The 72,089-nt window shown below is 36.7% G+C and overlaps 1 pseudogene; it reads right to left on the bottom strand.

Moving 5' to 3' along the window:
* Positions 1-26,382: 26,382 nt before the first annotated feature.
* Positions 26,383-55,233, bottom strand: LOC149216175 (protein transport protein SEC23 A-like; annotated as a pseudogene).
* Positions 55,234-72,089: the final 16,856 nt, after the last annotated feature.

The following is a 72,089-nucleotide window of genomic DNA, read 5'->3' as shown; positions in this document are numbered from 1 at the left end:
ACAAATCAAAATCAATCAGAGTCAGGGTTGATTCTACATACTAGCCATTGCGCTATGCAATATGTGATGTGCGAACCAGAAGACCGGATGGGTTTTCAAAAAAACACCCTATACTGTATCTCATCCAGGAATATCAAGGTATCGCAATCGATGGAACCAAAGGGTGGTACTATTACCTGGACGTTGCATTGTTCAATATGCGGTGTGTGATATCATGATCATAACCCTGACTTCTCAGGGTCGATTCTTTAAAACATTGCGCCTTTGCGATGTGCAATATGTGATCATCGCATCACACCCTTTTCTGCTTGGGGTCAATTTGTAACTACTCACCCACCTTTGATCTGCAATTGTGATATCACAATCGCAACCAAGTAGTGTTGGAGGTCGATTCTTTACCCACGGACCTCTACCTATTGTGATGAACAAATTATAGCCCGCAACTTGGTGTTTCCCCATTCATCGAAGAGTTATGCCACATCATTTTCTGCTGCCACCTATCAAAGTCAAACTTGAAGTTTGACTCCCTCTAACTTCTTCATATCAACTCGGATTCGAGTGTCATTCACGTCGTTGGAAATAAGATGAAAAGCACTTTGATTTGATGCTAAGTTCATTGAGATTCTTCCACTTTGGGTTTTTGAGGCTTTTTTCCATGCCACTGGTACTTTTTAAAGATCTACCTAGATCAATCCTCCCCACTATGAGCTTTTGGACTGCCAAAATCCCTTTTAGTCCAATTGGTAAGTGAGGAAATTTCTCCCTCACTTTTTCTTTATACATCCATTGAGCTTTACTCGGATGCATTCCTTTGAAGCCAACACAAATGTACACCACATCTCCCTGTCATGATGTTCTTGTTTTCCTATGGTAATCTATGCAACCTCTTCAATATCCATAATCAATGGAGGTTTATAAAGATTTAGGTTTTCAACATTCACTACTAAGTACATTTTTCATATAAGCGGGCAAATCAAGACGAAAAGTATTGTCTCCAATCTTTTCCAATATGGTGAAGGGACCATATCGAATGAGTCTCAATTTCTTCCCTTCCCACTTCATTCTATCCTTGATGATGTGGAGCCATACCTTGTCCCCAAATTGAAAATGATGGTCAAATCGGTGCTTATCATGTTGATCTTTATATTGAGACTAACTCTTCTCCAACCGCTCCTGTACTACCTGATGAATCCCCTATGTCCCCTCAATAAATTTCTATGCTTTGTCCTTATCATCTCGTCCATTTCCATCCTCATCTTTCCCAAATACCATGTCTAAGGGATCCCTTGGTAGATAACCAAAACATGTCTTGAACGATGAGCTCTGTGTGGATGTATGTACTACTCGATTGTATGCATGCTACACATAAGGAACTTGTTCATCCCACAACTTGGGAAGTTTTCCACAATAGTCTCATAACACGTGTACCATGGAAAAGTTGACAACCTCTGTCTACCCATTGTTCTATGGATGAAATGTCATACCTCTTTTCATCTTGGTCTCCATCATTCTCCACAAGCTGGTACAAAACTCTCTAAAAAGGCGAGAGTCTCGATCTGACACAATAGATGCAGGCAACCCAAAATGGACCCAGACATGCTAAAAGAAAAGATAAGAAGTCTACTCAACAATGACCTACTTTTAACAAGGCATTAAAATACAAATTTTACTAAAACAATCCACAATGACATACAAATAGTTGTGAGCTTTCCTAGACATAGGAAATCCACCTACAAATTCCATGGACACACTTTCCCATGGTCAAATTGAAATAGGAAGTGGTGTGTAGAGCCCAAGTTTTCTATTAGAGGGCTTTGAAGCAAAACACAACACACAACCCTTTACAAAACGAGTCACAATGTTTTTCATATGAGGCAAAAAACAAAACCTCTTTAAAAGACATAATTTTTTTTCAACCCCAAAATGACTAGACACAAGAGAGGTATGAGCCTCTCGGATCACATGTACCCCTTCATCAATGAGTATGCATAGGTTTCGAAGGTGATACAATAGTTTTCCTCGCAAATAAAAATTTCCACCTGTGATCCACGAGTCAGTTTTGCATAAATCTCTTTAGAATCATCATCGTTAACATATTGTTCAACATAAATTTCTAATGATAAAGAAGCATTTTGCAAAACTATAGATGCAGAAATAGAAGGGAGAGAAAGCATATCTGCTACTTTGTTGTTGGAACCCTTCTTGTATTTTATTACCAAATGAAACTATTGGAGGAATCCCATCCATCTAAAATGACGGGCCTGTTGAAGCTTGGTCTGTGAATGAAGGTACTGCAAGGGTTGATGATCCGTATGGATGATGGTCTCCCTTCCAATTAGGTAGTGTTTCCACTTCTTTACACTCTAAATGAAGGCGTATAACTCCCTGTCGTACATGGGAAAATTCAAAATAGACTGGGGAAAATTCTTTGAATGGTAACATACATACATCCTTTGTTGCATCAATACAATGCCCATGTCATATCCACTGGCATTTGTCTCAATCTTAAAAGGCTGTTGAAGGTATGGTAAGGCTAGCATTGGTGCTGTGCTGATCTACTCTTTCATCATGTCGAAAGATTTCTGCTACATTCATCCCCACTGAAAGGCCTGCTTCACACTTGTCAATGCGTGTAAGGGGGCTGCAATAACAGTGAAGTTTGCAATGAACCTTCTCTAATAGTGTACCACACCAAAAAAGCTTCGGACCTCCATTAGATTTTTGGGGTCAAGCCACTTCATAGTTTCATCTAATTTAGAGGGATCTTTATTTAGTTTCCTATTACTGACTATGTGACCTAAATAAACAAGAGAGGTCTTCCCAAACTCACACTTTGATAATTTTACGTACATTTTTTCATTTTTCAAAACATCAAGTAGTTTCCACACATGACATACATGTTCATCCCATGTCTTACTATAAACAAGAATATCATTTAGATATACGAGGAAAAAATTATCAAGAAAAGGCCTAAACAGATCATTTATTGCCCTCATAAATGTGGCTAGAGAATTGCATAGTGTAAATGGCATCACCATCCATTGAGCAACCCTTGCTTGGTTTTGAATGCAGTCTTCCAAATGTCTTGTTCTACAACTCTAACTTGGTGATATCCACTGCACAAATCTAGTTTTCTAAATTAGACAACATTTTTCAACTAATCTAATAATTCATCAATGCGAGGGAGAGGGAATCGATTCTTCACCGTAATTTTATTTAGTACTCTATAGTCTACGCACATTCTCCTTGTGTTGTGTTTCTTTGGCACCAACACAATCGATGAGCCACACAAAGAAGAACTCAGTTTGATGACCCCTTAATTTAGCAATCCCTACACTTGCCTCTTGATCTCCTCCATCTCGATAGAAGCCATCCTGTAATTGCAAATATTTGGTAAAGGAGCATCCTATTGTAAATGGATCTGATGTTGGATTTCCCATTTTGGGGGTAATCCTCTCGGTTCCTAAAATAATCCATCATAGTCACAAATAGTTTCTAACAATTATTTCTTATGATCAACATCACAATCTTTGAAAGAATCAGTTGTCTTAGCCTCTTTTGCTCTCACCATCATGAGCATGCACCCTTCACTCAAATTAACCAGCCATTTAATCTATCCTACACTTACAAGGCTAGCACTAACTTTTGTATGATGAGCTCAAACTATATATTCTACCCCACCTGTCATGAGGTGGTATTTATTTTCATGCCGAAAGAAAACTAGTTTTATGTCATATAGATATGGACTTACCAAGATGATTCCACAAATATCCACGGTACTACATCTAAATCTTCCTCATCAACTAATTTGGAAGCAATAACAAATCTAGCCCTACACTTTTTGGATACTTGTAATTTTCCTTTATCTCTTACCCAGCCAAGCAGGTATGGACTTGGATGAGGCATAGTTTTGAGGCCTAACATTTTAATTAAGGACTATGAGATTAAATTTTCTTGAGAACTGGAATCAAATAGAGTTTCCACCTTTGTGTGTTTTATAATAACCCCAATGTGGAATAATTCAATTCTCTTTCATTCATTATTTACAGGCCCATTGAAATAACTAGCACTTGCAATCGAATCAAAATTATTATTAACAAAAAGAGTACCTCTTGCACCCACTACTGTGATCAATGTCTTGTCACCAGAATTAGATCCAAGGCCCTGTTGCGTTGTTGCCACTGTCTTGCCTTTTCCACTGAATCTCTTTGGTCTCATATTCAGATGTAGCTTCCAGTAGTGGTCCTCGTCATGACCTTGTCTCTTACAATGCGTGCAAGATGGCATTGCTCCATCCCCTCTCTTGCTTACAAAGGTCTTCTTATCCCTCCCCTTGCCTTTCCTTTGGAATTTTCTATGCGAAGGTTTTAACAGTGTTTTATTGGCTTGATCATCTCTGTCATTCTTGCCTCGACTTTCTAAATGAATGGCCTTTATTCTAGCCACATCAATCGTAGTAGGCTCAAACAATAACATCAAGTGTCCTATGTAACTATGTAATGCACCAACATACTTAGTTACAGTCTCGGGCAAATCTAATGAGATGCCCAAATTCAATGTTTGTTTCCAAAATCCTTTAGTGAATATTTGCTCATTTTGGCCTTTCCCTTGCCTTAGATATTTCCCTTTTGTTTATAACCCAAAGGGTAAAATTGGTCTCTCAATGAAGAAATAAAATTGGACAAAGACGAAACAAGGTTATCCAATGTTTTGTTCTCCTTCTGCAACTTTCTCTCCCACCAAACGAGAGCAGTGCCACTCAGCTGAGGAGATGCTAACTAAATTGTTTCCTCATCTTCCTCGATATGTTGAATCTTGTAGTAAACCTCTATCTATCTTATCCAATTGTTAATTTTTTTTGCACTACACTCTCCAGTACACATGGGTAGATCAAACTTTACATCTAGCTTAAAGAATGGTTTCTTAGATGTATGTTTCAATAGAGTGATGAAAAATATCACTTGAAGAAGGAGAGGGAGGAGGCTCTTCTCCACTATCATCATCATTTATTGATCTATTGTCATCAACATCTTTCTTCTCGTGCCTAATTGCCTTCTCATACTCTGAAAACAACTTATCCACTTTCTCTGCCATATTATAGAATACCATTTTGTATTTCTGCTCTTCTTCCCAACGATCTTCCTCATCTTCCATGTTTCTTCTTGAGTGTGCACATCCTTCTTTGGGATCAAATGACTTAAGCATTCCTTTGCCTTTTCACAGCTTGTTCCAGGTTAACATATACTCATACAATTCACATCGACAATGACCTACTCCAATACCAAACTTGATCCAAGATATTTTACTTATAGATGCATCAGAATTACATGAAACAGAACTTATTAACCATGGAATTTAAAAGCACATAAAACAGTGTCGAAATAACTAGATAAGCATGAAACCATGACACAGAGATTTGATTATGGAGTTCATCCAATTTGGACTACGTCTTCGGGCCCTGCTCAATTGTGGGGAGGCCTTCATTCATTAAGTGGCATAAAAGGAGATAAATTACAAGTAACATCTAATTACAATCCTTATACCTCCAATCTAGAATATGGATGAAGAATGGATAGCCCAACTCCATAAACATATGGTATCCCTAAACTCCTCATGGAAAATCATGTAGAATCACCTATCTGAACACCCAATTCGGAGGAATGAAGCTTTCGTACCTTCTCGGAAACTCTCTGCTGCTCAAGGTGAGGTTCTCTACTACTACCATGTTAGGTTACTACTATATACAATGGCTTCTAAACTCTTGTACCAGTCTCTCTCTCTTTTCCTATGCGGACAATCCTATATATACATTTGATCGGCAGATTCCTCAATCCTGGGTAATTTCGGCAAATGATAAGTATAGTAGGCGGGTGGTTTCACACAGAGAATCTCGAACCTGGAATAGTATGTAGGTAACAACCTATTAAATATGGAAAACCACCATCGACAATAGTTCAAAGATCATTTTTGCATTAATCCTCAAATGGTGGATGAATCAGCGTATTATTCATGAACCCGACGGCTTTATCAGTGGTGGCCATAATCTATCGGCGTTGATAGCCCCATCACAAATCACAATTGGTCAGAGTTAGGGATGATTCTTAATACGAGCCAATACACTATGCAATATGCGATGTCCAAACTAGCAGACTCGATGGGTTTTCAAAACCACACCCTATACTGTATCACATCTGGGAATATCCGAGAACCAGAGGGTGTTACTATTATCGGGATGATACACTGTGTAATATCGAAATCACAACCTTGACTATCAGGGGTGGATTCTGTAAAATGATGTCCCTTTGCAATGTGCAATATGCGATCATTGCATTGCACCCTTTCCTACTTAGGGTTGATTTGTAACTGTCGACCCACCACCGATCTGCGATTGAGATATCGTAATCAAAACCCGATAGTGTTGGGGGCCGATTCTTTACCCGTGAACCTATGCCTATTGCAATCAGAAAAATGCAGCTCATCACTTGGAATTTTCACATTCGCCAAATAGTTCTGCCATGTCATTTTCACCTGCCATGTGTCCAAGTCAAACCTGAACTTTGACTTTCTCTAACTTCTTCATATGAGCTCGTATTCGAGTGTCATTCACATTATTGGAATCAGGATGATGCAAACTTCGATATGATGCTAAGTTTATTGATATTCTTCCACTTTCAATTGTTCCACCTTTTTACCATGCCACTGGTACTTTTTAGAGATCCACCTTGGTCAATATGTTATCCTCCTAAAGCTTGTTAAAAAATAAATAGGTACTGACCAATATGCTTGGGGAAATTGGGAAAACAATGGATTCCATTTTTCTAATGGTAGTGAGTCGCTTGTGAACATGATAATCTTCCACTTCATCTTCATGGATGTTGGGTTGGGTAATCTTCTTGTCTTATAGTTATCATACCATTTTGAGAGCATCCATTTGGGTTTTGGGTCAATACTTCCAACTCCATTCAATGTCGCCAGTGTGTTCAAGTGAATTAATTCAGTTGATCTCTGCTACAATACTCTTAAGCCTTCATTTCATGTCTGCCTTTCCTGATGCAGTTCCATGTTAGCATAATTTTGATCATTATGTATCAATCATGGTACCTTTTTTGTGTCGTTCATGAGGGATACATAAAGGCCCTCCTGCAATGGGTCACTTCCTTTCAACATTAGTACATCATCTAGGAAGTTGACGTAGAAACACGCCTTTGGTACCTTGGTGCTTTCATACATCAATGGAAACTTTCTTTGCTCTCAGTGATAGGTTTACATCAATGGCCTTCAACTCAAATATTTTGTGTGGTGTTCGACATCAACTCATTTATTCACACCATATGGATTTTACTATAGTACTGTGAGAGCCATTAACATCATTAGTGGTTTCTCTCATGTCTGTTAACAACTTACATCATTACCGAGTAAGAAGATGGTGTCTACCATGTTCGAGTCGAGCTCATTGATTCATATGGTTAGAATCATACATTTTCTAGTCATGTGAATGAGATAGAAGACCCCAAATCCAATTTCATCCATCCGGGTTGTGATTTCAGGAGTTATACAAAAATCGCAATGTATGATGTCTATGATCATATAGGCAGTCATCCAGTCATGGGTCAACAAGTTGCATCTGTGGATGCATCTTTTGATCATTATACATATTATTTTATCTTATGATATGAATATGTGTATGCCTCCCTCAACAAACAAAAATGTCATGTTGTAAATGTATTATAATAGATGAAGCTTGTGAGTTGTCCTTAATCCTAACTTGTCACAAATTAAATCACTTCAGTCATCAGTAATCATCTCTAACTTTGCACTTTAGGGGGCATTCTATTATAGGGCATTTTGTCACATCCAATCAATTAACATCCTATTACCCGTTGTCACCATATTGCATAAATCCCTAGACATGTTTGAGGACCAACACTTCTTATAAGACTACTTGGGTGGGTTCACCTAAAGGTCAATCCACTATATCCTGCATTCCTTTGCACCTACTCTGATTCTAGAGATCAAGAAGAACGATCGGGGCTCTGAAAGCTTCCCCTTCTAGGAGTTTCCAGAATTTGTTTCAACTACTTACCTTGGATAAAACATTCAGGTCCTACCCTTCCCTACTTTGGAGTTTTCCCCACTCGTCCTTTGATCATATCCATCCATCAAAGGTGGATCTCAAAACCTAGTTTGGTAATTGGATAAGAACTCCCAAATTACCCTACTTCTCTATATATTCCAAACGTTCTATGTGGTTCAGGGTTTGCTTTTGGAGAGTCATTATCCCCTTATGTGGCTGTAGTGAGTAGTTATCATCTCATGCATTTAGGGTGATTGGAGGTGCATATTGTGACAAGGAAAGGACAAGCCAACAAATTGGAGGAGCTCTTCTACAAGATCGACTATGACTTATGGTTGTAATCTCCTTCAATTTATATTAATGCAAAGAATTCATTTTTTTTCCTATATTCTATGTCATTTTTTCACTTATTTCAATACCATGTTGATGTATTGAATGAAGTACTTAGATGATACTGCATACATCTCATAGTTTCTTGGCTTGTGTTATCTGACTGTGCAAGTTCTAATTTTGGAATTCATAGTCGAAATTGGATCTTCCAAGTGAAAAAAGGAGATAAGTGTGTGATGGATTCCAGGTAGGCCTCACTGCATCATCTATTTACTTTAAGGAAAATCTGTGTTCCTTGTGTCTCTGTTATTCTAGGTTAGCCACCGACGTAGGGGAGATACTTTTGTCTGCAATTATAGATCACATATAACAAGGCTATCATATAGAAATATAACACATAAGCATATAGCCATATAACCATCATTCTATATAGGGTCCAGCCGTCAATGTGTAACCATATTAACTACACATACCATGACCTCATGCATGACAACAACCACCACATCAATGTACACTTGACTGCATGTGAATACTAACATGCATAAATAATGCATAATTAACCTTACACTCATGACGACAGACTCCAAAACGAAACCCATACCATATAAATGCAACAAACACATAGTCTTACAACACAAGAAGCACATATGCAACTGAGATGAATGTATGACCAACACACAATCCATCCAGTCTGAGGGGTGAACCATCACTCTAATACCATTCTGAAACACCCTCCTCCACATCTACCAAAGTAACTGACCAATCGAGGTAAACATGTGACGAGAGGTTACTATGATTTGATTTGACCTCCTAAGTCACCTTATGGAAGTGGAACTGACGAAAATACACCATGCAAACCTTCCACATCAATAACAGGTCTCCCAGGAACCATCCCAAGCACTCTGGTAACCAACCCCTACGTCCCATTGAGTTTTTAGACCAATAAAACCGTATATGATACCTTGATATGGGAAATCATGCATCCAACGGCTTTAGAAGGTCCCACAACATGGGTATGCATGCATCCAAGGAACGTTTTGGCCAGTGTTGTCCCTATGTTTCCAAGATTTGAGCCACCCTTTCAAGCCCAAAGACTAGGTTACTACCTAAAAGTCAATGGAACTTTCAGAAATGAAAGATAACAACAGAACAATGATGCAAATGAGATTACTTGAACAAGGACTTGACTAGACCCCTACTAGACATGAAAGGAATTTCATCAAACATGTCACAACTATGTAATCTGCATGTTTAAACAATAAATCTAGATGAGAGTTAGTAAGAAGCATTGATGCCTCAACACATTAGCTTCATTTTCATCCATTAGGCCATAGATACATTGTTTGTTCATTTACAAGTAAAAGCATGATGAGAGCCATACATAGCCATAGTCATAATACATATTCATAACCAATATAATAGCAACATAAATACCAAGGATATCACAGCCATATCATCAACATATAAACCAATATAATACTCATGAAATAACATGGAGAAATAACCTCATATTAATGTTGTAATCACAACCAGGTTTGAGAATTTCGTGAACCACACTATCATAGACATGTCTGACCCAAATCTCCCTTTAACCAGTCACCCTCATGGCATATTCCAAGCTCGAAAGTTAGATGTCATACAAAACATCAATCAAAACCATCCAGGGCTTCCAAAGGCCAAACCACCTCAACCCATCAAAAAATAATTCCACCTCATCTATGGACATCACAAAACCATCACCAGATTGGTCTCTACCCAAGCCTTTTGGGGCTCCATAGTGTTTGTTCCAACCAAGGCTTCCATGACTAGTAACTCAATCCATAGCTACCACTGAGATTCCAGAGTGTTTACCCAACCAGGGATTGTAGGATTAATAACTCAACCCACCAAGGGCTTCGAGAGCATTTGTATAACCAAGGATTCCAGTACTAGTAACTCAACCCAAGCTCTTACAGGGATTCCAGAGCGTTTGTCTAGGCAAGGATTCTGCGAACTAGTAACTCAACTGAAGCTAAAGTAAACATGAGAACCAACTAGAGAAACAAAGAAGCGAACCCAAAACACCATGGCTATTTAGGAAATGGAAAGGCTAAGAAAATACACTATCAATCTAGGAAACACTCCATGCTAATTAGAGATCATGACCAATAAACCACATGCATATGCCATACATGCAAAAACTAGTGAGGAAAACATACATGTGACTCAGTACCTACAAGAAAAATCCATGATAATTGATGGCCTTGACGTCCTATTGCGATTTCCTTCTCTGCCTTTACCTTCTTGCTCCAAAACTCCAAGTATGTCACACTCTCCAACAGTGCTCCAATAAAACTTTAAGTGTCCAAGATTATGAGAAATATAGAATAGAGAAAGAGCTCCAAAACTAAATTGAAAGAAGTCTGTGAGTTGATCCTCAGAACCCTTTTTATTAATGAGGCCTCTATTTTCTTCATTTTCCTTTATTTTCCTTTATTTTACTCCTCACAAGAAACCTATGACGTTTCACCTCTCTTTTCTCCTAATTTGCATTATTTTCATAAATAAATGTGCCTAAAATGCCACTTTTCATTTCCAAACCCTTAGTCATTTCCTTTGCCAATTTCCTTAGCCATTAATCAATCACTAGTGATCTCCATCACTACTACTTTACCCAACATTAAGCTTGGAATAAGGCTCCCATAAACTATAGTTATTATTTATCCTTTATTAACTTTTATTAAATGGAATTTTCACGAGGGATTTTACAACAATTTTCTTCACCAAACTGGATCTTCATTTAGGATATCATCAAATTAGAATGAAGACTCAAAACATTCCAAAACTAACATTCAGAACTCATGAAGGTCATTATGAATTTTTGGTCATGCCTTTTGGCCATATTAATGCACCTTCCACATTTCAAGGTCTGATGAATTCCATTTTTTGAACCTTATACTTTTTGTGTTAATATTTTTGGATGATATACTAATCTACAACAAGTATTAGAAGGATGATGTTCAACATGTTGATAGGGTGCTCAAACTATTGGAGGGAAAATAATTATATTCAAAAACCTCCAAATGCTGCTTTGGAGTACATGAAGTGGAATATTTGGGTCATATTATATCTCATGGGGGTGTCAAGGTACACCCTAACAAAATTAAATCCATTGAGGAATGGAAAATCCCCACAACCCTAGAGCATATTTGAGGATTTCTCAAGTCGAAAGAGTATTATCACAAGTTTGTTAATATTTATGGGAGAACGATAGTTCCTCAAACAAAATTATTGAAGAAAGTTTAATTCTTTCTGGACTCTAGAAGGCCTTTGAACATCTTAAAGAGGCAATGTGTGCCAAGCACCAGTCTTAGCTACACCATATTTAACAAAAACCTTTATTTTGGAATGTGATGCCTCAAGAAATGGAATTGGTGTTATTTTATTATAAGAATAATACCCATTTCTTTTAAAGCTGTCCAATAAAGGGAAAGTATCTACACAAGATTATTTATGAGAAGGAAATGCTGGAAATACTACGTGCACTAAAGAAATGGTGACCTTAACTAATGGGAAGACATTTCAAGGTAAAAATATATCATGATAGTATTAAATACTTTTTGGAACAAATATTGTCTTCATAAGAGTAGCAAAAATGGGTCACCAAGATGTTGGGTTATGAATTTTAAATCATCTAAAAAAAAGGGAGGAAAAATGTTGTTGCAGATGCACTCTCGACAAAGGATGAAGATTTGAAAGCATTGCTCTGTGTCATTTCTATTATCCAAACTAATTGGATAACTGAAGCAAAGGATGAATGGAATAATGATGAAGAGTTGTGGACAACCGCTAAAAATTTGCAGCAAGATCCCAATACACATAATACATTTACCTAGAAATTCATTATGGTACAATGATCACTTATATCTCTACAAGAATTCCGAGCTTAAACAAAAGGTTCTTTTGGAATTGCACACCTACCCACTAGGAGGGTAGTCAAGATTTTTAAAAACTTACCATAGGGTCAAGAGGTATATTTTTTAGGATAGGCTTAAATATGATATTTAGAAGTTTGTGGTAGAATATTTGGTTTGGAAACAAAAGAAATTTGAGACAATTAAGACCTCACATTTATTATAATTTTTATCCATTCCAAGTCAATATTGGGAGGAGGACTCCATGGATATTATCATAGGCTTACCCAAGTCTGAAGGGAAGAGTGTCATCGTGTTCGTAGTTGATAGACTTACCCAGCATGCACACTTTTATGCATTAACTCATCCATTAAAAGACAATATAGTTGCTACTTCATTTATGGAAACAATTCAAAAGTGACATGGAAACCTAAAGATTATTGTAAGTGACAGTCACAAAGATCCAATTTTCACTAGAACCTTTTGGAAGAAATTATTTTCTTGTGTGGGTACTCAAGTAGCTAATCACTCATCTAATCATCCTCAATTTGGTTTGAAAACTAAGATAGTGAACAAATGTTTGGAGGGATATATTTTTTGCTTTGCATCTGATAAACAAACACAATGGGTCAAGTGGTTAGCTTCGGTTGAATGCTGTTATAACATTTCCTTCCATAATGCAGCATAACCAAACCCATTTATGGCACTTTATGAATATCATCCACCATCCGTCATATCATCTTCAATGGAAAATTCAAAAGTTTAAGAAGTCTAAGACGAAATTGAGCATCAACGATAATTTCTCCAACTCTTAAAGGATAACCTCACTCTGGTGCAAAATCAAACGAAACAATAGGTTGATTAACATCGCAGTGAAAGAAGTATTGATGTAGAGGACTGGATATTTTTATGGCTACAAAAATACAAGCAAATGTCCCTCAAGCAAGCTAAGAAATACAATAAATTATCACCCAAGTACTATGGTCCTTACAAGGAGATACAAAATATTGGTACTATTGCATACAAATTGCACCTACCTACATCTTCGTAAGGACACCTAGCTTTCCATGTTTCATCCTTAAAGAAGGTTATCTATGACAAGCTCCTAGTTCAAACAATACTGACATAACTTTTCGAACAAGGAAGAATAATATTGGAGCCTGAAGCAGTCATGGAAACAAGAACCCAACATCTACAAAATCAATCAACTTCAGAGTATCTCATTAAGTCGAAGAACTTACCTATTGTACATTCTACATGGGAGGATGAAAATTTTATACAGAAGCATCAAGAACTACTCAAGCATTGAGGACAACACTATTTTGAAGGAGAGGGGCATGTTAGGTCCCTATAATTCTAGTGTAACCCATTTACTATTATTTTTAGTGTACATTCTTATTGTTGTGCCCATGTGGCCCCCATTCTATTATTATTATGACCCATATAAGCCCACTATTATTATTGTTGTTTCCTAACATTATTATTGTTATGTAGGCTCTAATTATATTTTGACCCCTTAGAATCCTATATAGCAAGGAGGTCTAGTCATTTGAATCATTCAAGAAGTGTTCATTTATGTGATGTAAAGGAGGTTTCCCCCTTGAAGAGGCTAACTCTGAAGTCATTGATCTATCTTTTTTGTGATCTCATTACATAAAAAAGTGGTGTAAAATGTTCTTGACCACATCAATTGATTCATTGGAACAATTCATGGATGAGTTTTTTTTTTTTTTTCTTTTAGAAATTTTAGTTATGTAAAATTAAGCGAGGAAATAAATGATATTATGATGAAATCATATGAATCATTGGAATAATTTTCAATAATATTTATTAATATTTGTTGTATATTTCCTTAAAACGATTTGTCTTTTATTAGTGAGTAATTTCAGCATCTAGTTTCCCTTTATTTGGAACAAATCAAATAAATATTAATGAATATGAATCAAACATTTATTATAAATTACAAGTTGATTTAGAAGATCTAGAAGTTATAGAAGAATAACAATGTTTAAAAGTGGTATCCACTTTAGTATAGGTTGATCAACATGAACATGAAATTTTACATGCAGTACACGTAACTTTTCATTTTTCTTGACCCTCGAGGTTTAGCTCAATTGGTTGGGTCCCCATAATGAAATAAATTTTGCTACTAAGAGGTTGTGGGTTTAATTTTTTGAACACTCTCAAGGTTAGGCTTCATGGTTGTGACAGTAGGAAGTGATCCCTTCAGTTGAATCTTTCTAGTATAAATATTTCATAGACATAGTGGTAACTGATCTCTACGATACATGAACCACATAGAAAAGAAAACTTTTGATTGTTCTTATTCATCACAACTTTCATTAGATACCAATTAAAGCCACCATAATTTAGAATATACTACAAATACTATTACAAATAAAGAGTTTCAATATGAAAATTGCACTAAGAACATAGAGAAATATTCACATAAGACAAATAATGAGATGCAAGATCAACTTCCTAGGGATTCTATTGACTATTATTGTAACAACTCGGGTTAAAATTTCATGTCATAAAGTTAATAAAGGCAAAATAAGACCAATGTTATGGGACACATATTCCAATCTGAATGTTGGGAAAAATATCGTAGTGGGCATCACTCATTGTGTATTATGGCTAAGGGGAGATTGGAAATGAAAATGGAAGTATTTGAAAAGGAAAATAGGCCTTAATTTCCATTTTGTTTAAGAAAATAAAGGAAAATAGGAGAAAAGGGAGGTGAAAGGTCACAGGTTGCATGTGAGAAGGAAATTGAAGGAAAATAGAGGAAATATGAAGAAATTAGAGGCATCAATAATAAAAAGGATACAAAGCATGAGTTTGTAGCCTTTTATTAACTTTGTTTTGGAATTAGTGTCAGAGAAGATAATATCACCAAGAGGAGAAGGAAAGAAAGCAAGCAAAGGAAGGACAAGGAAGGCAAAGGGAAGAAAGGATAAAGCAAGGAAAGGTTGGATCAAGTGGCTTGAGTGGGAATACTTGTAGGAAATAGGTTTCATGTATAATTTCCTAGCTTTTTTTTGTCATGCATCATATATGCATGTGTGTATTTGGTTTATTTGTTGTTAATGGCATGGGTTTTTCTGGGTTTCGAGAGTAGTTTTAGCCTTTCCTTGACATTTTCAGATAGCCATGGCATGATGGGATTCTTTCCTGGCTAAGCTTTAGATTTCCACAAGGTTTTATATCAACATGAGGTGGTCTCAGGAAAATCACAAGGGTTGGGGGTGGAGATGGTTTTGTTTGGGAAGCCCTCAACGAGTGGGTGGAGAGGGGAAAATTCGTCAAGGGATGGTGTAGGAATTATGAGGAATCCAAAATTGGTTTGGTTTTGTGATCTCAGGACCAGTTTAGGTGAGATCATGGTTGGTGATGTTGGAGGTGGTTTAACCTTTGGATTCCCTTTGTTTTTTATGGATTTGTTTATCCGATGATCCCACATTCACGCTTCGAATATGGCACGGGGTGATTGGCTAAAAGAACGATTTGGTTCAACATAACTATAGTCGGGTGGTATGTGAAAGTCCCTGACTTGGTTGGATTTCGCATCTAGTTAATAAGAGCTAAGCTTCTCTTTCCTTTGACAAGAAATTATACTCGTTATAATGTGGATTCATTGACTATTCTATCCTTGTTATATATTTGGTTGTATGTTGGTTACAAGCATGGTTATATTATAGATTAAAGTATGGCTCTTATCACATTTTAATTAATGAATGTTTGGTTAATGAATGCATGACCTAATTTGTGTTATGAAAACCATTGTGATAATGCATTGATCCATATACTCCGAAACACCATGTAATTTGGCGATCTCCCTAACGAAGACCTGTGTTAGTTCACTGGCTGAATAAGTAGTCTTAATTGGAATGAGTTGATCTCCATGATAGAATCATGCTGCCTCGATGTCCTCAGAAGAACTATAATGAGATTCGTGGAAATCACCTCCCATTTCCATTATGGAATAGGAATAGGTGGTAAACAACGAGTTGGGTTCTTACACTCAAATTTCACTTTCTGACAATCCAAATATCTAGCCACAAACTCTATTACTTCCTTCCTTAGATTCGACCAACAATAGAACTTCTTCACTACTGCCAAGTCTTTTGATATCTTGGGTGACCTAAATATGGCTTGAGATGAAACTCCCTCAAGATAAGTTTCTTGAGCCCACTATTATTTGACACATAGATCATGTCTTTGAATCTCAACAAACCATCTATCGTGAGATGATATTCCACATCTTGATCACTTGTGCCTTGTTGTAGCATGTGCCTAAGCTCCCTATACCTATGATCTTGTTTCCTGACCTATAAGATCAAATCCTGTAAATTTGTCCCATACGAGCTCATGGCTGCAACATGGTTCATCTACACTCTCCTACTGAGAGAATCTACAACCCTGCTCTCCTTACCCTTAATGTATATGATCTTGAAGTCAAACTCACTAATCGTGTCCAACCACCTAGCCTTCTTGACATTTATATTTAGTTCATCATTTACAAATATCTCAACCCACTATGATTGATAATCAATAAAAAACTCCTACTAAGAAGATAATGCCTCCACATCTTCAAGGCATGAATAATAACTTCCAAATCAATATTATGAGTCACATAGTTCTACTCATGCTCATTCAGTTTCGTAGACTCATAGCGCACCATCTATCCTTCTTGCATTTTGAATCCACCAAGTCCTCTTTTGTAAGCATCTATACACACCACGAACTCTTTATCCAAATATTTAATCTTAATAACTGGAGCATTTTCCAACAAGTTCTTCAACTGCTCAAAACGTGTTGTCAACTCCTCTTTCCACTCAAATCTCTAACCTTTTCTTTACAATTATGTAATAGGATATGCAATGCATGAAAATTTATTTATGAACCTCCTATATTAACTTTCTAACCCCACAAATGATATGAATTCATCCACATTTCTAGGAGTTTCCCACTCCATGATATCTCTAATGATTTTTGGTTCCACTACTATACCTTCTTTGGATACAACATGTCCCAAGTAATGTACCTTTGTCTGAAAGAAGCTTCACTTTCTAAGCTTGACATATAATTGATGCTCTCTTAGCAATCCCAACACTACTACTAAGTGTTCTTCATTCTCTACCTCATTCTTAGAATATATCAATATATCATCAATGAATATAATCACAAACTTGTCCAAATAAGGACGCAATAAATTATTCGTCAAGCACATAAAAGTAGTTGGGTATTAGTCAAAGCAAAAGAAACCACAATAAAATCATAATGCTCATAACTGGCCATATAAGTAGTCTTGTAGAATTCCTTTTCTTTTATATGTACCTAATGACATCCTAATCTCAGATCAATCTTTGATTAAAAATGTTCTCCCTTCAACTGATAAAAAAAGTCATCGGTCCTTGGCAATAGGTACCTATTCTTAATCGTCACTTTGTTTAGTTTCCTGTAATCAATTAATAGCCTAAGAGTACCATCCTTCTTCTTCACGAACAATAGTGGTGCACCCCAAGGACTTGGTGTAATATATCCCTTATCAAGAATTTCCTTCAACTACAACTTAAACTCTACTAACTCTAGTGTGCTCATCATGTAAGGTGCCTTGGATGCTAGTGCTTCCCCTATTACTAACTCAATAGGAAATTCCATCTCCCTATGTGGAGGAAGATTTTCTTCCAAAATGACAACCTATCCATCAAAGCTTGTTGCATCCCCATCACAGGTTGTTTTACCGGACTTGGTCTAGCTGTAGGTTGAGAAACTCCCTTAAGAAATTGCACAATTCTGGAGGGGAACCAGCCTTCCCTCCAAAAATTGTGCAATTCTGTCTGGCAGCCTGCTGGACTCTAGAATTTTACAAATCTGCCTGTCACTATTCACTGGAAAAATTGCATAATTCCTCCCAGCAGGACTACTCAACCCATAAATTGCACAATTCTGGGCAATAGCCAGCCTCTCTAACTAGAAATTGAGCAATCCCTCTGGGAAGCCAGCCTATCTCCCTACCTGAAATGTGCATTTTTTCGTCCTAGTTGAGCAAACTATTGCATGTGCATTTGAGTTAATTGGTTTCCTCCATGACTGATCAAAATTGATTTGCATGCATGGCCTTCTTCTTCCAAGGAAGCATGCAAAGGCATTCCTTGATTAAGAGATCTACTTTTAGCAAATGGAGGTTGCATGCAAGGACCGTTTTAGAAACCTCCCACCAAGTGTCGCTCTTTCTAGATTTGTAGCATGAATGTCACATCTTCAATTTTATCTAAACTCATTAATTGGACGTTGCAGAGCTAATTCCTCCCATCGACCTTGCATCTCTGACATCCCACATTGCATCTAGGAGTCGCTAGGACATTCAGCTCAGCTATTTTGGGGTAAGCACGCCTTCCATGTCTTGTGTTGCATTTCTATCTCTTTTTGTGTTTCGCTTTGTCTGATTGTTGTTTGCTTGATTTTAGTGGGTGGTTGCTATTGTTTTGATGCATGTTAGCTTGTATAATCACCATTTTAGTTTTTGTTCGCATCCCACTATTGTCACATGCATGACACTATTTTGCATGGATTATCATTGTTGTGGCAACTCACTTCAGACACATGCATGCTTTCCCTTTTTCTAAATCCTACACTTGTTGCTTGCAGGATTGATCATTCACTCTTTTCTGCACTCATCTCATCATGCATTAACACTTCTCATGTTTTCATTCGCCTGTCAACCGGACTAGGTTACCTTGGCCCAGACTATGCCTTTCCCACCTAGCACTGCGCATTTTCGGAAGCGAAGGCTTTGCCTTCCCTCTAGAAATTATGCAAGTCTAGCCAGCCACTGACCTCAAGGGATGCATTGCACAATTCTTTGAGGGAGTGTCCTTTTGGCCCCAGAAGCTATGCAATGTAGTTTGTTGGTTGCATGTCACTACTAACTAGAATTGCACCTTGCATAGTTTTATTCCTCAGTAGTCTAGGCTGGACTGTGCATTGCAAAATTACAGTAGTCATTCTTGCACAGTTTTGGAATTCAGTCTTCCGACCTCACGATAGAAATTTTGCAACCTTCATGATCAGTCACATAGGTATGTTGCAAGTCAGTTCTCAAGTTTGTTTTGGTTTTTGACTAACATATTTCTTGCCATGAGTGATTCCACGTCTCCAGGTATCAGAGTGATCATCTACCTCTCAGCAGCACAAGTACAATGGTTTCCAAGAGAACAGAGTTGAAGACACCATTTAGAGCACACTTGGGGATGTAGGCAATCAAGTGTCTATGAACTTGCCTACCCACGAAGACATCAAGTTGTTCGTAGACAAGGACATCAAGGTATGATGGTAGCAATATCACAACAAGAAGCACCATCAACAACCACTCAAGGCAGCATACAAATGCAATGAATGCAAGAGGAAGTTTGTTGACAACACAAAGGCAGAAGAAAGTTGCAATCTCAAGTAGATTTACTTGTGATGAAAGCAACTTTGGAGACTCGAGCTAAGAGGTGATGGCGTGACAAGACGATCATGCGAGAGCAGAGAAAAGAAAAGAGAAGGAGTTGTAGGTGATGAAGCAACAACTCAAGGAAGAAAAAGAGTTGTATAGATAAGAGAATGAATTGTATCAAGAACAGGTACAGCAGCAGCCACAACATGCACTCATATATGAAATTATTCTCATACAGGTTATAGATCCATTCCAGCAGCTAGCATGAGGCAGACATGGTAAGCAGGGTTGTTGATTGCATGCAAGGGAATTCAAAAGCATGCATGTCATTATGTGCACGCATGTGATATAACCCATTTGGCACACTCAGTGAAGCAAAGACAAGAAGAAAGTCTGATTGGAGCTAAACATGTATTTGACAGTTGATGCGCATGACCACCAACATACGCTGGAAGATCAACATGGACACTATGCATCAGTGTGTTGTTGGTTCAGCCACAACCAAGAAGACCATGCACATGTTAGCAGATGATTTGGATGGAGGAGCCACACCAATGCAGCAGGATGCAACGAAGGCAAGATTTCTCTTTAGCAAGATGTCACCATGGAGTGCATGCACACCATCACGGACGACCAAGCTTGGCATCAGCTCACCATCTCCACCATCACAAGCATATCAAAGATTTGGTCTCACCACAATGGACTGAGTGTTAGTGATGTCTTGCATGGCTTGCTCAAGCCATTTTGTCTCACATGGTCACATGTGCATTGGATTGTAAAGTTTTGTCAAAGTGGAAGTTCAAGTGTCGATATTTGGATGTAATAGTCATAGAGTAGATGAAGAGTAATGAGGGTAGACGAACTGTCACAAAGGGGAATTTCAAGGGTCACCCCACCCTTTGCTATAAATAGAACCTCATAACTCATTGTAAAGGATTTTTCTTAGTCAAGCTTACGATAGGACTATCTTAGAGAGATCTTGGACAGTATTGTAAATAGCCTTGGATTCTCCACTATGCAAAGCTAGTATATCTCTTTGGAGGAGCAGGTGGTTGTGGCTATAATGTTCTGTTGTTAGAAGTAGTGGTTAGACATGGATATATTATATGACTGGAACTTACACTTATTAATATAACAGAGCCAACATGTTTCATGCATATGTTGTATTATATTCTATGCTATCTAGTTTACTCTAAATGATATATGTATCTCTTAGCTTATGCATGCATGTATGGATTTTTCTGTGTATGTATGTATGAATCTTACTAAAACGTGTTATTAGTTTAACCATCACTTCGGATTTCTAGTTAACTTTCCTTCCATGTTGTGATGTATCTTTGCTCGTGTGTTCCCTTCTTAACACCATGCTATCACAGGTTTCCAAAGGGTGTGTTCATCTCAACCCCCATGTGTTTGAACCTCTCATGCACCTTCCTTCGCTTGCTACAACTGTCACACCCTTGCTACCAACGGAGACGTCTTACTTTCCTCTTTGCGAAATCATGGTCAAGGCATTACCGTACGACCCACTGCTGGGACTCGTACACCAAACGGTCTGAGGTCTAATTTATACTTCTTATCAGGGAGATCCCCTTACATGTTGGTGAGTCCATCGTCAACATAAAGCCACAAGGAAATCTAATAATAAGACTTCTTAATATCTTTGTGAATTATAGGACTACATTTTATTTTCAATTTTTTCATCAAAACTTAAGTCGCAAGTATTCCAAGAAACCTCTCATATTTTAATTACCCTATATAATAATGCAACCATGGATGGTTGGTTTGTTTCATTTTTATAGTTTTCTCCATTGCATCATTATTTTAAATTCTTGTCTCAAATCCTATTAAAAATGGTCTTTAGACAATGACATATTTACTAAGTGGAAGTTGATAAAATTATTTTTCTATACATGAACTATAGCTTCTACATACCATGATATTTATGTTTATTTATACTTTCTCATGGGTATTCATAGGGAACCTATACCTACTAGTACTAATTATTATATTATTTCCTCTAATTACATAGTAAGCCTATTCTATGATTATGGATATGTAACATTTGTTACGCAAGGTACATTACATAATATACTCTGAAGTTATTATTTTCCTCATAACCTTTCATCAAGGCTATTTAAGAATTTAAGGAATAATCCAAGCAAATCATGTGCCATGCTTAAATATTTATAGGATTTAAAGGTTAACAATCATTCTTGAATTGGTTCAAGTTGTAAAGCCTAGTGATAGGTAGATTGTATTCCTCATGTTAGTTGGAAGCCTTCTTTGTCCACGTAGGCATGTTGCAACATGATGGCTTATCTAATCACATGTTGTGATTCCCTCTCATGCACAGAGGATTTTATTTCAATTTGTGGAATAAACTACCATGGTAGGTATGGATGTGGTAAGGTTTACCCATATGCTAATCAGAGTAGATGAATTTTCCATTAAAAGGGGAAGAGTATATCAATCTCAGAGTTTTTGGGACCAAGTTATGAGTAAGGGGAAGCCTAACATGTTAATGAACTCTGTAGGTGAAATGATTTCCCAGACAACTGGTAGGTACAATGGTTGGAAAGCTATGTATCGTGGTATATGAATTTACTTTTATATGAACATCAAAAACCAATTTTTGCAGGTGCTAAAGGAAGAAGTAGAAATTTCAAGGATGAAGGCCACAATGAAGAAGCCAAATTGAGTTGTAGTTTTGAGACCAAGCAAAGAGAAACCACCCATGACAAAGGGTGAAAGGAATAACCATAAGAGAAGACTTGATGGAAAATCAAGAAGAGATTATTGATAATGTTGTTGATATTTTTCTAAGCCTTTGGGAAAAACCAAAATTTTAATTTGTAGAGATATATTGTGTAGTTTACGTATTTCTCAATTAAGTTGGCAATGTTAAAAATAATTGAGAAATATATTTTTCTGCGGCATAGCTATAACTTTGACATAGACATAGATCTATTTCTCAATTATTTCTCACATCTTTACGTTCTCCTATTTTGTGTTTTTCCCAATTTGACCTAATATATTTTTTTTAACATTATTACCATATTTTATTAAAATTTAATAACTAGAAAAGAGAGTATATGGTACAATGTTGGAGATTGTCTTTTTACTAGTTTCATCTAATAAGAAATATTTACTATATCACTATCTCTTAGTAAAATTTCATATCAAAAGATTGTATATGATACAATTCCATTCTCATTGAAAAACCAATTTGATTAATATCACAAACAACTTAAAAATAAAATAAATCCCTCCTTGAAATCACTGCACTAGAAATTAAAAATATTACATACCAGGAAATGAGATCACTGAATGTGAGAAATCGTGTCAAGAATGCAAACATAAGTGTTGGGGAAAATACCATGAATATGACCTGTTGAGAAATAGAAACACAAAATTCCATGATTATGCAAGTAAAAACTCTCACAGGCCACAGAACTTATGTGGTCTTGAATGAATTAAATTATTTTGTTCTCAATCCTTCCTCCAGATTGTTATCTCTCATCACCATATCTTATTGGCACAAGTACCTCCCTCTTTTTTTCTACTTCAATTAGTTTTCTCTTTCTTTCACAAGTATATTATGCCAAACAATCTCAGTAAATAGCTTTGTACAGTCTAAAATCCCAACAACACTATACTAGTTGAAGGTGACATTGTGATTCAAACAACACTAAAATATGCAAAACCTAGTTCACAGTTAACCACTCTGAAGGCATTGGAAAAGCTTTTCATATGCCAAACTTATAGGTAGACATCAATATATTTATGCAAAAGTCTACATTTAATGAAATTATATAACCTTTTATGAAAATAAACTCTATAAAATTGGTAATAGCTCCTAATTACAACATATAATCCCAATTCAATTTGCTTACACCAATGTAATATGAATCCTAGATATCTAAGAGTCTGTGATATGTTACCACTCCAACATATTGAGTTGACAAAACAACACCAACACTACTTATCAAAATAGCATTGATAGTGGGCATGCATGCCACTGTTAGAAGGTCCCAAAATTGCATCTTGTCTTCTTAGTTCTTTTTACTCAGGTTTTAAGTGAATAACTTGGCCAATAATTAGAATCAATGCCTCTTTTTTCCTTGATCCACACATTATAACTCCATACCAAATGAAATACTTCTATATACTTGGTGAAGGCTCTAGATAAGACATTGTATGAAAACCAGGAGAAGTGCAGGATGATCCTTGAAAAAAAAGGAAAAACTAAGCAACTGACTTTTTCATTCGATTGAGGAATACATAAATGACATCAATTATATGGCCCTTCAGTTTCATAGAGCCAAGTAATTACCCAATTTATATCAGGTTATAACATTTGCAAACAATTACTTTAAACATTGTTTCCTACAAGCTACATCCTTAAGTCAAATTTAAAATCCAAACAAAGTAGACTATAGTTGAAGCAGGGTTGATGCCCCTATTCCATTCTCTTGGGATTCTCCTCTAGGGACCCTAATTTCCTTTAATTTCTTCTTCCATTATGGCCCCCTGTGCTAAGTGGAGAGAATCTAGGACCTGAGTATCATGATCTTAATCTGTTTTGAAACCTAGTGAGCCTGGTTATAAAAATATAGAAATAATTTTCTTTGAATTTTAGTAATCCTATATCTGAGAGCCTTGAAAAGCTACAAAGTATGTTATAAATGGTTGAAGGGGTAGTGTAAGTCAACTACAACTACAAACCTAAGGGCAAGGTGCAAGATTAAAGAGGCTCATACATCTCTAATGTGGAATGTATCAAAGGTGTGATGTGATAGTATCAAATTGGTATTGTTTATACTAAATTAAAATAAATGCAGATTTGTCAAGCATGAAGCATATTAGAAAACAAGTTACAAACCCATTCAAACTACTATCTTTGTAACTTACAATTTTGAAATTTGGAATCACTACTTTGTAATGGTGGAAAGTGCATGTAGCTATGCATGGCTTCAGAGCCAAGTGCTGAAAATTCCTAAGTCATCCAATGCTTTGTATAACTATATAACCCTGAATCTATCCATTTATTGAATAAGACCTTAAGGGCCTTTGGACCTCTTTTACTAGCCATGAACTTGTGACTCTAAACGCTAAGTAAATTTAGCTAGTATTTGATTCCTATATAAAGATTACACTACTAGAAGGGTAGTGTAGCCATTGGATTAGGAGGATGGGTGTACTTGTGAAATAAAACATGCGTAATAGATTGGACAAACAACTTCTGTAGTTCTATTTATTGTATAGCCATGCAAGAAAAGATTTTGTTGTTTCTCAATACAAACAACACTAAGTTGTGCCTTAAGCTTATGCTTTTATAGAAACACATGCAAATCACTCCATTCATGTTCTTCATCTTGCCATGGCAGCACTATTGTTTTATATGAAACTTCCACCAACATTCTGAGTGAACGACCACCTTCTTTCACACCTTATAAACTCTGGGAGTAAGAGTAAAAATATTCGAAAATTAAGGTAAGAGAATCTGGGATCTTATCAATCGAGGGAAAATGACATGCTGGCATGAATATCCCAAGGTGCTATAGAGCACACAACTTAAATGCCTCAACCCATGTTATCTTTATGTAGCAATACATGGCTTTAGAGCCAAGCGTCATTCACCAAAATTTTCTCATTCCATCCTCAGGTCATACAACTGTCCAGAACTAGGTCAACCAACCATCACACCCAAATGCACCATAAGTGTGCCCAAGTGAGCTGACACATCTGATTGTGTCCCTTTTTTCCAAAGGAAACATCTGCATGTTATGAATTTAAATCAACCTTTCAGTCCCCATGTATGGTTTGTGTTCCCAAGGAATCTCACTCATTCCATAGAAAGGAAATTATGAAAATCACCACTCATCCGTTCATTTGGGAAGGTGATTTCATGGTGTTCTATCTATCTATGGAAACACTCCACTCTCAGATAGGAAGCACAATTTTTTTTTAAGAAATGATGAATTGGTAACATGTGGGAGTAATCTCAAATCTTCCGACTGCTACTATAACAACAATAGTATATACATCTACCATTTGTGGTGAAAATTTTATTCTATTTTTTTGAGAAGTAAAGGCTGCCTTAAACAAGATTGGGATGACTATATAAAAGTTGATATATGACTTCTTAACAGACTTCAATGTTGTACTTTTTTTTCAAAAATGAATACTATTTAGGCCTTCTTAGGTAGACCAGTGGATATTCTTCTTTCACAATTGAAATATCAAATAGAAAGATGTTTTTCTTGGAAAAAAATGTGTTTCATTAATGTATAGATAACAATATTAATAATAAATTATATATTTAATATGTAATGTTGGTTATTGTTTAATTGAATTAAATGTGTATGTATATATATGAATTTAATGGAAAAATTATTTCAAATTTCACGAAAAAATTTGAATTCCATCATTGCCAAATTGGAACATGAACATGAAAAGGTTGACAACATTACACAAGTATATATTTTCCTTTCTAATATAAGAAATATGTTAGAAATGTTATGAGAATTAGCAATGAATATTGTTTCTAAATTTAAATTGCTCAAGAGCCTCATTAGATGATGTACAAGGTTTTAATATTGCGTAGCAGAAAAGAGTGTAGCAATTCATAAAAGAGATTATAGACAAAAAAGATGAAGAGATATAAAGCTAAATTTAAATGAAAGAATGTGAGGAGAAGGAAACCATTGTTTTGTTATCTCTTCTACAAGGGTTATGCAAGCTACTAAAGTTGTTGAACTTTTTCCTTCCTGAGCAGCAAGATCTTCACCCCTACTTTGGAAAAGAAAACATAAAAATCACCAAGTTATTTAAATGTATTTCATAATGATTGCTTCCATCATGATCAAAAGAAAAAATGTTTGAATTGACATCAAAAAGACATGCTCTATAACTTGAGATAAAAATAAATGAATAAAAGAAAAACAAACTAATGCATGTTCACCTTTTATGTCTTAAATCAAAGTGCATATGTTAAATAAATGGTTCCTACTGGAGTGGCATGTTGATTAAAAGGGATATCTACCTGGAATAACACCGAAGTGTGACATCATACATATGGTCATGAATGAATACAAAATACACTCTAACTTTAAATTTGGGAGGAGAAGCATCTACTTAGGCAAGCCTCATATGAGACTAACAACCCTATGTTGCCAATCACAAGCCTCCACTCATAGTCACAAAATTTTGACTAGGAGTCAAGGCTTAGAGGAGGCAAGGCAACAAACGCTGAACAAGCTGCAACTGATCTTCAAAGAAATTATCAAAGCCACCTTCCTAGAATTACACAACATGCACTTTGCAATAAACAATAGACTCTCAAGTATCCTAAAAGGATATGATGTCAAATTTGCATAATTTTTTTGTTCCTTAATGTGATGAATCCAAACTAATTCCTAGGGCTTTATTATTGGGACTTACATGAATTTGTATTTCACTTATTGTTTGCTCATTGTAAAATTGAGGATGTAGAACAGAAATAGTGTGTCTAATTAGCACTACATTCCTAATTGTAATTCCTAACATAATGGATGTCATATACCAAAATAATTTTTTTTAACCATGGTGAATTAGTAACTAGTTGGATAAATCTAAGGGAGACCCAAGATCAAACCTAACATATGCTATTATAACAACAAAAGTATATTAAACATCCCGTAATTCAGATAGACCATGAATTTATGACTTAGGAAGGTCTAAGACTCCATGAGGTGGGGGCACAGAGGTAAGCCTACTACTTGAGCCATCACAGCAAGCCAAATATGCCACCCCATCAGATTTGGAAATAGGTGGAGGGGATAACATTCCATTGTGCCAACCACTCAATCATCCAATAAGGAGACACATACTGAAATAATTATCAAATCTTAGACATATAAATTAATAGACACCCTCTGTGGCAAGAAAAAAAAGTGCTTTGAAGGCCTTCAAGAAATTAACTAAAACAATAACTTTAAGGCGAGTCCTTTCATCCCGAAAACCAAAGTTCCATCAGATGTAGATATTAAAGAAAAATCATTGAGTGATTTTCTGGCCCTTACTAATGAGATTGTGGTGTAGCAAAAACCTTTCAAAGCGATCAAGGATATTAAAGGTTCCTTCAAGATAACACAAGGGAGGAGTTTCAGTCATGTTATCAACTTATCAGCTAACAAATATGTCTTCAGTCAATAGACCTTTCAATTGCCCCAATGCTCTTATCTATATTATGATTAGGGCCTTCTGCTCTTTATGAATAGTGGAGTGTGGGGCCATGTTTGTCTCTATTAAACACATGTATAGAACAATACAACTTACAAGCCTTAGGAAGATTCATCCTATGTTAATATTTTTCTTGCAATAGGGTGCATGTTCAAGGTTGCAATGATTGGGTAGTGTTGAAACCCCAAAAATTGGTTCTACACTAAGTGGGATACCCACCCAGTCTGGACCTTGAAAGCAGCTCCTTTTCCATTTGGGATGGTGGGTCTGACTGGGGATAATGGGACCAGTTTCCCAATTTGTGTGTATGTGATGAGAATTGATATTTCCTTTTCTAATGATTTCTAAGTAAAATGCTTTTAATCTAAGTCTAATTTAAAACATGAAATTGTATTCTAATGAACATAAATATCTAATTCTAAAACTAACCCGGGATTTAACTTTTCAGTTATGTGATCTAAAATAATTTCTAACAGCAATTGGTAACAAAGATCATTCAATCGCTATGAGAAAAGAATTCAATAAAATTAATTTATTTTGTATAAAAGTTAGTTGAAACAATTGTGAGAGGCATATCACATAATAATTCATTCATATGTTAAGCATAAACAGAATAGTCATCACCGTACAAAAGTGCCAAATGATAAATCAAACATTCAAGCCTTCATATATAAATAACTGAACATAAATATCACTTTAACAAATAAGAAAAAATCATTAAGAGATAAAAGTACCATTGATAACAAATTCTACTCATGAGCTTCAACAATATAGATTTATCTCTTCCTAATTCAACATCTACTAAGAGTACAAAAGTGCATTTCAGTAGTAGAATTTAAACACAGATATCAATAAATCTCGTTCCATTCATTCATCAAAACCTTCTCTGAGGGTGTGGAAGTGCATGTTCTGAGGAAATGTTTTTCACAAACTTCAGGACCCCTCTCTAAATGCATGAGAGGGGTTAAAATACTACTAACTAAATACTAAAAACAATTTATTATGAAAATATAGGAGGAGGTTTAAATGACCGTCCTCATCTAAGGAAAAAATAAATCAAAAATAAAATTAAAACTGAATCTGAAAATTAACTATCTATGTATATGTTCTCTGAGATCGCAAGCATTCAGCATTGGCTTCAGGAGCATTGGTTGGCCGACCTCCGATTTTAGTTGCCCTGCGAAAATGGAATTGGCAAGTGCTGGCGCTATCTTTTAGGCAGAGCTCATAAAGCATTTGAGAGTCATGCATTGACTGTGTGGTTTAACCAAGTACTGCCAGTAAGAATTCCAATTCAACTTGGTTAACTTCTTAATGGACTCTGCCCTTTCCTTAGCCTCTTGTCTCTAGCTTGTCTGCAGTTGCTGTGCCTTTGGGAGAAATCCACGAGCGATTTCTGATATGAGGCTTACTCTTTGCAGGTTTTCATTGTCATAGTCAATGACATTGTTTGTTGTTGTAGCTGCTTCTTCTACTGCCTATTTTGCATTCCTAATCTGTGCGTCCCACTTATTAAAGAGAATTTCTTTGTCGGCTTCATTGATTTTGAGTGCGCTTACCTTCCTTCCTTCTTCCGATAAAATAATCAGAAATTCTTTGGTCAATTAGATCATAATCATGTCGCAAGTCCATGACTTGATTGGTAATTTTGTCGCTCATCTCACAATGGGAACTTCATTGCAATATTCTTTGGCATAATGCCACTTGCTGTTGCAAGAGTTGGTCATTTAAGGCAAGGGCTTCTGAGAAAAACTCTGTAAGCTTGGGATCATCTCTATGCATCTCAAGCATAACCTGCAACTGATTTTCTTTTTTGGCCAAATTGTTCTGGTATCCCAGTTGCATTCGTTGAAAATATTTCTGCAACTTTTCTAACTTTTCCTCTGCTTCATGGTTGGCACTATCTTGCTATAGATGTTGCTGAAAAACTTGTTATTTGTTCCTCTTTATCCTTCAGTAATTATTGTACCTCGGATGCCTTGTCAATGGTAGCAGAAGCATAGGCTCCTGCAATCGAAGATAATTTAGTGATATTTTCAGTATGGTCAGTGGTAGGGTCTCGCCAAAGAACGTATAACTACTCTAGCTTAGGTGAGAGCACACTGTCCAGTTTCCTTTTCTTTCTTTTCCTTCTTACCACTGCCTTATGCTACGAACTATAAAATACATCTAGAGGAGGAATCTATTCTACTTTGAGCATGATATTAGAAGATGGGTTAATGGGAATATGCTCCATTTCGGGAGCATTGCTAACTATTCCAGTGACCATATCAGTCATTGTCTGCACTGTACTCTCAGGTGTCTTTGTGTTCTGCTCCTTAGTATTAATCAATTCATTGAATGTTTCCCATTCTTTATCCAACTCAGTTCTCACTGGCTTTGGTGGTTGGATGATGGGAGGGGGAAACTTTTCATGTGGTGTAGTGAAGACCTGTAGCTTTGGGTGCTCTTTTGACTGGGCAATATCTCTTACTAACCCTTCACTTTTGTTATGGTCGATCTCAGATTGTTTAGAACATTCTAGTGATTCTTTTCCAGATTTAGATCTGGACTTGTCTGTACCTAAGCTTCCACCTAAACTGATACTGGGAATAGGCTCCCTTATTGGTTCCAAGCATAACTTATCCAAGGGGATGTTAGCTAGTCTCCTTTATCTGTATAGTTTGAATTCTTGGAATTCTACTGGGGGAAATTGAATTTGAGCCATATGCAAAACTTCTTTCAATGTGCTTTTCTGTTGAAAGATACCATCAAAAAGATCATCTTCTTTGGAAAATACTTTTATCTTGACAACAGTAGTGAAATTCTTAATGACATCATAGGGATTGAATTGTCTCCCTGGAAACTTGAACAGTCATAGACACAACATATTGTCCACTTATTTAAATGCATGACCTAAATCAAATAGTGAAAAGGCCCCATAGGCCATAGGAAATTGTGGCCAAATGGCCTTCTTCTTGCCTTTCAAATCTTTGCTCATACCTTCCACCCCGCATGTGTGGTAGGCAATCTCTCATGTTAATAACCTATCGGGAACATATAATGGTAGGACATGAGGGGAAGAAATAATTCCAAATACTCTAATATAGATGAAAAATTATTCCCCAAACCATCTTGCGACAGGGAGAATGTCAACTTTCTCTTCGGGGGAAAATCTTGGGGCATCCTTATTATACAAGATTCTGTGTAGAGGTAACATGACTCCATGACAAATTCTGTAAAAACACGGGATAAACGTGGAATCCCACAATTTCTTATGATACATGTGAATGGCAAGGGATTCTGAGTAGTCCACTTCCAACCCATTAAAGGAAATTTGGAAACATAACAGAATGAATCCATAACATAAGCAGCTAAATAGAAAGGAGGATAAATCCTCTTAGTGGTAGTTCTTTTGGACCGGTAGTTCCAAATAGCTGTAGCTAGATTATCAGACAATATTTGAGCCCAATCCATAATAGTGGCATTAGTGGCTGCATCTAATAGGGGTAGCCACTCAGATGAAAACTTATTGACATAGGGGTAGGGGTAGGGGTACTGTACATACTGCGTTTGTCCTTTTTTAATGGTTCTTCCCTTACTGACCAGTCCTTGGTGCACCCCACCAAATCTTCATTTTCCTTGGCAAACTTCTCCACAAACTGCTTGTTGTAGGTTTCTTGCGGCTCTGGTAGATGATACATAAGCCTTAAATCTTATGGAGTGAATGACCCAATGAGGTCTTGGCCTCGAGACTTGAATTGTCTATCTGTTATATCAACACTGTCCAATACCCACGTAACCATGTCTGTGTATGGAAGAACCTTAGGTCTTTCTGCTATCTGGTGCAAGAATGAACATGCAAGTTCTGTGATTTATGCTTCAGATTACCCGCGTGAGTATGTTGTTGCTTTAACCTCCATAACTCTAGGACTTTCTTCTTCGAGTACACTATACATGCCTTCCCAAGTAGTTATGTCGGCATCTCTGTTACAGGTGGTGTCTGTGTATAAGGGTGTCATCTCTTTGTCCTCAACAACCAGAGCTTTTCCCTTCTTTCCCATTACACTCTGAACATTGCTGCATATATTATTCTGCTTTCCGCTCCTGCAAATTTACAAGTAAGGAAAGAATAATGGTAAGAGATAAGGTGACAGGAAAGCTCTTAATGCCAAAATCATATTAAATATATCACCATACGTGAAATAACTTTTCGATCAGATCTAAATCTTATCTCATTAATGACCATCAACTAATCATTAAATTGACATTAATGCCCATAACTTGGTATTGGATTACGAGAAAAACTTTATTGAGTGATGAGCCCTGCAGATCTGTGATAAAGCGATTTTAGGATTTGCTTCTCAATATCACATATCACAATATCGCTAATCCATTTTGTTAACAATCATTTATCACCTCATGTTTCTGCGAGACGCGATTTGTTATATGCCCTATCACATATCACTGGATCGGGATATTTTACCTTAGGTGATACTTGCAGCATATGAAAGTTGCGATGCACGATGGGTCTTCAAGGCGTGTGATCTCGCATCGTGCTTTCGCAATTTCGGAAGTTTTCTTATATGATGTCCTCCATTACCCTTTGTGATGCGATGTTTTATTGTTAAGAGAACGATTTTATTTGGAACTTATCATAAAACTTAAGTTCTTTGGGTTTTGCGAGTGTTTTCCTAAGTTTATGATAGTATGTTTTATTCAAAGGGGAATATAAGTGCCAATTTTTTTTTTAGAAGGGTCCCCATTTATTTAGTATTAGTAATAAGACTAAATAAAGAGGGGGGTTGTTGTTGGCCACAACAATTGGCGATTCACTTGGAAGAACCAATTATCTCTGATTATCTTTTGAATTTTCTAAACTTCCAAAATAGATTTTTTTTTTGGAAAATAAAACTTTATTATAGAAACAAAAAGTCCATCATGCTTTCAGCCATTAATGGTAGTTTTTTTCTCCTGTGTTAACTCTGATTATCTACTTCCCAAAGTTAGTCATTGTATTTACATCAGCCACTACTTGTTTTATAAAGATAAAAACAAAGACTTCTCTGTAGATCAATTTTACGTATGCTCATTTGTCATAGGTAGAGCCTCTACTGCCAGTAGGCATTCATAGCCTTGACAGGGTTACCTATTACCTAGCAATGATCCTGTATCGTACTTGGAGAAATATACAATTTTCAAAGATAAATCCATATCCATACTTATTGCTTTTGTTTTCTTTTAATTCTTAAAGAACAATGTCTTGGTTTAGTAGCCAAATTATGACAGTGCCATTCACACGATTTATAACGTTGCTGAACAAGCTGGCTTGTGATGAGACCCATTGTCTTTTGATTGCAACAATCTTGAGTCATTGCCCTGTTTTGGAATGCAGTTTTGGCAATGTCAGCAAGTTATAATATCTATGATCATGATAAGTTGGCTCGTGATGAGACCTCTTATTCTTTAAGTTTATAGTGTATTGTTGGATTATTCCTTGAAACTCGTAATTCTCTAGGTGGGGAGGAAGTCATTGGTTCCTTAAGAATAGCTCTGGATGACAATTGTAGAGTTTTTGGAAAGAGCTTTTCTACAAAGAATCTTTGTTTTGTTATTGATGCTTTTCATTGACTGTTATAAAACAAATTTCAACTAAAGGTTTCCTTTTATCAAAATTCGCAAGGCTGAAACTAGTAACATTTCTAGGCTTATAGCATTCGACTGTATCTTTCAATAATAATGATCAATTTTCCAAATCAGTTCTATTTATATAAGTGAAAAACAAAATCTAAAAGAAACACTAGTCTTTTTCGTGAATTCCAAACGTAACCATTTTCAACTTGTTTTATTATCAAAATAAAGCTATAAACATGGTTTACAAAAATAGAAGAGGTCATCTTCTATGGAAAGTATTTTTTTGAGAATCTGCCCATTAACAGGTAAAGATTCTCTTTTCCTTGCTAAATATTGCAACATCAAAGTGGATGGACCTATGATGTCCACAATTTGGAATGGGCCAAGCCACATTCATTGGAATTTTGAATGTTTGCCTTTTTCTTCGTGAGCCTTATCCCATTTTAAAACTAAATCTCCAATTTGAAAATCCTTTCTAGATACCATGCTTGAATCAAAGGAAGCCTTTACTAATGCTTGATGATGCGCGTGTGTTATTTTAGCCTATTCTCGTTGCTTTTCTAGCTTAAGGATCTACAGTTGTCTTAGTTGTAAAGATGAAGTTGATGTTTCGTCAATAAATTGAACTAAGGCCAAAGAAGGAATTGCTAGGTGAGTTGGGAGAACCACTTCTTTCCCATAAGCTACATTAAAGGGAGAAGTGCCAATGGAGGCTTTCTGTGTTATTCGGTCTGCCCAAAGAGCATACATCAAATATTTGTGCCAATTTTTATGATTCTAATCAATGGTTCACTTAATGATTCTGATTAAGTTTTCATTCGTTGATTCAGCCAACCCGTTCCCTTGTGGGTAATAATTGGAAGAATATTTAAGCTTAAAACCTCTTTTAAGTGCAAATTCAGTCATAAAATTGGCAGAAAAATATGATGCATTATCAAACATTAAAGCAGAGGGTAAATCAAACCTTGTGATTATGAACTGATCTATGAAATTAATGATGTGCTCAACATTAGCTGTCTTGAGAGGAACTTCTTCTACACATTCAGTAAAATAATCTATAACTATAAGGATATACCTATGCTATTTAGAAGAGTGAGGAACGATCTCACATATTATATCCAATCCCCATTGATGAAAGGGTTGATTGATATTGACTGGTTACAAAGGCAATGATGGTTTCTTTTCTCTCCCAGCAGCAGTTTGACAAATTTGACATTTCCTTACATAGCTATGTGCATCTTTAAATAGTGTAGGCCAGTAGTATCTTACGCGCAAAAATTTATGCACTGTAGCATCTCCCACATAACGTCCACCTGTTGGTCCATCACGGAGTTCCTACAACACCTTTTCAACTTTATATTTCTCTAGACATCGAAGGAGAACAAAATCATAATTCATCCTAAAAAGTACATCATTTACGAGTTGATACTGCTTAGCCTTCAACCTTAAAGCTATTTTCTTTGTATAACCAATATTTGAAGGAGAATATCCGTTCTTTAGATAAAATATGATATCAACATATATTTATTAAATATCTTTTAGGCTTACCTCATACATTTGTACTTCTTGATTTGAAGATGGTATTTTGGAAATAAGCTATGCTCCAGCCAACATTTTGCAAAAGCCTTGACCTTTTACAATATTTGTTGGCTTAATCTCAATTTCGTATTCTTGTAAGGCAGTGACCCAATTTGCTCTCTTTTCACCCACGTCTTTCTGTACTAAGAGATTTCTTACCACTGGAAACGGTACTATGATTTTTGTATGGGTTTTAAGAAGAAAGGGTATGAAATGCTTGATCACTTTGAAAACAACATAAGCTTGTTTCCCAATGTCAGAATAATTTAATTCAACCCCTTGCATATTTGAACTAAAAAAGGCAACTGGGGCTTCCACCTTGTCTTGATTGGCTTGAGTGAGTATCGCAGCATATGATTTATGAGAGGAAAATGTATACAAAATGAAAGGATCGGAAAAATTTGGAGTCGCTAAGGATGGGGCATTAACAATCGCTTGCTTAATCAGATTGAACGCTTCATATTCCTCTTGGCCCCATTTGAAGAGTGAATTCTTCTTGATCATTGCTTGTAATGGTGACACAATCCTTGAGAAGTCTAGAACAAATCTTTTAACAAAATTAATCTGGCCAAGGAAGGATTGCATGGTTTTCTTGTTATGAGGCAAGGGTATTTTGGAAATCTCCTTAATTCTATCGAGATCAATATGGATTCCAGATTTTGACACTATAAATCCAAGAAGTTTTCCTTCACTTAATGCAAAAAAGGACTTTTTTGGATTAAGTGAAATCCCATACCTTTGGCAATGTTGGAAGATCTTATTTAAGTCTCTAAGGTGATTATCGTGTTTTTTAGAATATATAGTTATGTCATCCAAGTAAATCACCACTGATTTGTTTGCTAATCCCTTAAATGTGATGGCCATGGCCCTTTGAAATGTGGCACTAGCATTAATTAGACCAAATGACATCTTTTGATATGCATAAGTACCCCATTTGGTTCTAAACGTGGTTTTCAATTGATCATCGGGATGGACAAGAACCTAGTTGTAGCTGGGGAAACCATCTAAAAAGGACATTAATTCTGATCCTACAATTGCTTGTAATATTTGTTCCATAGGGGACAGGGGAAAATTATCCTTTTGGTAGGCTTTGTTAAGATTTCAAAAGTCAATGCAAATTCTAATATCTCCATTTTTCTTTCTGACGGGAACCAAGTTAGAAACCCATCTAGAATGTTGAATGGGAAAAATAATCTTGGCTTTCAATAATTTATTGAGCTCATATTTAATCTGGCTTTCCAGATTAGGATGGATCTTCCTCAGCTTTTGCTAGGTAGGTTTTTCATCAGCTATCATTGGGATAGTATGCTGAATGATTAAAGTGTCATAAGTCTTAAGGTCATTGTAGTTCCAGGCAAAGGCACTTTTGTATTGCTTCAGGAGATGAACATAGGCAATTTTTCATCTGAGGCTAGGCCAAGACCTAGGTTGATATTCTGTTGCTTGGTATCCATTCCTAGATTTACTAATTCATAGTTCAGAGTTGAACTCTGAAGTTTTGAATTGGTAGACCTTTTAAATTGGTCTTTCATGTCATATAGGTCTTCCAACTTGACTACAAATTTTGGTATAGCATTATTAGTGCTTTCTTGTTGTAACTGTTTGTCATGTTGATCCTCATCAATTATCTGATTAGTGTAAGATCCTTTCGATGATAAGAAACTTACAATATCAGGATCACCATTGAAAATTCTCCAGTTTGTAACATTATCAGGGATCAAGGGAATAAAGATAAATTCGATTAAGAATCTGGCTGGGCTATAGTCTGCTAATGGAATGAGCTTGGAAGCTACATTTGAGAGGAGGTCAGCACTAGCATTTTAGAGTCTGGGAATAGATGAAATATTGAATGTTATAAAATGTTCAGTCAGATCTTGCACTAAAGATTGATAATGTTTTAAATGACCTGATAGACAATGTATAGTATTTCGTACCTGTTTAATAATAATCTCAGAGTCTCCAAGGACTTGTAGATACTTGATATCTAATACAATTGCCTTGTACAATCCTTGGACTAGAGCTTCATATTTTGCAGTGTTGTTTGTGCAATCAAACTCAAGTCTACATGTTAGCATAGTTTTGTTTCCCTCTGGACTAACTAATACACATCCTGCTCCTGCTCTATTGTTAGACTTAGAACCATCAAAAAATAATTTCCAAAATAAAGATTTATTTACAGGACTATCTATAAAATTAAGACATTTAGAACTATTTGTTCGAGAAAAGTTTTCTACTTGAGATAGAACAGAATGTTCTAAGTAAGGCGAAGTACGAGAATTAAAATTTCCTAGGAAAGACTCTATAGAATAGTTGCCAATTATATTGTTGTTGTATGCTACAGGTTCATTTTCTCCTTCCAATTCCGTCACTATGTATTTTTGGTGTCTTTCTCACTCAACCTTTATCTGATTTGGTTTACCATTGTAAGGGAGCCACATATGTGACCAGTCGGTCACAAAGTATCCATGAAGCTTTTCAGACCAATCCATACTAAGAATTAAGCCATAAAATTCGGGAATGTCTGCAACTAGAATATCAATGACTTGACATACCTTTGGATTAGATGACAACCTTATGGTAACTTGATTTAGTTCACCGATTACTTCAACCTGCGATTGGTCCAACTGAACTATGCGTACTACAAATTTTTGAGGTTGGATGTTTAACTTTGCACATATTGTTTTAGGAAAAATATTAGATGAAGCTCTTGAATCTATCAAATAGTTATGCAAGATTTTATTGAAAACTTCATAAGTAAGAAGGAATGGAGGAGTATGAGATTTTGACCTACCTCCAATTAAAGCAATATAATTCACATCAACTTTATTAGCCATATTAATTGGAGGTATTCCCATCTCATGAGAATCTTGTGAGATTATAGTAGTAGGTAGAGGTGCAACAGGTATTGCATGTAACTCTTTCGAAAGTAGTTTTTGTTGATGTTTCAATTTGCTAAATTCATGAAAATTAATGTTAGCCCTGGTCTTCTTCATGTCTTCAATGGCATTATACTCCATCTCATTAGAAACAATTAGTGTTTTAGACGGAGTTGATGAATCGGATTGGACTGGGCTTGTTTGAGTCGCTTTTGGTGATGATTTCTTACCTGCGACTTTATCTTTAGATGCCAAGCTTGCGCTCTTCTGTTTAGAACTAGGTTGTGGAGGATCGAGTTGATTTCTACTTTTGGCAGTAGCTGGTGATGCCTCTTGATCCTCTTTGTCTGGAAGGATGAAGTCCCACATTCCCTGTACTTCTACAACTTCATCTTCATCAGTAGGTTCCTCGTTAGAAACTTCCTCTTCTTCTCCTTCAAATTCTGCATTCTTCATAGCATTGGGAGGCTTTGAATCAATTGAAGGATTTTTTCTATAAGACTTGTAGGGCTTCTTAGAAGAAGTCTCTGCTAGTTGTTTCTTAATGTCAACCATTTCGTTAGACATGGTTTTTAGGACTTTCTGCATTCCTTCTAAATCAAATGGGTCTTTGATTGTTTTTTCTTAGGATCATCTCTAAAAGTAACCTTCTTAGATTTTCTTTCATCGACAACATTTTTCTTTTCCAAAGCTAAGATATGTTTTTCTACCACTATCTCTTCCTTCATGTTTTCAACCAATGTTGTCTTGGCAACCCCATCAACGAAGATAGCTATGTTCAATGGTAAAGCAGATATGTACCATTCACTTCGAACTTCTTTGCCAGGCTTGGAAGCGGTCGGAATTTTATCAAAAGCTTGTTGAAATGCGAGTTAAATCTTTAATAGGTTCTCTCGATTCAGCCTTTAGATTCGATAGATCATTGATGAGTTTTGGTGTAAATCTATCATCACTGAACATAGTAAGAATTGTTCTTGGAAAATTTCCCAAATAGTGATGGATCTTGATGGTAATGAAAAATACCAGGATCCGACTACTCCTTGTAAAGTCTAAAGGAAGAGCTGGACAATAGCATCTTCATTAGTAACCCCACTTAGATTTATAGATAACATAAAGTTGTTTATGTGTTCTTCTACTAGCATGCCCGCTTTAGGATTAAACTTAGGTAGCCATTTTTCAGGATGGGCCGGTATTTGACTCAAGGGCACACGCATTAAGACTGCCCCTGGGTTATTCCATGGGGTTTGGGCCATTTCTGAACTACTAATAGAGGAAAGCGCAGAGGATTTTCCTTGTGGAAGGGATGAGGATATTACATTCCCAGATGATTGAGAAGCAGATGTTGAAGTTCCAGTACTCTGATGGAAAACAATTTGAAGTGGAGGGGTGGATGGTTGACTTCATAGTGGGGAAGTTGAAATGGATGATGATGATGAAAGAGTCTCACTCTTAGACCCTTTAGGTGACTGCCTTGCTCTTTTCCTTTTAGGTAGAGGTAATTCAGCTGGTTCAATACCAAACTTTTCACTCTGCAATTTGGTAAGAGGATGAGAAGGATTGTATTGCGAGGTCACACTACCTTGAGATATTTCAGACATTTGTATTGATATGGAAAATCCTTGAAGTTTATGAATCAAAGACTCAACTTCAGGAGGTTCAACAGTAGATTTCTTTGAAATGTTTGGGTTTATGGCAGTGGTTGTTGTTTTATCGACTTCTCGCTCAATATCTAAAGATTTGAAGTGCAATGGAGAAGTCGGTGGAGATGTTGAGGGCGATTTACTCTTAGAATGGTATTTAGATTTGGATTTACTAGCCATTCACAATTCGAGGCCCTCCTTCTAGTGCCAAATATATTGAAGCCCTGAAAATTGGGTCCACAACAAGGGGGATACCCACCCATTCCAGACCTTAAAAGAAGCTCCTTTTCCATTTTGGATGGTGGGTACAACTGGGGATAATGGGATCAGTTTCCCAATTTGTGTGTGTGTGATGAGAATTGATACTTCCTTTTCTAATGATTTCTAAGTAAAATGCTTTTAATCTAAGTCTAATTTAAAACATGCAATTGTATTCTAATGAACAAAAATATCTAATTCTAAAACTAACCTGGGATTTAACCTTTTAGTTATGTGATCTAAAATAATTTCTAATAGCAATTGGTAATAAAGATCATTTAATCGCTACGAGAAAAGAATTCGATAAACATAAATTGTTTCGTATAAAAAGTTAGCCGAAACAATTGTGAGAAGCATATCGCATAATAAGTCATTCATACATTAGGCATAAACAAAATAGTCATCACTGTACAAAAGTGCCAAATGATAACTCAAACATTCAAGCCTTCATATATAAATAACTAAACATAAATATCACTTTGACAAATAAGCAGAAATCATTAAGAGATAAAAGTAACATTGATAACAAGTTCTACTCATGAGCTTCAGCAATATAGATTTATCTCTTCCTAATTCAACATCTACTAAGAGTACAAAAGTGCATTTCAGTAGCAGAAATTAAACATAGATATCAATAAATCTCGTTCCATTCATTCATAAAAACCTCCTCCGAGGGTGCAGAAGTGCATGTTCTGAGGAAATGTTTTTGACAAATTTCAGGACCCCTCTCTAAATGCATGAGAGGGGTTAAAATACTACTAACTAAATACTAAAAATAGTTTATTACAAAAATATAGGAGGAGGTTTAAATGGCTATCCTCATCTAAGGAAAAAATAAATCAAAATTCAAACTAAAAATGAATCTGGAAATTAACTATCTATGTATATGTTCTCTGAGATCGCAAGCATTCAACATCGGCTTAAGGAGCATCGGTCGGCCAACCTCTGATTTTAGTTGCCCTGCGAAAACAGAATCAGCAAGTGTTGGCGCTATCTTTTCAGCAGAGTTCATAAGGAATTTGAGAGTCATGCATTGACTGTGTCGTTTAACTAAGTACTGCCAATAAAAATCCCAATTCAACTTGGTTAACTTCTGATGGACTTCGCCCTTTCCTCGGCCTTTTACCTCCAGCTTATCTGCAGTTGCTGTGGCTTTGGGAGAAATATTGAAGCGGTTTCTGATATGAGGTTTACTCTATGCAAGTTTTCATTGACACAGTCAATGATGTTGTTTTCCGCTGTAGTTACTTCTTCTGTTGCTTGTTTTTCCTTCCTAATCTATGTGTCTCACTTATTAAAGAGCATTTCTTTGTGGGCTTCATTGATTTTGAGTGTGCCTACCTTCCTTCCTTCTTCCGATTCCTGCCAAGTCAAATAATCAGAAATTCTTTTGTTAATTAAATCATAATCATGTCACAAGTCCACAACTTGATTGGTAATTTTGTCGCTCATCTCATAATGGGAACTCCATTGCAATATTCTTTGGCATAATGCCTCTTGCTGTTGCAAGAGTTGGTTGTTTAAGGCAAGGGCTTTTGAGACAAACTCTGTAAGCTTGGGATAATCTCTATGAATCTCAAGCATAAACTGCAAATTATTTTCTTTTCAGCCAATTGTTCTGGTATCCCAGCTGCATCCGTTGAAAATCTTGCCGTAACTTTTCTAACTTTTCCTCTACTTCACGGTTGACACTAGCTTGTTGTAGCTATTGTTGCAAAACTTGTATTTGTTCCTCTCTATCCTTCAGTAATTGTTGTACCTTGGATGCTTTGTCAATGGTAGCAGAAGCATAGGCTCCTGCGATCTGAGATAACTTAGTGAGATTTTCAGTAGGGTCAGTGGTAGGGTCTCGCCAAAGGACGTCTAACTGCTTTGCCTTAGGTGAGAGCACACTATCTAGTTTCCTTTTCTTTCTTTGCCTTCTTACCACTGCCTTATGCTGCGGACTATAAAATACATTTAGAGGAGGAATCTCCTCTACTTTGAGCATGATTTTAAAAGATGGGGTAATGCGAATATGCTCCATTTCTGGAGCATTGCTGGCTGTTCCAATGACCATATCAGTCACTATCTGCATTGTACTCTCAGGTGTCTTTGTGTTCTTCTCCTTAGTATTAATCAATTTATTGAATGTTTCGCACTCTTTACCTAGCTCAGTTCTCACTGGCTTTGGTGGCTGGATTATGGGAGGGGGAATCTTTTTCTGTGGTGTAGTGAAGACCTATAGCTCTGGGCACTCTTTTGACTAGGAAGTATGTCCTATTGACCCTTCACTTTTATTATGGTCGCTCTTGGACCATTTAGAGCTTTCTGGTGAATCTTTTCCAGATTTAGATCTGGACTTGTCTATACCTGAGCTTCCACTTAAACTGATACTGGGAGTAGGCTCCCTTATTGGTTCCAATCATAACTTATCCAAGGGGATGTTAGCTAGTCCCCTTTCTCTGTATAATTTGAATTCTTGGAATTCTGCTGGGGGAAATTGAATTTGATCCATATGCAAAACCTCTTTCAATGTGCTTTTTTGTTGAAAGATATCATCAAAAAGATCATCTTTTTTGGAAAATACTTTTATCTTGATAGCAGTGATGAAATTCTTAATGACATCATAGGGGTCAAATTGTCTCCATGGAAACTTGAACAGTCATAGACACCACATACTGTCCACTTCTTTAAATTCATGACCTAAATCAAACAGTGAAAAGGCTCCACAGGCCACAGGAAATTGCGGCCAAATGGCCTTCTTCTTGTCTTTCAGCTCTTTGCTCATACCTCCCACCCCCCATGTCTGGTAGGCAATCTCTTGTGCTAATAGCTTATCGGGAACATGTAATGGTAGGACATGATGGGATTCAATGCTTCCAAATACTCTAACATAGGTGAAAAATTCTTCCCCAAACCATCTTGCGACAAGGAGAATGTCAACTTTCTCTTCAGGGGAAAATCTTGGGGCGTCCCTTTTATACAAGATTCTGTGTAGAGCTAACATGACTCCATGAAATTTTTTGTAAAAATACAGGATAAACTTGGAATCCCACAATTCCTTATGATACATGTGAATGGGCAAGGGATTCTGTGTAGTCCACTTCCAACCCATTAAAGGAAATTTGGAAACATAACAGATTGCATCCATAACATAAGAAACTAAATGGCAAGGAGGATAAATCCTCAAAGTGGTAGTTATTTTGGACCAGCAGTTCCAAATAGCTGTAGCTAAATTATTAGACAATATCTGAGCCCAATCCATAATAGTGGCATTAGTGGCTGCATCTAATAGGGGTAGCCACTTAGACAAAAACTTGTTGACATCGGGCCTTCCAAATAGTCTACAAAGAATAGTAGCAGCAAAGCAATATGGGGAAGAGAGGGAACCAGTATTGTACATACAAGGTTTGTCCTTTTTTAATGGTCCTTCCCTTGCTGACCAGTCCTTGGTGCACTCCACCAAATCTTCATTTTCCTTGCCGAACTTCTCCACGAACTGCTTGTTGTAGGTTGCTTTCGGCTCTGGTAGATGATACATAAGCCTTAAATCTTGCAAAGTGAATGACCCAATGAGGTCTTGGCCTCGAGACTTGAATTGTTTGTCTGTTATATCAGCACTGTCCAATACCCACTTAACCATGTCTGTGTATGGAAGAATCTTAGGTCTTGCTGCTATCCGGTGCAAGAACGAACATGCAAGTTCTGTGATTGATGCTTCAGATGACCCGCATGAGTCTATTGTTGCTTTAACCTCCATAACTCTGGGACTTTCTTCTTTGAGCAGACTGTACATGCCTTCCCAAGTAGTTACGCCAGCATCTCTGTTACAGGTAGTGTTTGTGTATAAGGGCATCATCTCTTTGTCCTCAGCAACTGTAGCTTTTCCCTTCTTTCCCATTACGCTCTAAACAATGTTGTGTATATTATTCTGCTTTCCACTCCTGCAAATTTACAAGTAAGGAAAGAATAATGGTAAGAGATAAGGTGAGGGGAAAGCTCTTAATGTCAAAATGATATTAAATATATCACCCTACGTGAAATAACTTTTCGATCAGATCTAAATCTTATCTCATTAATGACCATCAACTAATCATTAAATTGGCATTCATGCCCATAACTTGGTATCGGATTACGAGAAAAACTTTATTGAGCGATAAGCCCTGCAGATTTGCAATAAAACGATTTTACGATTTTCTTCGTAATATCGCAGATCGCAATATCACTAATCCATTTTGTAAACAATCATTTATCGCCTCATGTGTCTATGAGATGTGATTTGCGAGATGCCCTATTGCATATTGTTGGATGGGGATATTTTACCTTAGGTGATACTTGTGGCATAAGAAAGCTGCAATGCATGATGGGTCTTCAAGGCGTGTGATCTCACATCACGTTTATGAAATTTCGGAAGTTTGCTTATATGATTTCCTCCATTACCCTTTGCGATGTGAGGTTTTATTGTTAAGAGAACGATTTGATTCCGAACTTATCATAAAACTTAAGTTCTTTGGGTTTGTGGGTGTTTTCTTAAGTTTATGATAGTATGCTTTATTCAAAGGGGAATATAAGTACTACTTTTTATCTTTAAGAAGGGTCCCCATTTATTTAGTATTAGTAATAAAACTAAATAAAAAGAGGGGTTGTTGCTGGCCACAATAGGTAGCAAACCTCATATTGTTATATTTTATACATTATAAGCACTTATGCTTGTGTGAACCTTCTGTGCTCCTATTGTAGTATTCTATACAGTCAAGGATGGGCATAGTTTGCAGTCCTTCACCAAATAGATAAGATGCATTGATAAGGGATATTTATTTTTCGTTAAGGGAACACAATCCTATTTTAGACAACCCAGATTTTGTTCTATTTTTTATATTTTTGGATTTTCAGAATTTATGTTTGTAGTTGACATTATAGTTAAGTTCTACTTTTAAATCATTTTTGGCACAAGTGCATAATTTCTTAAGGATGGCATAGATCCAAAGTATGTTTTTACTCCTTCATAGTGCACTGCTTTCAAACGGTCCATTATGCAAGCTTAAAGGTGAAAATCCCAAGATAGATTTTGATCTCCGATTTATATTTAATTTTGGAATGGACCTAGTTGTAGATTGGTGCCATTTTGTAACCTTGGAGTCTCTCCTATAGATATATAAGAAGTCTCAAGCTAGGGTTTAAGCATTCATTTTTCTATTCAATTTAGAATGAGGAATACAATATATCTACAGCATTGTTATTTTGTTTTTTGCCATAATCTAATTTTGAACAAACATGTGCACTACTTTCAAATAGTCCATCATGCAGGCTTAAGGAAAGAAATCCCAATATATATTTAGATATGGGGTTTAGATTTAATTTTGGAATGGACCTAGTTTTAGATTGGTGCCATTTTGTAACCTTAAAGTCTCTTCTAAAGATATATAAGAAGTCTCGGGTGAGGTTTTAAGCACTCAATATTTATTCAGTTTGGAATGAGGAAATGGGGTATATCTACAACATTGTTATTATGTTTTCTGCCATAATCCGATTTAGAATAGACATGCAAACTACTTTCAAACGATCCATCATGCAAGCTTAAGGAAAGAAATCCAAAGATATATTTAGATTTGGGGTTTAGATTTAATTTTGGAATGGACCTAGTTTTAGATCGGTGCCATTTTGCAACCCTAGAGTCTCTTCTACAGATATATATGAAATCAAAGGCTAGGGTTTAAGCATTCAATTTACTATTTAGTAGAGAATGAGGAAATGGGGTATATCTACAACATTGTTACTTTGTTTTCTGCCATAATCTTATTTGGAACAAACATGTGAGTATTCTATCATATATTTTCTACAAGATGTGTTCCAAGTTAGAATTTTTTATATGTTGTCAATTTTAAAGTTACCTACGCTCTAGGAAATTATTTGAGTACAAAATATGTCACCATGATCTAGAAAAATTAACACAAACAAGGATTTATAATTTTCACCAAGGTTTGCTTGTTGTCTATAGGTTTCTTCCTTATTCATGTTCTAAATAGCAAAAAATTCATCTTAGTTTGAGAAACATTTGAATAAAAGTGAACAATAAGTGTGCACCCTAAGTGATCTAAAAAAATAGCTCAGATCCATCTTATTATTGGATCTATTAAACACCAAAAGGAGTTAAAAAATGAGGCAAAACTCTCTCACTATTTAAAATATCCACAGTTAAAATAAATCAATGCTAGCATATTGTTTTTATTTATATTTTTTAATGTGAGCTATTCTCTAATATTTTCTGACAGTAGATGTTGGATGTCAATTTTTTCCCATTTTATTTTATTAGCATTAAGCACGTAGATAATCAGATACCTCTCCCACTCTAGGGTGTAAGAAACAAATTTCTTCTCTTGATGCAATAGCTCATGTGATACACAACCTTTAATTTCATCTCACATGACTGACAGGATGATCAAAAAGAAAACCACAAAAGGATAAAGTAAAACAACACAATGTGATTAATCCTAGATACCATCCAGACAAATACATTAGTTCCACGATCAAGGACATCAACAACATTAGACTGCATAGCAAGATCATATGCAAGCAACTGCTCAAAAGTTCCTCCTTTTTCTTGCATTAAAAGAAATGGGACCAACATATGGGGGGATAAATCAACTTAAGCTTGTAGCTAAATGTTTCTAAGAACCAACTTTTCATATACATGACCAATAATACTTCCAAAATGAGGACACTACCTCAAATGGAACAAATATTCAGGAAGTAAATATATCTCTTTTGGAAAGAATTGAAGTTTTAGTTTAGGCACATGTGTTCCAAACTTTGAAGTAATATCACTAGTACTTTCATCAATTGTAAGACACATATTTGTTGCATCAAAAGGATTGTTTGCTTGTAAAACTACCCTTTTGGAAACAAAGAACAACTGCAACCTCACCTTCAATATTTTCTAGATAGGTTGATAGGTTGTCTGTCTTTGGTAGTATGATTGTGATAACCTTTGAAATATTTTCTAGATTAGCATTTGTATAATGAGATACGAATTAAAAGAATATATGATTTTCCTTGATGTCCCTCTTTTGTTCCATGGAGACAAAAAGCTCTAAGTTTCTTCCACACTAAGCATCTGAAAAAATATTATATTATCATTTTTTAACATATCATGAGAATCCAAGTGAGCCTCTTCACCTGGTCACCTAGTCCTATGACTCAACTCATATAAATTCCATCAAAACAACTAATTTCAAAGATGCCCTGAGATATGGAAACTCTTTTTGCATCCCTTTGCAAGTTCACTCCAATTACCTCTCTAAAGTCATCATAAAGAATTAGCACACTGCCTGAAGCTTTTGCAAGAGGCTGAAAAATTGGAATTGTCAGAGGACATGTTCTAGCATAGAAGATATTGACAAAAATGTCATGATGATGAGATTCATTATTGTTGGCTTGTTGGGGCCTAACCCAGGTTCAGAGGTGAATTAGCCAAAAAAATCCTGGTACTACTGGCCCTTTCGACAATAGTCCATGGAGCGCGGACTGAGGTCTCACCCAAAGTGTTATGGGAGGGCTCTAGAACCAGGTTTCCATATCGTAGGGATGTTTGATGGGTTCCAAGTGGTCTGCGATTTTGACCCTGCGTGTATGTTGCTACGCACACTTATCAGTACCTCGCAGCCTATGATGCTATCTTCGTGCAGCCCTACTCGGGGTTCGAAAAATGTTATTACGTAAGTCCTTATTTGTAGCCCGATATTAATTGATTAACTTAGCTTATTTGCACGCTTCCAGTTATAATTAGCAATATTCACAATTCATACAAGTGCACGCAGAAAATAAATATAATTGCAAATGAGATCAAACATGTAATAAATTAGTACAGATGCATAGAATTTGTAACAAAACCTTTCTTTATTAATCTTTTCTTCGGTTACAGACTCGACTCCGCCCTGTGCACTCTGCTATAGGGGTCCACGCACTCAGCTGCAGACTCTACTAAGCCTTCGTGCACTCAGTTGCAGAGCCTCTTTCTACTACTACAACCCAAGATACACTTAGAAACTTGCTCTGTACTTCTATCTCATCCTCCGCTCTTACTTCGTTACTTTTATTTTATACTTAGATCTTCACTCTATTTATAGAATCCACGTTCTCTATCAATGTTGGGGAACTAATTGTCCTCTGACAGTTATACTAGTATGAGCATTACAGATAATAGCAACGATACATAGTGGAAGGTCTTACCCTGCTCCTGGGCTTCATGACAGTTTATCAAAAACTCCTCGTAGAGAAATTCGACCCAGTTGAACTGGACTCCGTCTGCGCACTGCTTGGCCAGCGTGACCACCGGTGTTAATACCTCAGTGGCATGGCACTTTCTCATAACTTTGTTGGCCATGAGTTGGGTTTCTACGTGCACCACCTTGTCCTTGATGTTGGAGATGACTTAGGCCCTCTTCTTCTTCTCTAGTTTGTATTTTGCCTTCATGGCTTCCGCGAGAGCCAAATCGCTACCTTTTCTGCCTATAGTCGCGGGGTACTTTCCTTTACAGGGGAGCCAAGAAATCCTGTGAATGAGATCTGCCGTGATGGGAATAGGCTCCTCCAACCATAGATACCCACCATGCACCACGCACAACAGCTGCTTGATGACAAAAATGGTGATGGGCACGCGGTGGAAATGTGATATCCATAACAAGTGCAGCAACCCAAGCTTTTCCACATCGCACAATGATTTCCACAGCTCCAACATGATCACCACCCCCTCGGTGTTCTGCTTCATTAAGTTCCTGGTCTCCAAGTGTGGGAACCTCTTACTGTCATTGAGGTCCTAGTCTTCAAATTTCATGGTTGGTACATGGCCTAAGTGCGTGCCCTCAAATACAATGTCGTCAGGGAGGAGCAGGGTCTGAAGCAAGCTTTTCGTTTCATCCAAGTTCTTCGACACCTTGGTTTTCCCTTTCTGTGGAGGGACATACGCTGGCAGTTTTGTTGCACAGTGCAACGGTTGGATATCCTCCTCCACTTCTTCTTCCTCTTCCGCTCTGGTGATCAAGGCCTGTAAGTCTTCTTCTTCCTCATATGTTTCTATTGTGACTACTTTCCCCTTCTCTTCCATGGAGAGTTTGTTGTGCCGCAGATTCCTCGGGGATATGCGTAGTGGACCCATCGCCTGTTTATCCTTCTTGGGCCGTGGTGTTCGCGGTGATTTGGGGATTTTTGTCACCACCCTAGCGCCTTCTGGAACATCCTCCATCATTTGGGTCTGCGCGGCCTCATCGGTGGGTACCTCTTTAATTCCTAACCCATCATTAGTGGTCATCATCATTTCTAGACTGTATTCTATCTCTCACGAACTTAGGAGCTCAATTATCACTCGGCTCTCAACACTTAATGCTCTCCTCAAGTGCTCAATTCTCAAATGACCAAGTATTGTTCGCTGGCCAGCCCTTTGAGTTTTATAGCACCTTTCGAATTTGAATTCGACCGTCCCCCGCAATTTTAGGCCATTAATGCTTTCTTGGTAGCATATTTTCCGAAATCTTGCCCATAACTTGCATCTGAAACGCCTGCTGCCCACTTCATTTGGCCTCAAATCGAACATCTCGACATGAATAGTGACACCAACGGTCACTTCCCAGCCAACCCACACGGCAGCACAACCCTCCATGCGCAGTCACGAACCCTGTGATGTTCTAATCATGCGTGCATCTCCCATATTGCATAGCCCCCATGTAGAATAGTTTATAGTCCTGCGCTCCCTTTCAACTGCCTGGGGCACTAAGACTGTCCTTCCCATGGCTAGTCAGGTGGATGCACCACCTCTGTGGGGCTTCATCTCGTCCTCCACCATGGTTCGCAGAAAATCCCCATCTTCCATTGTAGTGATTGGCATCGCGCACTCTACTATTTGCACTGCGCTACTGTAGTCACTATGTTTGGGGAGATGCGGTGTCAGCCACGGCAATAGACTAACCATTTCATGGCGATAGTTTTCCAAATTGTCAATATCACTGTACGCACCTTGCCTTGCCATCCTGGGTTGTTCGATGAGAAATGCTTCCTTTATTTCATTTTCCAGCTTCTTGACCTCTACATCCATCGAAGCGCTTTTCTCCCTTAGCTATACCTGGTCTTTTTCAATTTCGTGAAGTCTAAAGTTTCCCCGCCAGATTGCTTCCTCAAGTCTTATATGTTATGTTTCACGTAGTTGTGTGATTTATTCATTCTGGTCTGTGAGGACTGTAGTATCTATGGGTGTTGTTACGTATCGACTTGGCTTCACATGCTCCATAGGGATTTCAACCCCTGCTTCATACTTGAGCTTCGGAAGTGCTTGCGCGGTCAGAGTTTTGCACATGGTCCTATAAGCCCACACAACCGCTGGTACGTGGAGGTCCGAGTCAGTGCTTCTCACATGGTGGACCCTGTTTAGAACTTCGCACACCTTATCGAAGGCTTCCCCATGTATGATTTCCGGCACGATAGGTCTTATCATACTTTGTCATTCACGCACTTGCCTTGCTTGATTGTGCTTGTTGTTCCTATTTCCTATCATGATAGCAGTGTGCGTTCATGCAGGCTATGTACCATACACCTGTACCATCTAGAAAGATGGGCACGCAGGCTGTTTCGTTCATCATGCCCAACTTCCATCCACATTGGAGGCTTCCCAAATCATAAGCACAATCATCTTTTTGCATTCGCGCCAATCCATGAAACTCGGCTACTGCGTACCCCACCACCTTGCGGGTGTAGCATGCAGGGCCCATTTCATAGCATCGAACCACTGTTGTTCTAGCACTGTGCTTTCAAATTTGTTCAGGAATTCATCCACCACTGTCAACCCATCATACAGAGGAAGTTCCCTTACCTCTACTGTCACATAGCGCGGTGATCTTACCATCATGTTTCAATTGAGCATGGTTACCTCGTGTAGTCGGTTCTACCATCGTTCTATTTCCTTATTCGAATCTGATGTGCAGGAGCTTTCACACTCCCACAAAATTTTGCCATTCATTGGAGGATTTACCCAGTCCTGTTCCTGAGCCTTGTAGATATAGTCTAGCTTGTTGTCGCTCTTGTTGTCGTGCACTGGCTCTGTGTAGCGCGCTCCTTCCATAGGGTCTAAAGGCACCACTACGCGTAGCGACTTCTTCTCAAAAATAACTTTGCGCTTCTTTAGATTTATCACTCTGTATATATGAGTGGCCAAATCTATTCCTAGTAGCACGGGATAGGGATTGTTGTCATCGACAATCTGTATCACCTCTAAATTCGCAAGCACACTCGCAACTTTGATGTCTACCATTATTCCCTACAATCTTCCCATCGGTAGAATCTTCTGCTAGTTCACCATTCACAATTGAATAGGGGACCACTGCAATGTTGGCCTACACATGTCCTCCCATGTCTGCTTTGGCAGTACATTTGCATCTGATCCTAGATCTAGAATTACATGATCCATTTTATACTCCCCGATTTGCACAGTTAATCGCATTTCCCTTCCTATTGACGATGTATGTTTCTTGAGGTTCTAGACTACGCAAGGTTCTCCTGACCCAATGCAACTAGTGATAAGTTCTTGTAGTGCTTTCATAGCCTTGCTGTCACACAGTAGTTTCATACATGTCTCCAGAAAGGTAGTGATCATTGAAGGATCCATCTTCGACTCTAGTTGATCCTTACTACCTGAAGTGGAGGCCTCCGTGAAGCTCTCCTTAGCTTACATGAATGTCTCCTTCGCACGCTCCAAATCAAATTAAAGTTCCTTTGGAGGAGCCTTATGAACCAATGCACATTCTTCAGGCTGCTTATCTTTGTCATCTCCTATCATGGTACTACTTCAAAGCACTATGTTTACATTCAGGTCCTCTTCACATGCCTTATATCTCATCGTTTACAAATTCTAAGTCAGGGGAGGTTGGAGTATCCCTTTATCGCGCAGCCTCGCTATCAGTGTAGGGCAGTCCTCTATCTCATAATCAAACTAACTATAGTATAAACATGATGCTCTCATGAGATTTGTACAGTCATGGGCATAATGCCTTGGCCCTCTGTAATTGTAACAAATCAGCTATCCGTGACCCCTTCCTAGTCCCATTCCACCTTGACCTCGTTTGCACCCCTGAAATCCAGCGCATGCCATTGCTGCATTTGGATTGAGGTCTCACATTTCGGTCTGCACTCTCTAGGAAGGGGTTCAATCCATCATTAGTTCATAGCTCCTGCAGGTTCTCTCATCATGGCCTACTGACCTACAGAAATTACAAAACAATTGTTGGGATGTCTGTGTATACTTCTGTAATAGATGACAATTATCAGTAACATGTTTTCCTCCTATCTGACAAATTACACACCATAATTCAGGCACCATGCTCGATCCTTCTTGTGCCTCTAGTCTTCATGGCATCAACCCTCATCCTACCAAGTAGTTTGCGAATACTAGACAATGGTCCTTGTCATGCTCCTGGCCTTTGCATTTTATGCACCATACCTCCTCGTGCACCTCTAGCTGAGTGTCTTGTCTTATTTCAAACTCTACATTTCCAGACACAAATTTTGTAGTTGCACGTGGATTTGTTGGACTGCCAGGCAAGCATATTGTATTGGGGTCCCATCTAGTCTCATTGGAATCCCTAAAGCTTCAGCCTAGGTGGATAACTTCTACTGTGACATCGCCGTCCTTAGATGCGGTGTTAGTGACACTACAAAACATGCACGGTGTTGCCCATCTGTCACAAATCATACTCTTTAGTCTTTGATCCAGATCCCATTGGGTCTCACCTAAAATCATCATGATCTCCTTAAATCCAATAATCAATTGTGTCTCCATATTTGGCCTGTTAAATTCCTTGTTCAACATAGCTTGGATATCTGTGATCCCCGCATTTGGATGGTCATTACAATGCTTAATGTACCATGTTAGCACGCAATCCTGCAATGCGCTTACCAGCATTAGCTTCTTTATATTGTCATGCATGACTCCTTGTGCTTCCCATATAGCCCTTACCACGAACAAAAAATGGTCCGGATCTTTGTTCCCTACTCCTCTGAATACGGGTAATTTTATCACACTCTCCATATTGAGCTGTGGTGGTGGTGGAGGTGGTGTGTGTGGAGATGGAGGTGAAGATGGTGAGACTAGTGGTGGTGTAGGTGGGGGTGGTATACATGGAATTTGCTGCCTTATCAAACTAATCGGGCTCCTCAGAGAAACTTTCATGAGCTCTTCCTCACTTTCCCGCCGAGGTGAAATCAAGGGGCTATTTTCTATCTCTACGCTACCTTCGTTTCTATAGATCCTCCCACTTCCTGTAGCCCCAAACATCAATTTATTTGCATAACCCTCTTTTCACACAATAGCATCTTAATCCAAGTGTTCAAATATTTAATGTACTTACCTCGTGGTCCTTTGAGGAAGCATCGTTCTGCCTCATTGTAGCTGACTGTCGTGTCTACTGCGAACTCAGTGATAAATCCTCCTATAACTCGATCGAGCCAATGGTCCACAGTGTGCGCGATCTTATGTTTCGATGCTTCTAGTATGCACATTAATTCTGGAGTCCACATAATTGGTTTGTCGAGCCTACACCTTCCCTGATTATTTGCTAGCTTCGTTATCCACTCATACAACTCAGAGGGAAAAGATGCAAAGAAAATTTTGTGGATTTATGTATATAAGTAGCGCTCCAACCACTCTTCCTTTGATACTCGTGGATTCCTGTTTTCCTGCACTACGAACTCGTGAATCTTTCTGTCTAACCACCCTTCAATTTCTTTCTTCGTTGGATTTGAGTGATATGACATCAGACATCCCTTATGAAGATCTCGGTCCTAGCAACAAAACCATTTGTTGGCTTGTTGGAGCCTAACCCAGGTACAAAGGTGAATTAGCCAAACAAATCCCAGTACTACTGGCCCTTTTAGAAACAGTTTGCGGAGCGCGGACTGAGGTATCACCAAAATTAGTGTGGGAGGGTGCTAGAACTAGGTTTTCGCATCCTGGGAATGTCTGATGGGTTCCAAGTGGTCCATGTTTTTGACTCTCCACGCACGTCGCTATGCACACTTATCAGTACCTCGCAGCCTGTCATGTTGTCTTCGCGCAGCCCTACTTACGGTCCGAACATTGTTATTAGCAAAATCCTTACTACTAGCCCGATATTAGTTGATTAACTTAGCTTATTTGTATGCTTTCAGTTATATTTAACAATATTCACAATTCATACAAGTGCATGCAATAAATAAATATAATTGCAAATGAGATCAAACATGTAATAACTCATTACAGATACACATAATTGGTAACAAAACCTTTCTTTATTAATCTTTTCTCCTATTACATACTCAACTCTGCCCTGCGCACTGAGCTGCAGGGGTCCGCGCACTCAGCTACAAACTCTATCAAGCCTCTGTGCACTCAACTGCAAAGCCTCTTCCTACTACTATGCCCCAAGATACACTTAGGCACTTGCTATGTACTTCCATCTCATCCTTCACTCTTACATCCTTACTTTTCTTTTATACTTAGAGCTTCGCTCTATTCACACAATCCCATGGTCTGCAGACCATGGGTAGGCCGACATTACATTCAAACTTAGGGCGGACAACCCTATGACTCTAACATACATTCCACGCCCGTAATTCGTGGGGCTCTACAATAATATTACTCAAAAGTTGGGTTTTGAGCCTCAAAACATGTTATGGGGGGATTCCATGCCCAATAATGGCCCAGATGATCCATCCATTTCATGGCCTTGTTTTCGATGTTATAATATTTTGGATGAATTAACGAGTAAGGAATAGCTCTAGGCCCGAAGGTCTTAGGTACCCCTACACAAAACGTAATTCGACTACTGCCTCAAGACCTTTTAAGTATGTCTCGAGGCATCTCTTGCAAGGGCCTTTGAATAAGTGCAAGGGAAATCTAAATAGTTGTGCCAAGGCATCAATCTCTTGATCCCTCTGGGTGTTGTTTTTTATATGTTCTCAAGGCAGAGAACACAGTGTGTGTAACATTAAGCGATACATGAAGAGGGGAAAGATAAACATTGGTTCCATATATCAATGTTTTCAAATAATCTTCTTATGGAGATTTACTATCTGGAAGCATGTCTACAGATTAATCTAGTTCCTGAAAAATCATCTAGAGACACTGTGTGACCATATGTAACAATTCCAATCCTTGTATTATAGGAAGGGAATCAACAAAGGAATGAATAGAACTTTGCAAATGCTAGAGATGAGGCTCATTTAGGAATTCCTCAATAATAATTATAACTGGTGTTGACATTATGGAGTTAGAGATAGGGACAGACCTAGGATGTGGCATGTAACAAACATACCCTAAGTGTAAAGAAAAAGCATATGGTGGCATTGAAACTAAGCCTGCTTTGCCAAGGTTGTAAACAATATCCAATTGTATCTCGAAAGTTCCGTTTTAATAAACTGTTGGTAGTGACTATGTGGGAAGAAAAACTCCAGGTTGATTCAGGGGTGTGAAAGGGATTTCTAAGTGATGCAGTGGGCATGGGACTGAATGGAGTAGTGGATGACTAAAGGGGGGAGCCGAAAATTGGAGGACCAAGGATTGTATTAAATTGTATTGGGTTATTGGTTTTGATGTTTTTCTACTTGCAGATCATGGGGAAACTGGTGATATCAAGGATTGTGATCCATGTAGAGAAGTGGCACTAGTACTAGCCTCTATAGATCCATTGAGGATCTGGTATGGTCTTCCTAATGCTTCTTTCTCAAACAATGTTGATACTAGTAACACTAATGATGAAGGTAATGTTGTTGCCACTAATGATGATGGCAAAAATGATGAAGGAAGTAATAGTGTTGGTGAACTAATACCCGCATAATAAAAACTATTTGTCAAAGTTCTTTTTGTTGTTGGGGTCAATTTAGGGGAGAATGTATTTGCAGGAGGGAAAAAAATGAAGTAGATTTCTTGGAGAAGGCACGAGATTCAAATCTCAAGAACTATTCTCCATAATAGCCTATGTTCTATTTATATATCTTCTTCTTAATCTGAGCAATGAGAATTTACATTACTACCCAAAAGAATTTGTGTTAAACTGAACTCAATTACCTGGCTTTTCTATTGATTTCACCAGGAAATGGAATTTTTTTGCGGCTTCGCTACCTATAGCATTGTGGATCCATGCTAAAACCCCCACTAAGTCTGGCAAAAATTGGGGTTATTTTGACCAAATTTGTCCCCAAATCCTTTGTGGGAGTTCTAAATTGAGTGGCCAATGAAGAAAATATGTTTAAAATTTATGAAATCTCTTGATCTTGTTATCATGTTCTTTGTTGGCCCTGAGCTTGGGCTTCTGCAGAAATTTTGTGATCTTTTCTCTTCGAGTAACTAGGAGTCTAAACGTTATAAGATTTTGTTAAAAATATAGCAGCTGAAGATAATTGGAAACTTTTGTGGGAATTTTGTGATATTTTCTCTTCCAGTAACGAGGAGCCTAAATAGTATAATATTTTGTGAAAAACAAGAAGCGGAAGTTACTTGGAAACCAATGGGAATGGACCCTCACTTTCTACTAGTTTGTTTGTTGTGGCATAGGCAACACAACCCTTATATATTTCTACAAGTTAGTGCATGAGTGGAGTGAAACAAACCCAAGTATTTCGACAAGATATTTAGTTTCTTGTGGACATCCATGTGACATACTAACTTGGATTAATATGCGTTCCAAATAATTTTGACATGCTTGTTTCTTAGAACATGTGGTTTTCCAAGCTAAAAAAATAAGTTGTCATGTAAATAAAAATCTGGTCTAGAGTGCCTTGGGTGAGATATGAGTAAATATATTACAAATGCTAGATTTGTATCAAGATGGTATTATCAATGTCATTTTTAATGTCCATAAGTGTCCAAGATAGTTAATAAAGCATAAATTGGTGGTCAATGGAAGTAATATATTGTACAATTGGAACTTAAAAGTTATTGTTTAACACCAAAGAGAGTTGTAAATATTTCACTAACTTTAACTAGCACATACTCTATAAATTTCTTTATGCCCACACAAACCACAATCTTTTTACGATCAAAATGTATAAATATATCCTTACATGAGATATAATGTTATCATTATTTAATTGCATGGAAGATTGTATACAAATTTTAGTCATACGTTGCATGTTTCTTGATGGCATAATTGAGGTATTCAAATTAGTGAAAATAGTTATTTATGTCTTAGAAGAATATCTTTGAGTACACACTTCAATATGTCAACTTGGATTTGAAAGGGTTGATGTAGAAGAAGGGGTGCAAGTCTAGTGTAAAACATAATATACATGTAAATTCTTTAAATGCTCAATGGAGGACCTCTTTGTAGTAGTGTTTGGATCCCCTATCACCTGTAAATTCAGATTTCTAAAGTGACAAAATTAAAATGAGTTACATAAACAACTCATTCATATTATTGTAGTACTTGTTAGTTATTCATATTTGTTTTCTTAGACTAAATTAGTCATTCATGTTAGTCATTTTAAGTTGTATTACTTATTAGCTAGTCATATATTTTTACCCAAGACTAAATTAGCTATTTATGTTAGTTGTTTTTAGTTGGGTCACTTAATATTTCTCATTTTTGGTATTATTTCACTTGGAAAAACTATGGTGACTAAATATTTTGGTCATGTAGTCACTAATTTATTATTCTCTACTAGTGGAAGATTGTGTCAAAGAGGGATGTTAAGTTCACTTCCATATTTTGGAAGGAGTTGTCCTTCAATACAACTTATTATTCACAGATAGGTGAACAGAGAAATAGGGCTAACAAGATTCTGGAGTATATGTAAAGGATGTATGTCAAGCACCAGCAAATGAGATGGGAAGAGTACCTTCCATTATTGAATATGTTTAAAACAATGATTATCAAGAGTCACTAGGATGAGTCTATTTGAGGCACTATATAGGTGGAGTTGTAATACACCCATCAACTGGAGTGATCCTGTGAATAGGGTACTTATAGGACTGAACATGTTGGAAGAGATTCAACAGAACATATAGGTTATAAAGGAGAATGTAAAGGTAGCATGGGATAGACAGAAGAGTTATATAGAGCAACATAATGAATTTAAAGAGTTTCAATTTGGGGAGCATGTGTATTTGTGCATGAATCCTAAGAACATCTCCTTGATTATTAGATCATGTTCTAAGTTGGCACCACAGTATTGCGGGCCTTTCGAGATCCTTGGGAGGATTGGACCAGTGGCCTACAAACTTGCATTGCATTTAATAGTGAAAGTCCATGATGTTTTCCATGTTTCATTGCTCAAAAGATATGTAAAGGATGTTGATCATGTAATTGATTGGTCTGTATTGCAGGTGGATCCAAAAGGAGAATTTTAGTCAGAAACTTAGTGCATATTGCAACAAAAACAAATCATGCTCCAAACTAGAGCAATTGAGCAAGTTAAAGTGTAGTGGAAGAACTTTGGACCAGATGAAGCAACATGTGAGATGGCTGATCAGATGTAAGATATGTGTCCTTCTCCATCCTCAACATTGGGGAAAGCCACCCGGTCAAGAAATTATAGAAGTTCCTTTTCAATTTGAGATGGTGGCTCTGACTTGGTTGATGGGACCAATTTCCTTTGAAAGGATATACGAAAATTTATAAAAGATATATAGGTGTGAAGGTTTATGGATGGAGATAAAACAAAAATAAATATAATTAATAGCCTTACAATATCTACCCCAGGAAAATATATCTTCTATATATGTGACTTGAAGATTTCACTTATAATATGACAATGTGGATCATCAAATTATTCATGAATATAAAATGAGTAAATGTAACTAATTTAATTAAATAGTAAATTGTGTTAGTTGATATAATTCACTACACATATAATATATCATTGTTCATCTATATACTTCAAATATTTCAATTAAAACACATCAGTATTGACAATTTTTCAATCGCATGCAATAACATATATGAAAGCCTTGAAAGAAAATAATAATTTAACTCATAAGCATAGCATCAGTATATAGATAGTAGTACTCGATACACATTAACTCTTCTCATAAGTAAAACTAGAGTGGTTATTCTTTCTATTAAGACTTGCTTTTAGCTATAGTAGGGCAAACCAAAATATTTCTTCTAAGAATTCAGAACACCTACTTCATAACATTGAAGGGTATTTATAGTTTGAAATCAAATCTCAACTATAGAAAAGTTTGATAAAATGTTGGGTGGTTTAAACAAAAAACACTTAAAATAAAATACAAGATCATAATAGTGTCTTATTATAACAACTTTGATCATGACTAGGAAGAGGAGTGCTTTTCCATTTGTTTTCGAATCTCACATATGTATGTCATTGGCTTCAATTTAGGTGGATGGTGAGCATGAATGCGAATCTAAATAGTGAATAACACATTGTTGAGTGTAGGAAGAAGATGATTGGTGGTATTTTCAAGACACCTCGGCATCAACCACTGACTATGAGGTTTGACTAGGAAATGCCAAGAAATTGCAAGTCAATCTTTGATAAGGCCTATATTCCCTCATCCTTCTTCTTTGATGATTATTGCCAAGTCTTTGTTAGCAATTTTACATCGGGAAAAGTATCTTTAGGGTAGTCCAAAATGAGATTAGCCTATAGTAGGTTGTCGTTCATTGATTCAATGATGTTGTTGGATATGTACCTAATACTATAGATTGATATCTATGCATTTTTTAGCCTAATGTCCCATTCTTGAAAGATAATGTCTTTATGAGATTCTTCTATTTTAGGGAGATTGGTTGATTAGCCCTCAGAGATGTCTTGCCAATTGATGAAGTTGGAAATTGTTTCATCTAATTCTTTGTAACATGTCCTCATATTAGATAGTTTCTCTACAAGTGAATCACTTGATTGGAATATGTATTGGATGATGACCAACTTTTGACAAAATGCAACCTACTATTGAGCAAGTAGGTTGTTTAGCTCTCCTGCTTCTCTCTTGACCTCAGTTATTTCTACATTGGCCTTTAGTTGCTCAATTCTGTGTTGTAGCTCCCTTACTTGGGAATCTCGACACTTCATGTCATATTCATATTGAATCTTTAGGTTATCAAAATTGGTTTGTAATTGTGCAACATGATCTTGCTATTCCTGAGTGACTCATTTCTTTTCACTTTCCAAACATTGTTCAAGCTACCTTATTTTATCATCCTTCTTCCTAAGGAGTTGTTGCACCTCAAAGGATTTATCAATTGTTGCACTAACATAAGCTCCTGCATACTATGATAGCCTTCCTAGGTCTTCAGAAAGGGTGACTTGGGTATCTTTCTAAAATACTTGAAAGGAGGAATTTCCAGGGACCAAAGTCTGACTTTGTTCATTTGTTCTCCTCCTCCTCTGTTTGCTGACCACTGCCTTATGCTTCAGACTGTAGAATACATCAAGAGGAGGAATATCCTCTATTTTTAGAATGACCTCAATGATTGAAAATACTAGGATGATCTCTTATTCATCAGTGTCCATAGGTTCCTTTGAAGCCTAAACAATTAATGAGGTCTTCTCTACGATTTTAGGAATTTCTGTGATATTCATTTCGAATGGAGTTTGCATATTTTTAGGGTCAGATTATTTGGAAATGTTTCCCAAATTTCTTCCAGATTCTTATTTGTAAGAACTTCCTCTTCCTATGAAGAAGAAGAAGCATTTCTCTTTTGTATGAGCTACATCAGAGATCTGTGATGTTCTTACTCCTTTGTCCTACTCTATGCTTTGTTGATTAAGATTTAACAAAACTATGGGCAAGTGGGAAATTCTTTTAGTCCTGTATTGATTGAACTAAATAAATCTTCACAACTGAACTTCATTGTTGCCTCTTTCTTAACCTTTCCATAGTCATAGGCTGACTCAAATACGCCATCAAGATTATTAGGCTCATTTTTGAACTTCCCAAGCGTTGCTTGAGTTGTAACATTCTTGGTAGTATCATGGGGATAAAATTGTCAATTCAAAATGGTTAGAAAGTACATAAGTTGGATTTCCTCCATTTCCTTATTAGCATGCTTGAAATTCTCAAGGGAATAGAAACCACAACTAAAGGGAAATACAATCCACATTGGTTCTTTATTATCATTCATGACATTAGATAACCCATTCCCCACAGTCTGATACATTATTTCTCAAGCTAGGATCTTGTCAAAAATATATAGGGGTAACACATGTGGGTGTGCAGGGCTACAAAAACCTGGAACATAGGTAAAGTACTCTTCTTCACGCCATCTTGCAACTCGTAAGAGGTTGTTATTAGCTTCAGGTGAGATTATAGGGAATTTCTCATTAAAAAAAAAGCTAGTGGATCAGAGGCACAATACCATGGTCAATTTTCTATAAATGGGGTTGATATTTTTACTCCCAGAGAATACTATGATAGATGTGGATAGGCATAGGATCTTGTATGGTCCATTTCCATCCCATGGATGGGAAATCAGAAGTGAAGCAAATAGAATCCATTATGTAGGCACTCATGTAAAATGGGGGAACAAATTTTTTAGAAAAAAACTACATTCCTTCATATATTCTAGGATTTGGATACTTAAATTCTTAGATAGAGTAGTCACGCAGTACATAACATAACTACCAAAGGAAGCATCAATCAGGGGTACCCATTGGTCTGAAAAATTTTGGGTATTAGCATAACCAAATAATTTACATGTCATGGTGGAAGCATACTAATAGGGTTCAACAAGAGAAGCTATGGAGTACATACCCTTGTCCTCCCACTTTTGCTTGCCAACATCTCTTCTCTATCCCTTAATGACCTAAGTGTTAAAAAATTATATATTACGGAGCAATGGAACACATAAAATATTGCAGAAATATAAACACAGAAAACGCACAAAACAAGAGAGACACAGATATACATGGTTCACCCAGTTTGGGCTACGTCCACCCCGAACAGCCAGTCCTTCCTTTTTATTATCCAGCAAAATGAAGAGACACAACCTACAACAAATTTGCTGTAATATCCTATGTTTTCTCTCACAGTCTCACCTCTCTATTTCTCGAACACAGAATACACATCTATCACACAGCCTCAAATACAATACCCTCATACAAAGAGAGGGGTTGCCTTCTAGGGAAAAAAACCCTAAACTGAACATAAGTTCTACCGTCAGATCATCCGCCTAATGAACGGCCCAGATTGACTAGAAGTTACTATACTTTTACAAGGAAACGCCCCCCTGGACCCCCCCTGCAGCGAACATTTTTACTGGCGGCGTTGCCGCCCCCATTTCGAACTGGGGTCCTATGTGGCAATACCTTTGAATATAGAAGATAATCAGGCTCCACACCCAACACTAAGACTCGTCCTGATTTTCCTTCATGAATTTCTCAATGATGTCCTTATCCTATTTCTTTTGAGGTGACGATAGCTACTAGATTTGAGACAAGTCTTTGCTGGTGAAAGAGTTGATGACCGTGTTCCTCTTGGTCATAATGTTTGTATCTGCATTTTTTAGATGGTCGATGACCCATATGATCATATCCATGTAAGGCAATATGTTCAGTTGAGCAAAAATTATGTGGAGGAATGAATTGGATAGATCACTATATGTAGTATTAGAAACTAGTAATGAATCCTTAGCCATGGCTACTCTTTCTCTGACCCTCAACTCTTCATCTTCAAATAGCTGATACATGGCCTCGAAGGTAGATGTTCCGACATATGGGTGCATGCGGTATCAGAAAATAGTGTAGGAAATTATGCGGCCTCAAGGGGACAAGAGACTAGTTCTGGCTGAACAAAAGGTTTCATTCTGGGTTTGGTCGACCGACATATTTTTGTTGAATTGTGTTTATCGGGACTGGCCTAACAAGAGAAACATAAGAATGAGAAGCAACTAACACTCAAAGTGAATAACTTAGAGAAAATAATTGATTCACACATGAATCCAAGACTTTTATCAGCGAAATATTAGGGAATTGTTAGCAATAATGAGGATGTTTATTACATCGAACACCATAAATTCACCACGCTATGCCATTTATTGATAAAACGTGAATTCACATGGGCTACATTACACATCAGCATATTAGAGAACTTTACCAAAGAAATTTCATTTTCACATCGCTAAAATCTACGATATAGTTTACATCTGATAAGCTTATAGTGCATAGAAGCTTAATGTTACTGGAAGGAAGAATTATCAAAGGTTATGTATCAGTGTTTTCATATTGGGGAGTCGAAAGGATAACTGCTGACTAGAAAATAGTGATATGAAAGTAGCAAAATGAGAGGTGGCTATTATATTGGAGTTGAGAGATAGGAGGTGAGATGAATATCGGAGATGAGCACTATGGTATTGGTGGTGTCTCATATCAGAGAATGTTCTGGGAAGGGATATTAGAGATCAAAGGATCATAGGATTAAACATGTATTGGAAAATGAGAAATTCGATATGGAAACCCTAATATGCTACATGGCAGCGTTGGGGGGTCATACCTTTATTGTTATAACATAAAATAAAATGCTTTTATTATCTTAAGGCTTAGGCCTTAGAAAACTAGATCGGAAAATGTTCTAATCGTAGTTTTTCTTAAGGGGAGATGTTAGAAAGCTCTGATAAAATGTTCCTGAAGAGAGTTCAAAGTAAAAGCCAATGTTTAAAGGATTAAACTCCAATATTTGAGTTCCAATAAAGGAATTCTCTAGATCCAATTAAGCTTTTGAAATAATAAAGCTAAGATTAACTTGTTTTATTGGAATTTTTTGGGCTTTATCCTAACTTTTAAAAAGGGTCCGCATTGTTTATTAGTTCTATTATTAATTATAATGGGGGGTTGTTGATTAGTACAACAATTGGTGACATACTGCGAGAAAGATAAAATTTCTTGAAGTTTAGTTTGATAAAAGTTACTCTGGATAAAAGAAATCATCACTTTGTAAATTATCTGATATCCTATTTACTGATGAAAAACTTTGTTATCCCTGTTTGTAATTTAATCAATCATAAATATAATGTTATAAACTACAAAAGTTTAGCTTTCAAGATAGACATATTTGTCACTACTAGAGCCACTTCTGCCAGCAAGCGTCCATAGCCTTGATAGGCTTACCATTTAACCATATATATACAAGTATCCCATTCAATTATAGTAAAATCCTTTGGTGTTTTTAATATTTTCTTCTTCCTTTCTTTTTTCTAAATTTTTCCTAAAAGCCATTGCCTTAGTTTGGTGAGTAGATTATGACAATGCGATTCACGTGTTATAACGACACTAAACAAGTCATCTCATGATGAGACCTTTGTCTAATGCTTATGTAGTTATAAGCCATTCTCCTAGTTTGGTGGTCATTTTGATAATGTTAGTATCATTGGTTTCCCATGATCATGGTAAGTCGGCTCATGATCATACCTCTTATCTTTCAAGTTTTATATGTTTCTGAATTACACTCTAATTTATTTTTAAATCAGTGGATTGGGAGGTATATTCACTCCTTAAAAGCAATGGATGACAATTGAACTCAGAAGATGCTAAAACTTCATAATAGCCTTTACTTTTTTAAGGAAAACCTTTGGCATGATCAATCAAGGGATAACTAGATTTTATAAAGTTTTCATGCTATGAAATAATCACAATTTAATGGATATAGAGATTTTAGACTTTTGTTATAATTATGAAACTAAACCTCAATGTTATGATTTTATTTCTAAAAATCTCTCACTTAATCAGTCAAATCTCATTTTAATGATGAGAGAGCCCACTATGAAGACAAAAGTGTATTATGTAACAATGTTAGGGCTAAGACACTGGTACATAAATGTGATTATTTACATATTTATAAAACGAAAGGTATCCTTAATAAAAATATTTCTTCAAAACTAGCCCATTAACATGAAGAGCATCCCTCTTTCCTTGTAGATGTTATAAAATAAAAGTTGATGGGCTTAGTTTTTTAACAATCTAAAATGCGGCTTGCCTTAGTCATTGGAACATTGAATGTTTTCCTTTCTCCTCATGGGCTTTGTCCCATTTCCGAACTAGATCACTGACTTCAAAATTTTTATTTTGAACTAAACTTGCATCAAATGCAGACTTAACCAATTGTCAGTGATGGGCATGGACTTGTCTAGCTTCATGTCTTTCTTCCTCGAGTTTAAGGATTTCATACATTCTTAATTGAAGAGAAGAGGAAGAGTTTTCTTCAATGGGCTGTACTAGGGCTAGTGATTCTATAACTATATTAGGTGGTAAAACAAATTCTTTACCATATACTAATTGAAAAGGAGAAGTTCCTATAGAGGCCTTCTCGGTAATTCTGTTAACCCATAATGTAAAGACTAGAGCTTTATTCCAATTTTTATTTTTATTTTTATTTTGGTCAATGTTCCATTTGATTATTCTAATGAGGTTTTTGTTAGTAGATTCTACTAATTCATTTCCTTGTGGATAATAATTTTCATAATACATTAGTTTAAAACCTTTTCTAAGGGAAAATTCAGTAATGGTGTCACCTGAAAAATATGATGCATTATAAAAAATTAAATCATAAGGAAGACCAAACCTGGTAATAATAAATTGAACAATGAATTCAATAATGTTCTCAGAATTGGTCAGCTTCAAGGGTATAGCTTCCACCCACTTGGTTAAGTAATCAGTAGCAGTCAAGATGTATTTATGCTACTTGGAAGAGTTAGGAACAATCTCATCTATTATGTCTAGTCCTCATTGTTGAAAGGGTCATTTAATGATAATTGGTTGTAAGGGTAAGGCAAGTTTCTTTTGTCTTCCAATGGTAGTTTTGAATACTTTACACTTTATAACATAAGCATGAGTGTCCTTGAATAAAGTTGGCCAATAATACCGAGGATGTAGGATCTTGTGAGCAGTGGTGTCTCCACCACAGTGTCCTCCAGCTGGTCCATCATGTAGCTCTTGAAAGACCTTTTCAACTTCAGACTTTTCTAGAAATGTCAACAAAACATAATCATAATTTATTTGAAATAATACATCATTAACAAGATGATATTTATTAGCCTTTAGTTTGAGAGCGCGTGTTTTCTTGTAATTGAGTTCTGGTGGAGGATAACCATTTTTTTAAATAAAAAATGAGATCAAAATATTAGGATTCAATGTCAATGGGAAATACCTCTGTGATCTCAACATTATTACTTGAATATTCATTAGATGAGTTGTCATCAAATCTAGTATAAGTAATTTCCTAACAGTAGGGAAATGAACAATTATTAATGTGTGTCTTCAGGACGAAAGACCTAAACTTATTTATGGATTTAAAGAAAGAAACAACTTGCTTCTCAACCTCTGAGTAATTGAGCTTAGCTCACTATGGATTTGAACCAAAGAATGAGAGTGGAGCCTCATTTTGTTGTTGATTATGTTGAGTTAATACTGTTGCGTAACATTGTTGGGAAGCAGAAGTATAAAGAATAAAATGTTTAGTAAAATCAAGGGTTCATAACGAAGGGGAATCAATGATTTCTTGCTTTATTGGCTCAAATTATTTTATTTCAGTGGGTCCCCACTTAAAAATTGACTTCTTCTTGATCATGGCTTGTAAGGGAAGTGCGATTTGAGAGAAATCTGGGACAAATCTTTTGACAAAATTAATTTTCACAAGGAAGGATTGCATAGACTTTTTGTTATGAGGAAAAGAGATTTTAGAAGTTGCCTTGATTCTATTAGGGTCTATACATATCCCTTCTTTAGAGACAATAAAACCTATAAATTTTCCTTCATCGAGAGCAAAAAATGACTTTTTGGGATTCAAGGAGATTCCAAATTTCCTACATCTTTCGAAGATTTGCTTAAAATCATGCAAATGATTTTTCCTTTGTTTGTAATAGATATTAATGTCTTCAAGATACACTACAACTAACTTGTTAATAGAACCTATGAGATAAATATCCATAACTATTTGGAAAGTAGCTCCAACATTAATTAATCTGAAAGATTTTTTAATAAGAATATGTCCCCCACTTGGTCCTGAATGTGGTCTTCAGTTTATCATCTGGATGTACAAGTATTTGATTACATCCTAAAAATCCATCTAAGAAGGATATGAGTTCAGAACCAACAATAGGTTCTAAAATTTACTCCATTGGGGTTAAAGGAAAATTATCCTCTTCACAATATCTTTTCAAATTCATAAAGTCAATATAAATGTGAATGTCTCCATTCTTCTTTCTAACAGGCACAATATTTGAGGCCCACTTGGAATGTCTGTCTAGAAAAATGATTTTAGCATTAAGAAGCTTGTTCAGTTCAGTTTTAATTTGAGCTTCCAACTTAGGGTGGATCTTCTTTAGCTTCTATTGAATAGGCTTGAAATATGGAAGCATAGGAATAGTGTGCTAAATGAGGGATGTATCATAGGTTTTCAGATCATCCTAATCCCATGCAAAAACATCCTTGTACCTTTTCAACATATGAATGAAAGAAAATATTTCATGTGGTGAGAGTGGAAGGCCCAAGTTAATGTTCTAAGGTTTATGGTCAGATCTTATGTTAACTAACTCATATCTCAAGGTAGAACTTAGAGTTTTGTAATAGCTGGTTCTTTTGAATCTATCATTTAAGTCATATAAGTCTTCCAATTTAAGTATAAGTTTGGGTAAATTATTTTCATTGGAGGACCTATTTTCCATCTTGTCATGCTCATGTTCACTAATTATTTGGTTGAAGTAAGAACCTTCTTATGTTAAGAAACTCATAATATCATCATCATTAAAAATACGTCAATTCATTAGATTATCTAGAATAGAAAGGTGAAAAATTAATTCAATTGAAAACCTGTCAGGGCTAAAATCCTCGGGTGGAATGAGTTTGAAGATATGTAAAATGAAATAAAATGAGTACTGAGTTCTTAAATCAAAGACTAATAATGTCTAAGTTGACTAGAAACACAGTGGATGGTGTTTCTAACTTGTTTAATGACAATCTCTGAATCACCAAACACTTTAAGGTATTTGATGTCAAGACTAATGGCCTTTTGTAAACCTTGCACCAATGCTTCATAATCAGAAACATTATTGATATAGTCAAATTCTAATATGCATGCAAGCATAGTTTTCTCACCTTTAGGACATAGCAATATGCAACCAACTCCTGCACCTTCACTAGATTTTGAACCATCAAAATAAAGAATCCAAAATAAATTATCATGCTTATTTACAATGTTGTCTACAATATTAATACACTTAGATGAATCTGTTTGTGAATAATTTTTTATTTGAGATGATACAGAATCAACTAAAAATGGAGAAGTTTGTGCTAGAAAATTTCCAAAGAAGGATTTGAAAGAATAGTTCCCAAGGATGTTATTTGAAAATACTACTGGTTCATTTTCTTCATCAAAATCGATGATTGAATGTTTCATATGATTCTCTCTATTGACATGAATTTGATTTGGTTTGGCATTGTAGGGAAGCCACATATGTGACTAATCAGTTGCAAATTAACCATGTAGCTTTTCAGACCAGTCTATACTCAAAATAAGACCATAAAACTTAGGAATGTCAACAACTAATATATCGATTATCTGACAAAACTTAGATTTTGAAGATAGTCTAATTAAGACAGAATTCATTTCCCCTAAAACTCTAACCTTTGAGTGATCTAATTGAAAAATTTGTACATCATATTTCTGGGCTGATATATTCAACTTAAGGATAACTGCATAAGGCATGATATTAGATGATGCACCTGAATCTACTAAACAGTTATGAACATTTCTATTAAAAATATCAAAAGTCAAGAGAAAGGGAGGAGTATGAGAGCTGGATCTCTCTATGATTGGAATAACATATAACGGGTCAAAATTATCTGAGGAGACATTAGGAGGCTTATGTTTTCTTTTTGAATCTTGTGCAGTAACAATAGTAGGTAATGGAGATGCAAGAATAACATTTAACTCAAGTTACAATTTATGCCATTGTTTCAACTTGCTAACTTCATAAAGGGAGATGTTGTCCTTAACCTTCTTCATGTCCTCCACAATGTTATACTCAGTGGTATCAGATACTACAAGGGTTTTACATGAAGAAGGAGGCTTAGAAGTAGTAGGATCAAAATTTGAGGGAGGAGTAGAAGTATTTTTGACTATGCTCTTTTCTTTAGCAGGAGGAGTAAGAGACTTCTGATTTTGATTTACTAGAGGAGTATCAATGAGTACTTTACTTCTCATACTAACAAGTAGGGCTTCTTCTTCTTCCTAATTTTCTGATGAAGTTAAAATAAAATCCCACAAACCATGAGCTTCTTCCAATTCTTCTTCTTGGGACTTGTTGATGCCCCGAAAATAGTTGTATGAACATTGGGGGATAACCACCCAGTCCGGACCTTAATACAACTCCTTTTCCATTTGGAATGGTGGATCCAACTGGGGATAATGGGACCAGTTTCCCAGTAATGAATAAAAGGGATGGATGAATGATTGATTGTCTAATCTAATGATAGGCGAATAACTTAATCTATCAACAAAATAAAAGGACTACTACTAATCCCGGGAAATATTGTAGTTTGAAGTGTAGCGCTTGATGATCTATGTTTATTGACAGGCATATAGATGACTCCATCTAATAGACATGGAAATTTATTCATTCAAGAATTACTTTGCTTAAATAGTTAAACAAAGTGATTAACGCAATATTGCTACACTTATCATTTATATCATCGATACATATATGATCAAAAGAAAAGAATTACCATAAACATCCAATAGTGGAGGGAATAAAGAAATGTTGTTAAAACACATACATATATTCGATAATAGCAGAGGCGATCAAATAACAATTCATATAAAAAGAATGAATTCAGACATAGATAATAGTACCATATGAGCTTCTAGTCACTCCCAATATCAATCGCTATTTGAGATTCTTCTTCCAACGCAGAAATACTTTCAAACAAAGACAGTAGTGCACATTTGCATGAAAGATTCCTTACCAAAATTAGAATAATTGGTCCAGTTTTATAAAAGAATATGCCTGAAGTACAGTAGTGCAACTTCAGGCTTTAAGTTATGTACAATAATTTACGACCCTTTCCAAAATAATGAAAGGGTCTATAAATACTGGATTAAACTAACTATCTATGAAACTGAAATCCTACTTAATTGGTATCAAACGATCTTGAATATCTCCTTCTCAGCAATCTAGCAGTCGGTGGTATGAATCGTCATGTAGGCTGTTTGCCTTTAAACCTGAGCTGACATATCGCAAGCATTGGCTCCACTTCGGGCGGTCTATTGAGGCGAGAGTTGAGCTAGGCGGCATAGGTGGCATCCTGAATATTAGGAATAATATACCCGATTGCATCTGTAAGGCATTTGAGGGTGGCTCTTTGGCTGTGCGGTTTTACTAAGAAGAACCAATAGGCGTCCCATGTTAAACTGTTAACTCCAGCGATTAATCTCCCATTTTTCTCTAGATCCAGATAACATTACTGCTCCAATGTTTTCGCCATTGTCAATTTACCTGGAGTGCATTGGGAAATCATGTTAGACAAGTAGAGAGTATTATTAACCAATTCAACCAAATTACTTGTGCTTGATTTGCATCTTGAAATTGCCCTCTCTGCTTTCATTAACTGGGATTGCCATTCTGTAAATAATATTTCCTTATGTGATTCTAAAATCTTTGGTAAATTTGCCGCCTGTCCCTGATCGATATCTTGCCACTCAAGAAACTCAGTTAATGTTTCATCAGCTTGATCCAAGTCTGTTCTAGCTTTTTCTAATTTATTACTTATTGATGTCGTCAAATCGCATAATGGTTCCGCCTGGGCGATTTGTTGACATAAATGCTTGATCTGTGTTATTAATGCCTTATTTATCTGTAATGCTTCTGATTTGAACTCAACTATCTATGGAATATTCTTTGTCTTCTCAAGCTAGGCGGATAGTTGAGCAATCTTCTCATCTTTTGACTTCAGCATTTGTTCATTCGCTGCCTTCAGTTGTGCCAATGCCTCAGACAACTCTTTCTGCTTCTGGACTGCGTTGTGATCAATCCTTTGTTTCTCTTCCTGCAATTGTTGAGTTAATTGATTATTTATTTGCTGTTGTGTTAACAATTGCCATTCTACCTGCTCTGCCTTTTGCTGTACTTCTGATAGTTGTGCTTGCAATAAAAAGATCTCTTGGTCTTCTGTTTTTAATAAAAGACTCACCTCTGATGCCTTATCTATTGTTGCTGCCGAATAGGCTCCAGCATATTGTGATAGTTTTGTTAGGTCGTCAGAGGGGTCAAATTCCTCCTTCCAAACCACATTGCCCATCACTGTTTGTTCTGGGAATAGGGAAGGTTGATCAGTCCTTCTCCTCTTCCTTTGTCGTTTTACCACAACTTTGTGTCTTGGGCTATAGAAGACATCCAAGGGAGGAATTTCTTCTATCTGCAAAATAATTTGATCGGAGGGATCCTTTGGGGTTATCTCTACTTCTTTCGAACTGGGTCGGCCGCCGGTTCCACTTGGAACCTGTTTTGAAGTGGTCTCCTGTGTATCTGCCGCTTTTGAAGTTTCAGTGTCCTTTGAGCACTCAAGATTACTGATAATTGAATCGAATTGCTGCCATTCCTGGAGCAATTTGGGATCAATTTGAGTATCTACATTTACCTCTATGCTGCTCTGTTCCTGCTCTTTAGTCTGGGTTTCCTCTTGCACTTTCTCCTGTTCTTTTGTTGTAACCGGAGGTTCCTTAGTATGTCGTTGTTCAGGCTCGCTTGATCCTGTTGCTGGGGTTGTCGCTAACAGATCTAGAGGCAGAGTTTGCAACCTCTGTTCTCTAAGTCTGTTGAATTCAACTAACCCTTCATCTTTGTATTCCATTATGGCCAGCGATCTAACTTGATACATTGATTCAGCTGAGGAGAACAGGTCATCAAACTTATCCTCTTTATGGTCAAACTTTGTCAATTTGGCCTGTTCAAGTGCATTATAAGTGACTTTGTTGGGATCAAATCGCCTATTAGGGAGAGTTGCTAGAGTTAATGACTTCATCTTCATAGCTTCTTTCTCTGCATGTTTGAAATCATGCAAAGTGTAGACACCACATCTCAGAGGAAAAGAGGGCCAGACCTGCTTCTTATTTTTCTTTAGAGTTTGTGTAACTCCCTCGGAAATAATCTGATAGGCTATCTCCCTCGCCAACAGTTTATTGGGTATGTACAAAGGAAGGACATGAGGTTC

This window comes from Pinus tabuliformis, chromosome 1_1 (assembly GCF_031772625.1).
Source record: "Pinus tabuliformis cultivar Carrire ecotype Pingquan chromosome 1_1, CPIR1, whole genome shotgun sequence".
NCBI lineage: Eukaryota > Viridiplantae > Streptophyta > Pinopsida > Pinales > Pinaceae > Pinus > Pinus tabuliformis.
This window is presented reverse-complemented; position numbering and strand designations above follow the sequence as displayed.